The following is a 70,547-nucleotide window of genomic DNA, read 5'->3' on the forward strand; positions in this document are numbered from 1 at the left end:
GCCCCTGGGTTTCCCTCCATCCTCTCATTTGCCAGCCACTTCTGTGGATGGCAGTGCAGGTGTCTGCTTCTACTCGGCCACACCCAGCACCTGGCACAGGGCCGGGTACATTATGGTCCACACAGTGGTGGTCAGTCGTCATGACCCCTGCTATTGTCCTCTTGGACAGCCCAAACCTCCTGCTCACGGAGAGTAACTTCTTCACTCATTCATTGCTCCCTCCCTTTAAATTCATGTATGTTGAGTGATATATATTCTTTAAATTCATGTATATTGAGTGATTGGGCCTCCCCCATGGCTCAGTGGGTAAAGAATCCACCTTCAATGCAGGAGACACACTTGGATTCTAGTCCTGGGTCAGGAAGCTCCCCTAGAGGAGGGTGTTCTTGCCTGGAGAATCCCATGGACCGAGTAGCCTGGTGGGCTATAGTCCAAAGGGTCGCAAAGAATAGAACATGACTGAGCGGCTAGGCATGAATTCTTAACCTCTGGACCACCAGGGAAACCCAGTTCTAATGTTCTAATATAATAGCAAATATCTCTGCTTTCATGAAATTTACTTTTCAGTACAGGGACATAGACAATAGTTAAAAAAGAAAGAAAGGTATATATTAGATGGGATACATGCTTTGGATAAAAGAAGGGACAGCACAGACAGAGGAGAGTAGGAAGTATTGGTGAGGAGGTTACCACCTTACACAGAGTAGTCAGGGAAGGTGACATTTGAGTAAAAACCTGAAGCAGAGGACGGGTACAGAGAGCCCCGAGGTGGGACGTACCTGGTCTATTCAAGCCAGGAGGCCAACAGGGCTGGGGTGGAGGGAGTGACGGCAGGGGCGGGGGGGGGGCATGTGGGGGGGACAGATGTAAACGATGATGTGCAACGTCACCGAGATTAGATCACGAAGCATCTCGAGCCCATGGTGAGGAATTTGACTTTTACTCCAATTGAAATGAAAAAGGCACTGCAGATTTCCAAGCAGAGGGTGTCCTCATGTGCCTTGTGAGTTAAATAGACCAAGGGGCAGAGGGTAGAAGCAGGGGGAGAGGAAAGTGGCATCAGATGAGAGGATCGGGGCAACAGCAGGGCAGTGAAGTAATCAGACGCTGGGCTGTCCTTGGGAGGTATAACCACCGGATTTCCTAGTGAATGGAATGTCGGTTGTGAGAGAAAGGACAGAGTCAGCTATGACCCCGAGTGTTTGAGCGAACCCCTCCATGGCTGGTGCCGCCAGGATCTGACACGGAGGAAGGCGACAACATGAGCAGATGTAGGGGCAGATCAGAACTCAAGCTCGGATATACGGGTTCTCAGATGTCTCTTAGACATCCAGGTGGAGATGTTAGGCAAACAGCTGGGCTTGCATGTCTGGGGGCTGAGAGAAGTCTGGAAACTGGGGAGCTGCTGCTGGTTTCTCCTCTTCCGTAGGTATGCGAGTCCTGGAGCTCAGTTTTGAGGCTTCTCTTCTCCAGAGGAGCCCTTTCCTTATCAAGCTCATCCAATCGCAAGACTTTAAATACCTTCTCTGTGTCTACAGCTCCCATAGATGTGATGGCTGGGGCTCTAGCCACCCTCTGGGTCTTTAAAGATACGGGCCACAACCTAGGGTTGGAGGAGCTATGAGCTAAGGAGCCTGAAATCCTGAGAATGTAGCAGAGCAGTGCCCGCATGCCACCCTTGAACCATCTATTTCCAGACTTTTATAGGAGAGAGAAAAAAACTCTCTTGTTGAAGCCAAAATGATTCTGTTGCTTGTGTGTGTGTGCTAAGTCGCTTCAGTCGTGTCTGACTCTGTGCGACCCTATGGACTGTACGTAGCCTGTCAGGCTCCTCTGCCCATGGGATTCTCCAGGCAAGAATACTGGAGCCATGCCCTTCTCCACGGGATCTTCCCAACCCAAGGGTCAAACCTGTGTCTCTATGTATGCTGCATCGGCAGGCAGGTTCTTTACCACTAGCGCCACCTGGGAAGCCCTCTGTTATTTATAATTGAACTTAATCCTGCAACAATACCTCCCATTTTCTGTGTTGTCCCATGTTCATCCTCACAGAGGGCCTGTCGAATGGATGCTACACATCTCATTTTAGAGAAGAGGAAAGGGGGCTCAGGGATTTTAGGCAAGTGGCTAGTGCAAAGCCAAAGCAGATTCAAGCCCTGGGCACCCTGACTCCTGACCCTACTCTGTCTACAGCCCCTGGGACCACAACCAGGCTGACCTCCCTGTGTGCACTAACATGGTCTGGATTTCTCAGGTCCTTCATCCGGGGCCTGGAAGCATCAGATGAGCAGGAGGAGCCGTCATGGGGTCAGAGCTGTTGCAGGGTGACAGCTGTCCTTCTTTTAACACTGGAAGTCCCATATCCCTCGATCATGGGCAAACCCAGACAGGTGGTCACCCCAGAGCTCTGGTCTAGCCAGGACCCATTACCACCTCTGTGGGCACACAGACCTTGAGCCATTACAACCTTCTCATTACCAGGTGTATATTCCCTCCTCATCCCTGAGCTCTGGGAGCTTTCTGAGCTGGGACCTTGGCTGGGAGTGTCCCCACCACTCAGAACAGTGCCAGACACAAAGTAGGTGCTCAATAAATCATTCTGGAGCCTCTCCTCCTCCCACTCCTCTGTGGCATCCTAGACAGCATCTCTTCTTTGGGCATCAGCTGAAGCTGATACTCAGCCCTCCACCCAAGGCTGCAGGCAGGTCCTGCTCACAGGACCCCACCCCAGGGCACTGGGCAGAGGCAGAATTACTGCACAGAACACCGGAGCACATGGAGCCAAGAGTCTGACTCAGTGCTCCAAATGGGAAATGGCTGTTATCATAAAAGCAGTGGTAGGGAGACACCCCGAGGAAAGTTTTGAGGACAATGTGTGAGCATCCTCAGTCACTCAGTTGTGTCTGACTCTTTGCGATCCCATGGACTGCAGCCTGCCAGGCTCCTCTGTCCATGAAAGTTTCCAGGCAAGAATACTGAAGTCGGTTGCCGTTTCCTACTCTAGGAATCTTCCCGACTCAAGGATCGAACCCACGTCTCCTGCATCTCCTGCATCTCCTGCATTGGCAGATGGATTCTTTACCACTGAACCACCTGGGAAACCCTTTGAGGATGACATGGGCAGGCATTTGGGAAACTTCATTTTGCTCTGTGGAAGGTGGGACAGAAAGGGTGGGAATGAAGGAGCAAGACAGTGAGGAGACAGTTCCTGGAATCTGAAGAGACGGGATGAAGGTTTGATTCCTCGGGGAAGGAAGCAATGGGGAGTATGAAAGATGGGGGAGCTGGGAAAACTTAGAGACACAGCTCAGCTGCTGGTGGTCTGACCCCTCCCACCTTTGAGTTCTGGGTCCTTCCTAGGACTAAATACCTGTGCAAAACGAAGATGTGGGGCTCCATGTCCAAAAATTATTAAGAATTTCAAGAAAGAAGTTGCAAATATTGCACCAGACATATTTACATTAACTCATTGTTCATCTGAAATTCAGCTTTAACTAGGAGTCTTGTACTTTAGCTGGCAACTCTACCTGATGCATCCTGGTGTCTCCTCCATTACTTGGGGCTCCTAGGAAAAGGAACGTCAAACTTTAGCCTGCATCATAATCACCTGGAAGGCTTGTTAAAATAGATTTCTAGGCTCCACTCAAGAGTTTTTGAATCACATAGGCCTGGGGTGGAGCCCCAAAATTTCATTTTTAACAAGTTCCAAGGTGATGCTGATGCTGTTGGTCCTGGGTATACATTCCGAGACTCGCAGTTCAGGTGTCCGTTTCTCTGCTGAAGCCCGTAAAGTCTCCAGAAAAGTGCAGTGACAAAAATGACCACCAGAGGGAGCAAAAGGCACTCACTGTCTTGGAATTGAGCTTAGACCTTCGCTGAGCATTTGCTCTGTGCCTGACCATGTCCAGGGCCCTGGCTGTGATGAAAATACGGGTCAGGCTCAGTGTCTGCTCTTGAAAAGCTCAGGGTCCGGTTAGGGAGAAAGAGGTGTTAACTGGCAATTGGTGCAGAGGGTGCTGGGAGCACAGAGCAGTGGGTTCTTGCTGTTCTGAGAACATGCCTAATTTGTTCTAGCCTTGGGGCCCTTACACATGAAGTTCCTTCTGCTTGGAATGCTCTCCTCCACTCTAAGGCTTTTGGAGGTGTGGCTTCGTTGGCAGGCGAAGAGTGACTCCCAAAGATGTCTGGGTCCGGATTCCTGCGTATGTTTTAACTGCCATGGTATAGGGCACTTGGCAGATGTGATGGGTCTTGAGATAGATTGCCTGGAGGCCCTGTGTAACCACAGAGGTCCTGTGGGAGCATAGAAAAGGCTGGGGGAAGTCAGGCCTGAGCCATGAGACGGGTCACCCAGGAGGGAAGAAGAGGAGTAAGGGCATTCTGCAAACAGGAATCCACAAGTGCAAGGCCATTCAGGCTGGAAAAAATCAGGTGTTCTCAAGAACAAGTACAGAGGTGGGGAACAGAGTTGGAGGTGAACACTTGGCCAGGCTGGTGAGGGATTAGTTGGACCCTGAGGGTCTCAGGGAGCTTCAGGAGGATTCAACTGATGGTATGTTAGACCTTCACTGTTGACCCTCTGGCAATGGTGTGCAGGAGCAAAGACCAGAGACAGGGAAGCTAGTGAAGAGGCTGCTGCAACGGTCCAGGAAGAGGTGATAAGACAAAGCAAGAATGACAACAGTCTCATTCATTCATTCATTCATTCCATGTATTTACGGGACAACTTCTCTGATCCAAACCCTGGGCTGGGTACTGGGACTTGCTGGACTTCTCAGAGAGTTTACAACCTAACAGGAAAGGCCACCAACCAACAGTGCATGGCACAGTTAGGCAGCTGGTGATAGCCGTGGTCCCTGAGGTATCGGGAACCCAAATGGCAGAGTCTGGGCAGAAGTGGGAGTGGGGGGCATCTCCTAGGAGAGCCTCTGACCTGGGCATCCTAACCTTGTGAGCACAGATGCCTCATTCAGCCAAACTCTGATGCCCTCCCCTCTGCAGCCCAGAGCTAACAATATGGCCATTGAAGGTCGCTGCCACCACTCGAGGTCCAGCCTTTCCTGCCCCCTCCCGCCCTCGGCCACACAATCCTTGCCTTCAGCAGGGAAGAAAGAGCAGGATTATATGTAGGTAGCAGGGGCTGGGCCCACTCCTCCACCAAAGTCAGTCTAGCCCCCAGCTCCAGGTGGGCACCGGGTTGGCACGTTCCTCAAACACCCAAGGCTCTTATGCTAAGCATGTGAAGGGTCACCCAGCAAGAAGCAGGGGGAGAGAGGAGATGACCTTCAGTGCTGAGAGGAGGCTCTTTAAGGGCTGTCTTGGCTGCTCAGGATTCCTGGAACATACCACATTCATCTGCAAGGGTGAGACTGGCCCCACGGATGAAATGAATTAAAGTCAGGCTACCTGGAGCACTGCTCTCTGGAAGGCTGGCCTCCTTGCTATTCTGAGGACATGCCTCATTTGTTCTAGCCTTGGGGTTTTGCACATGTAGTTCCCTCTGTTAGGGATGCTCTCCTCCACTCGAAGGCTTTCAGGGGTTTAACTTTATTGGTAGGCAGGAGAGTGACTCCCAAAGATGTCTGGGTCCTGATCCCTGCATATATTTTGGCTGCCATGGTAAAGGGCACTTGGCAGATGTGATTAAATGATGGGTCTTGAGATAGAGAGATTACCTGGTGGCCCTGTGTAAACACAAAGGTCCTCATATGAGTGAGGAGGGGACAGGGGTCAGAGACAGAGATGTGATGACGGAAGCAGAGATCAGAGGAAGGGGCAGTTGTGAAGATGATACACTCCTGGCGTTGAGCATGGAGGAAGGGGCCTTGGGTCAAGGAGTGCAGGCAGCTTCCTAGAAACTGGAAAGGACAAGAAACAGACTTGCCCCAGAGCTTCCAGAAGCAACACAGCCCTGCTGATCCATTCTAGTGTTCTGACATCCAGAACTATAAGAAGATACACCTTTACTGTTTTAAGTCACTAAGTTTATGGTAATTTGTTGCAGCAGCAATAGGAAACCAGTACAGCTTCTCATCATTCAGGCCCTGCGGTAAAGTACTCAGCTCCCTGCCTGCAGCCACCGGCTTTGGTTTCTTCATAGCGTTTACCTTTATCTGGAATGATCAGATCTGTTTCTGAGTGTATAGCCTGCCTCCTCCAGCTGCATATGCGTCTCCCCGAGAGCAAGGTCCTTTTTGTTCCCTCCTTTGTCCTTGCACCCTGAGTCCTTATGAATATTGGTTGCATGAAAGAAGGAATAAATAAAATAAAAGGCTTAAGGGACTTTCCTGGTGGTCCAATGGCTAAGGCTCCACACCCCCAATCGGGGCACGGTGGGGGGGCGCCCAGGTTCAGTCCCCAGTCAGGGAACTAAATCCACATACTGCAAATAAGACCTGATGCAGCACCCCCTCCAAAGAAATAACAGGCTTAATATGCTCTCTCCCTCTTGTGCACATTGAAGGCAAGGGCGGGGAGAAGCTGTGACTGGCGGGGGAAGGCTATGAAAAGGCAGAAGGGGTCTTGAGAGCTTGGAGGATGGAAGGAGGGGTATGGAGGGTGGGAGACTGGATCCCTGGATGTCCATGGGCGCTGCAGGGTCCCTAACACAGAACTCGTGCATGAACTTTCTAGTGGACGCGGCTCTCTAGTTTCAAATTCAGCACATTTTTCTTTTGTCCCTCAAGCTGGAACACAGGCTGCTGAAAGGAACCATTGCTCTCACTTTGCAGATGGGGGCATGGAGTCTCTGGACAGTGATTTGACAGTGGGAAGACACCCAGGTGCATCTCTGGCAAGGGATCATGGGATCTGAGAGGTGCCTGAGGCTGTCCTGTCCCCTCTCCCTCCCAACACAGGCCCCACAGGCTTCCAGCTGCTGGACAGCCCTCTTTCTAGTTGTCTGACGCCCTTTCCTTCTCATCTGCTCTCAAAGCTGGACCAGGGAGAGGTGAGTGAGGAATTCACCCTGGCTGCAAATTAAAAGGGGCACCCCAAACCTCAATAATTAAAAAAAATCTTCTCATGCAATATTTTTTAAAAAATCAAAATTAATATTAAAAAATCCATGATGAATGAAATATCAACATTTTAAATAAGTAGTTTTGTTTTTTGCTTATCAGGCTCCAACATAACTTGACATGGTATTGTTTTATTCTTATACAGGACTGGCTACACGTTGTGTGGGGCCCCTGCTTCAAAATTTATTCTGAATTTCAAGATGGCAACCAAGTCCGGTACTCTGTCACACTGCACAGGTTGTACGCCCATGAAGTTGGCCCTGATCCTGTCTTTATTAAAATGTTGATATTTTGTTCATCTTTTTTTTTTTAACATTGACTTCTAAAAATATTGCTTGAAAATATTACTTATCTTTATTCCTGTGGCTTTTGTGCACCTGGGGAGAGCCCCTCCCTTTTTTCACCCTCCCCAAGCTTTCTCTGCTTGATGTGAGCTCCTTCTTCACCCCAGGCTGCCTCCTCCAGGAAGTCTTCCCTGCTTTCCCATCCCTGCATAGTCTCTGGCAGCCCTCTGCCTTCTCCCCTGTGTCACAGCCCAGATCACCCTATGTGGGCTCTGTTGCTTAAGGATGGGGAGAAGATTTGATTTGTTTCCATGTTCCCAGCACAGGGCCTGGCTCAGAAGAGTTGCTCCGGAAAAACTGGTTTTCAGTGAAAATGAGTGACCCGAGGAGTATGGAATTCTATGTCAACAGGATACCTTTGTCAAGTCCTTCTGTCTTGAGAAGGACCTTAGTAAACCCCCCTGGAAATGCTCAGTGGTGGCAGAGCCAGCTGTGTGGACGCTGGGCCTGCTGGTCCCCCACACCCCTCCCCCGAGACACTGTGGGAGACCCAGCCCCATTCCAGGTGGCAGGGCAGACCTCTGGCAGGAGGCGGGTATGGACCAGTGCTGTTGACATGGAGGAAGGCAGTGTGCGCCCACAATTGGGACTTCGCTATCGGGGCAACCTCGTCTCTGGCCTGTGATGGCCCCTGCCTGTGGCCTGTCACTGACCCATTGTTCTCTGTACAAGCCACGCTGAGCTGCTGGGTGGCACCTGGCCTCAGGGGCTCATGGTTTTGCTCCTATAACCAGGCTTCTTGCCCTGTTCCTGGGACCAAGCTTGCCTAGATTTATAGCTGAGACCCTTTCTGACACTCAGCCCCATTCCTGCCAGTCTTTCAGGGCAGGGCTTCTGAGTCAGGGAGTTTGAGGGAACTGCCTACGTGTCCCTGAGCTTGAAGCCTATCCCTTTAGATCAGGGGTCCCCAACCTCTGGGCCACGGACCAGTACCTCCTGAGATCACCAGCAGCATTAGATTAGAAAATAAAGTGCAGAAGAAATGTCATGCATTTGAATCAAACTGAAACCGTCCCCCAACTCCTGGTCTGTGGAAAAACTGTTTTCCATGAAATTGGTCCCTGGTGCCAAAAAGGTTGGGGATCCCTGCTGTAAATCACCAACTGTATCCTGGGGCCCCATCGCACCTGGCCGTCACTTGTCCAAATCCCCCTTCTTTGTGGGCCTGACCCTGGGGCCTGGGCAGAGTTAACAAAGAGGAGGCATGTAGCAGCCTGGGACAGCTCTGAGGGGTGTCAGTGATGCTAGTCTGAGATTCCTCAGTTGGCTGCAGTAAACAGAACCTGGACCCAAGCAGGGAAACCTGGCTTCAAATCCAGGCTCTATCATTCCTGGGCTTTTTGAGGCTCAGTTTCTTGACTTGCAAATTAGGAGTTAAAATGCCTGCCTCTTAGCAGGGATATGGGAGTTAACAGAGAATGCAAGAGTTCCCTGTACAAAGTCAAAGTGTTAGTTACTCAGTCGTGTCTGACTCTTTGTGACCCCATGGACCCCAGAGAACCCACCAGGCTCCTCTGTCCATGAATTCTCCAGGCAGGAATACTGGAGTGGGTTGCCATTTCCTTCTCCACGGATGTTCTCAACCCAGGGATCAAACCCAGGTCTCCTGCATTGCAGGCAGATTCTTTACCATCTGAGCCACATGGAAGTGGCTCCCTGCACAAAGCAGGCATCAATAAATGATAATTCCCTTTCTCCTGTGCCAAGTTTGAGTGCCCAGACTGGTCAGCTGTGCCCCTGGTGACCCCCACCCCTGCTCCAGCTCCCAAGCCTTGAGTTCTTTTCCACAACTTTCTGTCTTGGCAAAAGAGATGGGGAAGCTGAGGTTCAGAGGGATCAGGGACTTGCCCAAAGTCACATACAGCGTCAGAGGCTTAGCACAGACTGAAACCCCGGGGCCTGATGCTCGTCTAGCCTGGGCTCCCATCTCCCTATCTGGCCTGGAGAACGCGGAGCCCGAGAAGGACATCTAAGCAGCAGCATCCTCTGGGGCCCCTCCCCCACCTCAGGCACCGGCAGAGAGCCCAGGGCTCTTGGTGCTTCCATGAAAGGCGTATTTCCCTCCTGAGTCAGAGCAGACCCAGAACAGACAGCTCCAGCCTGCCCTGAGAGCCGGCCCCTGCTCTCCCCGCTGGAACCTCTGGGCAGTGGCCAGCACAGCTGCATCCCCTCGGCAGGGCCTGCAACGATAGGCCCACGTTGCATCAGCTGGTCCTGTCCCTGAGCCGGCTCCTGCCCGCCAGCCAATGGGGTCCAGCCGAGTGTACAGATCCCGGCTCTGACCAACTCCACCCGCCACGGAATCACCGCATGGTCTGGTCCTCCCTCGGCTTTCTCTGTGAGGGAGGAGGGGATGGAGGGCATCATCGTGGCTCTATTGCGTCCAGCATGGCCTTCCTCCCTGTATACCCAGGCCCTGCCAGCTCCTCCTTGATTCTCCCTCCTGAAGGTGGCAGGGATTCCCCGCTCTGCCTGGCAGGGCCTGTTTCTCCCCAGCCTCTGTTCTTCTCCCCCTCTGTGCCTGCCCTCCCCGACACTGACCATCCCACAGCATCCGTCACTCTCCTGTACCCTGACTCCCAACTGTCCTCTCCAGCCTGGCTTCGGCCAGACTCACCAATGCTATGGCCTCCTGGGTGCCTCCAGTCTGCAGACCACGGAGTTCATTGCTTCCGCCTAGAGTCTCCATCTCAGAGAGGACCTGCAGACCCAGGCCAGACCCCTGGGAGCCCCCCTGCCTCCTTCTCCCTGGCCCTCCATGCCCCAGTCCACTGCTGGATGCTCTTAGCCCCGTGGCCCCTCCCTGGATCCAGGCATCAGCATCTTCTTTTTCTTTTAATTTTTTATTTCCCATTGAGATATTGGCAATTAACAATGTTGTGATAGTTTTAGAGGAACAGTGAAGGGACTCAGCCATACATATACATGCATCCATTCTTCTCAAACTCCCTTCCCATCCAAGATGCCACATAAGGTGAAGCAAAGTTCCAAGGACACACCAGCGTTTTGTGCTGGGTTATTGTGACATTTTCCTCTCGAGCCTCCCTCTGACCCTCTCCGCTCACCAGATACAGAACTCTTTAAATACTCCAATATGACCTTGTCACTGTCCTACTAAATTCCCTTCCGGTGGGGGGGGGGGGTCTCCCAAGCTCCTGTGAGACTGGCCTGGCCATTTTCTGCAGCTTTGCACTTCTGTTCCAGGTGGCATTAGTGGTAAAGAACCCGCCTGCTAATGCAGGAGACATAAGAGGTGAGTTTGATCCCTGGGTCGGGAAGATCCCCTGGAGGAGAGCATGACAACCTGTTCCAGTATTCTTGCCCTGAGAATCCCACAGACAGAGGAGCCTGGGGGCTATAGTCCACCGGGTCGCACAGAATCAGACACGACTAAAGCGGCTCAGCACACGCTCCTGTTCCCATACGTGGTCACCTTTGTCAGGACGCTTTTGCCTGCTCTGGCTGCGTGCCATGAAAGCCTGGTACAGTTCAGCTTATTCTAGCCTGAGGCCAAAAGCCTGTGGGGGTAGAAAACGCCTGGCTCCCCAGCCTCCCAGCTTCCACAGAGCTGCAACAAGGGGGCCGAGCCTGGGCCCTGTCACAGCGCCTACTCAGGCATGGCTTCAGACCTAGCTTGATCTCCCACTGAATGTTGCTTGTCTATTTACTTTGTTGTTGCTGTTTAGTTGCTAAGTCACGTCCAGTTCTTCGCAACCCCATGGACTGTAGCCCACCAGGCTTCTCTGTCCATGGGATTTCCCAGGCAAGAATACTGGAGTGGGTTGCCATTTCCTCCTCCAGCGGATCTTCCCAATTCAGGGATTAAACCCATGTCTCCTGCATTGGCAGGCAGATACTTTACCACTGAGCCATCAGGGAAACCCTCTATTTACTGATAGCTAAAAACTGATTATAAAAGTAATATATGCTATTGAAAAAATTCAGAGAAACAGAGAATTGAAAACAGAAACATAAGGTATTTCCATCTCCAAAGATAAACAGTATTAAGTCATTTAAGAGTATTTCCTTCTGGCCTTTTTAAATGAATATTATGCATCTCTCTCTCTACTTTTTAAATGCACATTCATTGAGAAATGCGCTTCCCTGGTGGCTCAGCTTGTAAAGAATCCGCCTGCAATGTGGGAGACCTGGGTTCGATCTCTGGGTTGGGGAGATCCACTGGAGAAGGGAACGGCTACCCACCCCAGTATTCTGGCCTGGAGAATTCCATGGGATTGCAAAGAGTCGGACATGACTGAGCGACTTTCACTTTCATTGAGAAAAAAGCTCCAAAGAGTAGAAATGGTTGAAAAATCAGATGGAAATTACCTAATAACAGAAGTTGACTTTTTGGTGAAATGTGAACACTCTTTCACAGTTCTGTGCCTCTCTGCATATAGAATTTTCATAAACATGCTGTTTTATAAGCTGTTCCATTTTTTTATCCACCAGTCCATTAAGCTCTCTTCTTCTGCTTAAGGATTAACAGGGCTTCCACCTTTATTTCGGCTGCCAGTTTTCCTCCCTTATTGACATTGTCTCTAATTCTGATCTCACTCTTACAAATGAGGCCAGGGCTTCCCAGATGGGTCAGTGGGTAAAGAATCTGCCTGCAGTACAGGAGATGCCCTGGACTGGGAAGATCCCCTGGAGGAGGGCATGGCAACCCATTCCAGTATTCTTGCCTGGAGAATTCCATGGACAGAGGAGCCTGTCGGGCTACAGTCCTTGGGGTCACAAAGAGTCAGACATGACTTAGCACGCACAAATAAGGCCATAATGAACATTCTTGTACATGTATCTACACTCATGTTTTTTAAAAATAATTTCCTTATACTATGTTCCTCAAAATTGTTTTTTTCTCCCCAAAGAACAAATAAAAAAGATACAAATAAACTTATTAACAAGACAGAACTAGACCCACAGACATAGAAAACAAATTTATGGTTACCAGGGGAAAAGGCAGGGGATAAATTAGGAGGTTGGGATGCACACATATCTACTACTATATGTATATTGTAAAATAGATAGCTAACAAGGACCTATTGTGTAGCACAGGGAACTGTATCCAATATTTTGCAAAAATCTACAAGGGAAAAAATCTGAGAAAGAATGTATATTCCATACACATATGTGTGTGTGTTCAGTTGCTCAATACTGTCTGATTCTTCGTGATCCCATGGACTGTAGTCCCTGCGAGGCTACTCTGCCTGCTCCAGGCAAGAATTATGGAGTAGTATCCATCCCCTTCTCCAGGAGATCTTCCCAACCCAGGGGTTCTTGCTTTGCAGGTGGATTCTTTATCATCTGAACCACCCGGGAAACCTGCATCCCTATATACATCTTACTGAATCACTGTGCTGTACACCTGATACTAACATGACATTGTAAATCAACTATGCTTCAATATAGTTATTTTTTTAATAAAAATTTTTTAAAGAACAAATAAAACTTTAACATTTGTGAATAGGAAATGCATTCACGTAGCCTCCGAATTCATACCGGATGGCAGACAGCCTTACCCCTCCCCCTCTCCCTCTCACATCCAGTCCTTCCCTGGCCATCAAGGAGTGTTACCAGTTTCTACCCGACTACTGGGACTGTCTGTACTGATCTAAGTAACACTTGCCTTCACTTCAGCTCTGAGATCAGAATCAACATCAAGACATAAATAACTTCCTCACTTTTTATTTCTCCTGGTCTTCCCACCTCCTACTGATGGAAAGTAAGGTTGTTTCCAAGTTTCACAATTGCAAACAATGCTGCAGGGAGTTATTCAGTACTCTGTTTAAAGCTCCCAGTGTAAACTGCCTTCTAGAAAGAGTGTACCCATTTCTCCTCAAGCCAACACCTGGAGGAAACCTTCTTCCTGTTTAAAATGAAATCCCTCAGATGCTTCCAGATCCTGCTCATTTCTTCATGTTACAGGTGAGGAAACAAAGGCACAGAGAGGTGCAGCGGCTTTCCAAGGTCGCTGGCTGAGAGGTGGCACCCAGGCTTCCTGACTTCTGGGCTGGGTACTTCCTCCTTTGCTGGGCTGCCACCTCGGCCTCTGTCTCCCCTGAAAGGCCCCATTCCAGCCCTTTGCTACCCTCTTGTGTCTGTGCAAGGCCAGGTGTGAGTGGAAATGACAGGATGGACAGAGCCGGAATGGTCCCAAGTAGCTTCTTAATATTAGGAAGGATTTTTAAATTTTATTTATTTCTTAATTATTTGCCTGCTCTGGGTCCTAGCTGCGGTGTGTGGGATCTAGCTTCTTGACCAGGGATTGAACCCAGGCCCCCTGCATTGGGAGCATGGAGTCTTGGCCACTGGACCACCAGGGAAGACCAAAGTTAGGAAGGATTTGACCAGGTGATGAAGAGGTGAGCAGAGATCCTAACGTCGTGCAGTTCTCAAAGTGCTCTCCAACTTGCTTCATTTGTTCTTCTCATCATCCTCCAGTCCGTCATTCCTATTTGTCAGAGGTGGGGGCTAGACCACGGGCACAGAGCTAAAACACAGCAGAGCTGGGCCAGGATTCCAGATCTCCTGACCCCCGAGCCAGGGCTTCTCATATTCTATAATGCCAGGATGGCTATACTGGACTGAAGCAGATTAGGGCTGGGAGTGGGGTGGTCAGAGCTCAGGGGCCCTTTTCTGAGTGTCAGAGACCCTAAGACAGGGAAGGCAGCCCTACAGCTGATCTGGGCATCCCTATTGTTACAGTTGCCAGCGTTACCTGGGGGAGAAAAGAAGATCTGGGCACTGGGCAAGTGGGTGGGTAGAGAGGCAACAGGGGAAGGGAAAAGCCAAGAAGGCATGTAATAGCCATGTGACCATGCTACCAAGTCTCCAGCCTGGCAGCTGGAGCCACTTCCATAGGTTGCCAGAGGCGGCCTGGGAGAGGGAGACTGGCAGAAGGAAGAGAGCTCCCAGTCCCAAAGCTGAGCTTTCTTAACAGCATCCTCCCTTGCTCTGGCCCTAAGAAGACAGTCTCTCACCAGGAGCCCCAAGTAGCTGTACTTGCAAACTGGCTTGCCACAAAGGGCCACAAAGGGGCTTGAACTTTCTCCTGGGGCCACTTACTGTTCAGTCACTGAGTCGTGTCCGACTTTTTGCGACCTCATAGACTACAGCACACCAGGCTTCCCTGTCCTTCACCATCTCCCCGAGTTTGTTCAAACTCATGTCCATTGAGTTGATGATGTCATCTAACCATCTCCTCCTCAACCCCCTTCTCCTCCTGCCCTCAATCATTCCCAGCATCAGGGGCTTGTCCAAGGGGGCCACTAGGAGCCACAGAAGGGTTTTGAGCAGGTGCAATGGACAGAGCCCTGGTCTGGCATCAGGGGACCTGTCCTGTGTTCTGCACCTGGCTCATTCCATTTCCCAGTGGGAACTGTATCCCTGCCTTGTCGGGTTTTGGACCCGACACACGGTAGATGCTCAAGAAATGTCTTCAGGTTTTGGGGTGAAGGCAGGAGGGAATGTCAACTGGCAGGAGGTGGGGTGCCAAGGAGAAGTCACACTCTCTCATTTTACAACTGGGAACTGAAGCCCAGAGAGGGAAAGTGACTTCCCCAAGGCTTCACAGCTAATAAGGGGTGAAGGAGCCCAGCTCTGCTCTGTGTCCTCCCCTCCTCCCCTTGAGCCTGAGCCTGTGTACAGGTACCTATCAGGCATGTGTGCCACATGTGAGGGCATTTATGTTGCTAAAGAGCTAGGCAGACGTGTGTGCGTGTGGATTGCGTGAAGGGGCCGCAGCGGGCAGGTGGACACACGTGTGCCTGAAGTGTCACGTGCCAGTGGGCATGTCTCCTGGGCGTCCTGTTGGGCGTCAGGCACCAGGAGGACTGTAGGAGGGTCGGGGTGGGGCTTGCTCTGGGAGGAGGAGGGAGGAATCATGTGTCGGCCCACCCTTCACGGGCCTCCCACCCTCCAACGTGGCAGCTCACAGGACAGCCCTTTGGGTCAGAAGGCCCCACACTTAATGAGAGAGCATCAGAGCTTGCAGAAATTGCATTTCCCTGACTCATGCTTGGGACTGCGAGCACATTCTTGGCTTCTGGACAGCATCTCAGAGAACTGCCCGTGGCAGCCCTGGTTTCGCAGGGAGAGGGCCCACCAGGGGCTGGTCACCCCAGCCTTTCTTGGCCACAGTCTGGTCCTCTGTAAAAAGAAGAAAAGGATGACATTTCCTTCCAATTAACGCCCTACAATTAAAAGTAAGATACTGTTTAGGGTGCCTGGCCACAGCATTCAAAGTGCCCCGAGAATGTCACCTCCTTATCCTTTCCCGGCCCCCACTCCCCATCTATCATGGACAAACAACTCAAATCCCAGTTCTAAATGCAACTTGCTATAACGGCTTGAACTTAGCCTCAGTTTCTTGTATTTAAAATGGAGCTATTCATCTTAACCTGAGAGTATTAAATATGATAATATGAACAAACTGGGCGCTTAACATGTTAGTTTCTGTCCTAGAATTCTATAGGGTGAGGACTGCCTGAATCTAGCCACCAGGGCTAAAGACAGCTGTTTCTGCAATACCTGGTGGAACTGGGCCTGCCTACCTGGAAGGCCCAGCTAGAGATGATGTGGGAGAAGGAGGGCTGAGGCCTAGGGCTTGGGCTCTGGTCTAGATCCACCTCTGAACTGCTCTGTGACCTTGGACAAATTGCTGGCCCTCTCTGGGGCCCAGTTTTCTTTTTCCTTTCTGTACAATATGAATGAAGTTGCATTCTATGGTTTTCTACTTCCTCCTGACCATACCGCTTGGTCCCTAGGATTTCCAGCTGAGCCCCTGTCAGGGTGGGGTGGGGTGGGTGGGCTCCTGCTGGGAGCGGAGACACAGGAGGAACACACACCTGAAATGCTCAAGAGTTTCTCCGCCTTTCAGATTCTTTCCTCCTTCCAAAGAGTGCCTTTCCCAGAAAGTGTAGCCTGGGAGTGTGGGGGAAGGGCTGCAGTCAGCAAGGCCAGGGCTGGGCTCAGAGCTAAGAATACTGTGGCAAAGGCTCTTGAAACTTTTTTGCTGATGTTGGAAATTTAAAGGAGCCGTTGCCTTACTTTCTTCAGGGAGGTTGCAGGAGGCTGTGATTGGAGTCCAGCTACTCAGGCAGACACTTCCCATCACTCACTCACTGGCCATGGTTCATCGTGTGCCTTTTCTGGGCATACTCTGTGCTGGGTACTGGGGACTCAGAGGGAGAAGAACTCTCTGCCCATCCAAAATCGCCAGTGACATTCAGGGACATTATAGGGTGATGACACAGAGATAATGCAGCAGAATGCCATAGAGGAAGCTTCTGACCCAGTCTGAGCTAAGGTAGAGTCTAATAAGACTGGGAGAGGGTCTCCAGTGCCCTCCCACAAGCCTCAGCTTCCCTATTTGTATTTGGAGGGCATTGGTCCTTTCTACTCTGACCTTCTAAGGTACTGGGCTTATCTAACAGCATGCGCTTCAGTTGACCCTGACCCCTAGGTGCGGTCCCTGAGAGTTGTAGCACTCAGCTTCCTCCCAGAGTTCTGGTGAGGCCTCGGAGAGCTAAGAGTTTAGAGGAAAGGTATAGAGCAAAGGTAATCTCTGTGGGATTCAGACATCTGGACCTGCCGGTAATCAAGGCAAACATCTCCTTTCTATTAGCTTTGATGGACCCTTAGCTGACTGGCCAGGCTTCCCTTATGGCTCAGCTGGTAAAGACCAAGTGAAGACCAAGTGAAGTCGCTCAGTCGTGTCCGACTCTTTGCAACCTCATGGACTGTAGCCTACCACGTTCCTCCATTCATGGGATTTTCCAGGAAAGAGTACTGGAGTGGATTGCCATTTCCCTCTCCAGAGGATTTTCCCAACCCAGGGATCGAACCCGGGTCTCCTGCATTGTAGGCACACATTTTACCATCTGAGCCATCCGCCTGCAATGTGGGGGACCTGGGTTTGATCCCTGGGTTGGGAAGATCCCCTGGAGAAGGGAAAGGTTACCCACTCCAGTATTCCGGCCTGGAGAATTCCATGGACTGTATAGTCCATGGGGTCGCAAAGAGTTGCAAAGGCTGCTGGTGTTCACAGTCTGATTACAAGGACTGTGGGAAATCTTAGATCCCAAGAGCTTTAGCTTTAGAGCTTTCACTCCCGGGCTGCTTTGTGACTTTCACTTCACTAGCTGACTGGTCAGTTACCACCTGAGGTCCAAACTGAGGGTGGGATGGGGGGTGGGCTAGAGGGTGGACGGGCCTGGGACCCAGGTGGTTTCCTCAGTTTCCTCGAATAGCAAGAACTTCTTAAAAGCAATACACAGACGAGGCAAGAGGAAGTACATGAAAACCAGGACAGCCAGGTCAAAGATATGGACACCACCCTGAGGCTGAGAGTTTGTCAATGATCAGACCTGTCCAAAGAAAAGGATACTGGGCTGCCTACGAGGGAGGTGAGCTCCCTGTTCTTGGAGGAGCCTGGGTGCTTGCCTTTTTGGGATTCTTGCCTTTTGGGGTTCAGAGAGGACTTCTGCCTGCGGCTGCAGACAAGAACTCATGACCTCTAAGATGCCTCGCAGTCCAGAGTCCTCAATATTTTTATTCTAAGATTCTTTGACTTTGAGTCTTTAAAAAATTTTATTTATTTGGCTGCATTGGGTCTTAGTTGCAGCATGTGGGACCTTCACTGCATTGTGCACAATCTTTCATTGTGGCTCAAGGACTCTAGTTGTGGCAGGTGGGCTCAATAGTTGAGGTGAGGCATGTTGGATCTCAGTTCCCTGAACAGGGATCGAACCCTTGTTCCCTGCATCACAAGGAGTGTTCTTAACCACTGAACCACCAGGGAAGTCCCTGACTGAGATCCAACATTCTAAGATTCCTTAGATGAATTCAAAGATCCCACAGGAATATCATATTCTGTGCTGACCACCTTAAGATTCTAGTAATCTCTGATTCTTTGACTTTGATTTGAAGAGACTAAAGCTCTTGGGATCTAAGATTTTCCACAGTCCTTGTAATCAGATTGTGGACACCAGCAGCCTAGCAGCCTAAGTCAGACTGAGAAATTAGTCACCACCACCACCTGGCTAGGGTGGCCAGAACAGGCCCTCCCCTCACCTCTGCTGCTAGGGACCCGAATGATTCATCTGCTGAGTGTGGGCCTAAGTTTACTCCCCAAGATCCAGAGATGCACCTGGAATAAGGATACTCAGCACAGTTTGTTGACTGACTGAATGAGTGAGTGAGTGAACTGTCTCTCTATTCTGTCCCTTCCTGTCCATACTGGGCCCATGGGGTTATCTATGATTTCCCTGTTAAAGATTTGGGGTGGGGATGTCCTAAATAATCTGCCTTCTCAAGTTCCCTACTAAGATATGCATACCCTCTTAACAGGGCTTCCCAGGTGGTGCTAGTGATAAAGAACCTGCCTGCCAAGGTAGGAGGCATAAGAGATGTGGGTTTGATCCCTGGGTTGGGAAGATCCCCTGGAGGAGGGCATTCTCTAGTATTCTTTCCTGGAGAATCCCCATGGACAGAGGAGCCTGGCAGGCTACAGTCCATGGGGTCATATAGAGTGGGACATGATTGAAGTGACTTAGCACGCACACACGGACCCTCCTAAGAATATTCATCCCAAGGGCAGGGACTTTTTCCTGTTCTTGGCTTCCTCTTCTGCACCTGGAACAGAAATGAATACCCCAGCTTAGCTCAGAGCTCCAGAGGCTATCAGTTGTGGGAGGGCAGGGGAGAGGAGCTGATAGTGAGACCTGTGGGAGGGGACTCAGATAGGGAGGGGGTAGGGATGGCCCAGGAGAGAGAGACAGAGACAGACAAGGAAAGGAGGCAACGAATGACATTTCACAAAGGAACTGAGGCCCAGAAAGGAAAGTAACTTCCTTAGGGTCATACAGCATATTACTTAAAGGTCAGCCCGGGTATTCTCCTCGTGCACCCTTTCAGGCCCAGCCAGACTACCTGGTGTTCCCCAGGTGTCTCCAAAACCTTCCTGGGGTAAGGCCAGGTACAGGAACTGGCTGCCACTCTTCCTGTTAAGGTGGTCCCTGAGGTTGAGCTCCAAGGTGTTCAGGATAAACTGAAGACGGAGAAGGGTGCTGCCTCCCAACCTCTGACCACCTCCCCTGAGAGAAAGGAGAGGAGGGGGCTGGCAGGGGGGCCCAATTTCAGTTCGAGAATGGGGGAGTGGATCCTCCTGAAGGCAGATCCGCTGTCGGGTTAGGGGAGCTGGAAGGTGTGAGATCAGGGATAAGCCGGCTTGTGCCAAGAGCCTTGGGGTGTGGCGGCTCCTCTCCAGCGAGGAGGACCCTGAAGCCATGTGTCTAAGCGATCGGAACTCTCACTAGGGAGCCCCGTGTCCCCTTCATCTAAGCGGTCCGAACTCAAGTCTCAGCTGAGTCGAAGGATGCCCGCTCGCTCCGCAGTCGTGCGGGCCCCGGGGCGCCCAGCACGGAGCTCCTGGGCGCTGCGATCGCGTCCGATAAGCGGGCAGTAGGACCCAGGGGCCGGCTGACTGCCTGCAGAAGGAGGGGGCGGAAGCCGGGGTGGTTTGGGGGAGGTCTCTGGCTTTTTTTGGCGAGGCAGGGGCGCCCTCCGGAAGCTTTTCCAACTTTCCAGAAGTTTCTCGGGACGGGCGGGAGGTGGGGTGGGGGAACGCCATATATAGATCTGGAGCGCGGGGGCGCGGCGGAGAGTGGAATCCGTTCGCGGCTCCAGTGTGGCACTGTGACTGCGGTCCCGGCGCCAGCCCAGCCCGGCCAGGTGAGGGGCGGGGGTGGCCGGGGGGAGCGGCGGGGAGCAGGGGGAGTTTTTTAGGGGGACTCAAGGGAATGAGAGGGGAGAGCGGCCCGGGCGAGGGTTTAGGGGCCAACCAGAGCCACAGACTAAGCCCGCAGACTGGAGTCCCAGCACTTTTGGGGGCAGCTGGAGAGTTGGAGATGGAGACTAGATGGTGACGGCGGAGAGAGCCTGAGGGCCACCGCCGCGATGGAGCCGGGATGGGCAGTCGGGACACTCCCAGGGCCCGGAGAAAGTGCAGGGTTCCCCAGAAGTGTGGGGCAGGAGTGGTGGTGGCTAGGAGGGAACAGGCGAGCTGGGGGCCACGATGCTGAGGCTCCTCTCTCTGCAGGATCAAGGAGGGAGGATCCGGGTCTGCATTTCCTTCCAGCAAGAACAGGGAGGCCAGGCTGGCTTTGCATGTCCCTGTGCCTCCAGTTGTGGGTTGAGGCCCAAGGGCCAGTGGACCAGCCTCCTCACAGGCTTGATGGGGGGTATCTGAGCCTCCTGAGGAAGGCTAGTGGGGAGAGGAGGTGAACTAACCTTGACTTTTCCTGGAGCCTGTCTTGGCTTTCGGGGTCCCCACGGTTTGGGAGGAGTCACCCACCGCGACTCCATTTCTGATCAGCAGCCTGTATGCCTAGGTGATGGCAACTAAAAGAGGGACTTGGCTAGCACCAGTCTCCCCAACCTCCCTCCAAAAAGAGGCTGAGGAGGTGACCAGGTCTGCATCCCCCTAGAGAAGGGAGGACGGACAGGGATGGAGGGGGCTCCCTAGAATGCTTTTGGTCACCCGCTCTAATTCTGTCCGCCGCCACCTGGTTCCTGGAGTCACTGCAGCGTTAAGGTTACTTCAAAGGCCGGGGTTCCCTGCCCCCAGCTTAGGGACATTCCTGAGGTGACTGGAGTGGAGGGAGAAGAATGAAACCGGCTTCCAGCATGGCCAGAAAGCCTGGCCCCGCCTCTTCCAGGGTTTCCGGCTGGTCCCTCTGGTCTGCAGGGCCCGGATGGAGGCTGCAGGAAAATCTGGGGGCTTTGGTTCTCTGGAAGTCTCTGGCTGGGACCACACCCTCCTGCCCTCAGTTCATCTGCCCATCCCCCCTTCCTGAGGCCTCCTGGTCCCCTCCTTTTGTCTCTGGGCACTGGGATTCCCAGCAGAAATGTTTTTTTAAAAAACTGGCTGTAACCGGACACTGAATCCAGCCCTCTGGAGGGGCTCTGTGGGAGCTTCTGGGATGAGGGAGCCCTGTGCTAGGAAGCCTGACCCCCACTGATCCTTGACGATGGAGGTGGCTCCCTGCCCCTCTCTTGGCCTCAGTTTCTCCTGCTATGCAGTGAAGTGGATGACATCCGAGTTCCCCCAGATCTGGAGCTGGTTGTGCCTGCCTTCTGCCAGGGGCAGAATAGATGGGGGTCCCTTAGCGGGGCTGGGCCTTCCAGGCCTGTCCTCACCGCCACCCAGCTCTGCCCTACCCCATCCTCCTCACTCTTTTGCTTTCTTTCAGAATGAAAAAGGCAGGCCTTGACCTCCCCCTGAGGCAGTTTCAAGGTACTTTAGACCTCCTCAAGTGTTTAAGACCCTTTCTGGTGCTCCCACCCCTCTGCCAATCTGCTTCCCTTTCATCTACTTAAAAAGCCTGGAATCCAGTCTCCTTCTTGCTAGCTGTGGGCACAGGCCTTGGTTCTGTGATTGTGTATTTTTCTTTGTGGGACCATAAATCATCTAACCTTGTTGGCCTCAGGGCTGGGATTTCTCTGTGGCAACAGGGGCTGGGCTGTGGAAGGCTGGCTTGCTTGCAGTGACTTGCCTTCCTCCGTTCCTGACACTGGGTTAACAGCCCTTCACCCTAGCCGCACATCTCCCTGCAAAGTCTGATGTTGTGGTCTCGAAACTAGGGCCAGAAAGGCTCCGTGGCACCCCACGCCCTGGGACCTGAACCCAGGCCTCCGGCTTCCCTGGGCTGGAAGCCCCCCTCTGCAGGCGGGTGGAGATAATTCAGTTTCCAGCCTGCCACGTCACCCGGAGCCGGCAGTAGGAACAGGAGCGCAGCTATGTGGCTGCCTGAGGAATCCCAAACTAGTCATTTGGAGCTTTCTTGAAAAGTCCCTCCCAGCCCTTTGAGGTTCTGGTTGGCCAGGGGTGGGGGCTGTCAAGATAGTGCCTGCCACGTGGCAGGACTGTGAACTGGGCTACAAGATTATCTCTGCAGAGGTCCAAGCTCTGGCATCCGCTGTTTGGACTAAAGGCGGCCTTTGAATAGGATGACCATATGCCTGTTGTCCTGGCATAATAATTAGTAGTATTCCCACCGACTTGATGGACATGAGTTTGAGTGAACTCCGGGAGTTGGTGATGGACAGGGAGGCCTGGTGTGCTGCGGTTCATGGGGTTGCAAAGAATCAGACACGACTGAGCGACTGAGCTGAACTGAACTGATTACCATTTTACTCTCTTAAGTGTCCAAGTGTCCTTGTTTGTACAATAATTATTTAGGTCCTCTGCCTCTGAGGCTCTAGGCCTGGTGGGAGGAAGGTGACCTGGGCCCAGAGATATTCTATAGGGTAAAACTATCTTACCTATGCAGTCCCTACTTTAGGCTACAGTTCTCTTTGGTACCTTCTCCCAGGCAGTTGTGGGTCTTGGTGGTCTTCCCTCCTTCGCAAATACTGAGGGTCGTTCACCAGGATTCTGAGTTTCCCACCTTGAGGACCACGAGTTGGGATGTGCCAGCGCAGTGGGATCCCAGCTTCTACCACAGTTCCTTCCAGCCCTTTTCTTTGCCCTATCATCTCGTCTTCCTTTGTGCTGTCCAAAGGAGAGGCGGAAATGATCTCAAAGTGGGGCGAGAGTGGAAATAAGTCAATGTGGAGAGACTGTCCTGATGGGAGGCCCCAGAGAGGGGCGAGGGGCTTGTCGTAGGGGACCCTGCGACAGCTGTGGTTTGAGGATGGCAGTCCTGAAGCCACAGTGTAGGTGGGCATGTGCGGCGATCTCTGCCAGATGGGAATGGGAGGGCAGAATGGAATCTGAGTGGCCCTTGCTTCCTGGGAGACTGAATACACAGCTGGCCACCAGCCTCTGGTGAACGGGAGCGGGTGTCAGTGTTCCTTTGAGCTGTAACGTGCCCTGTCCCTTAATATCCTTCCTCTCAGGAAACCTACCCCACTTCCTATCCCCCTCCTGCTTTTGTCCTGGGGATTTCCCATCTGCTCGAGGGGTGGTGGGCAGACACGTCCTGCCAAGACAGAGGCCTGGGCATGGAGACCAAGACCCATACAACTTGGAAAATGGGAGCCCGAGACTTAGTGAGGGGTGGCCACACACACACATGCACATTTTCAGACTCAAGGTCACCCTTTGGGGCAGCAGAGTAGAGCATCTGGGTTCTCTCTCATTTAATCAGTGAACCTACCGGTGACTCATTAACATCCCAGCGCAGAAGGGAAGGCATGGGGGAGGAACACTGCACCTCCGCCCATATGGCATGTTCTGTCCAGGCCCCTGAGTTTCATGCAGACCCTCAGCTCGTCTCCCACTTTCCCCCACCCACTGGAAAAGGGTCCCAGGGTTGTAAGAGATCTGAGCAAACTGAAGAGCCTGGGTTTGGCCAGGTGGCCCTGGTTTCTGTTCATTTAGGAATAGCTGAGGCCTGTTGCATGCTGGGCACAGGGGACTATAAAGGGGGGCCAGACGGGCTGTGTGTTCTGCCCTCCTGGAGGACACAGACTTCCAGGTCTGTGATGGAAACAATATGTAACAGACACATGAGTGTAAATGTTAAGTTCAGTGTAAGAAATAAATACGGCTGAGGTGGCTATTTGCTTGCTTTAGATGAGGAGTCAAAGAAGGCCTCAGAGATCTGGCAGATGGAGAGCCCCAGTTTGGGCAACCTGGAGTTAGGTCTGGGCTCCCCAGAGCTCTGGACTCTCCCACTCCCGTCTCCAGGGGACTCCGTGGCAGCCAGAAGGGTGGGGATGGGTGCAGGGGAAGAACAACTGGGGCTTCAGGAGTGCCCTCTCTCTGCCACCCTCATAGGTCCTCCTTGGTGCTCACAACCCACCTCCCAGCCATGCGTGCCCTCTTGCTCATCAGCACCATCTGCCTCCTGGCCAGGGCCCTGGCCGCTGAGGTGAAGAAACCCGCCGCTGCAGCAGCTCCGGGCACCGCGGAGAAGCTGAGCCCCAAGGCGGCCACGCTGGCTGAGCGCAGCGCTGGCCTGGCCTTCAGCCTATACCAGGCCATGGCCAAGGACCAGGCGGTGGAGAACATCCTGTTGTCACCCGTGGTGGTGGCCTCGTCCCTGGGGCTAGTGTCACTGGGCGGCAAGGCGGCCACGGCGTCGCAGGCCAAGGCGGTGCTGAGCGCCGAGCAGCTGCGTGACGATGAGGTGCACGCGGGCCTGGGCGAGCTGCTGCGCTCGCTCAGCAACAGCACGGCGCGCAACGTCACCTGGAAGCTGGGCAGCCGCCTGTATGGGCCCAGCTCCGTGAGCTTCGCAGAGGACTTCGTGCGTAGCAGCAAACAGCACTACAATTGTGAGCACTCCAAGATCAACTTCCGCGACAAGCGGAGCGCCCTGCAGTCCATCAACGAGTGGGCGGCGCAGACCACCGACGGCAAGCTGCCCGAGGTCACCAAGGACGTGGAGCGCACCGATGGCGCGCTGCTAGTCAATGCCATGTTCTTCAAGCGTGAGTCCAGTGGGGCGGGGCAGGGTGGGGCGGGGTCTCCTCTCCCTGAGGCCCCGCCCCCGGCAAGTCCGATCAATCAGTATTTCTGTGCCAAGCACCAGTCCTCATTAACAGCAACCCGTGGACGTGGAGGGAGGCAGTTATTGAACTCTTTATATATGACAAACTAGGTTTAGGGAGGTGTAGTGTTGTGTCTGGGGCTTCCCTGGTAGCCCAGCTGGTAAAGAATTTGCCTTCAATTCAGGAGACCTCACTTGGGTTACTGGGTCAGGAAGATCCCCTGGAGAAGGGATAGGCTACCCATTCCAGTATTCTTGGGCTTTTCTGGTGGTTCAGATGGTAAAGAACAATGCAAGAGACATGGATTCGATCCCTGGATCAGGAAGATCCCCTGGAGGAGGGCATGGGAACCCACTCCAGTATTCCTGTCTGGAGAATCCTGGTGGACACAGGAGCCTGGCAGGCTACAGTCCATGGGGTCGCAGAGTCAGACATGACTGAGTGACTCAGCACGGCACAGCACAGTGTTGTGTCTAAAGGAATGGGACACAGATACAAGCCCAGCCAAAGGACTCCACAGGATGTGTTGCATCACATCAGAGTGCTGTTGATTGTCTTGGAATTAAATTCAGTAATCATTTCTGCCTCAGTAACGAGCTGGCTCCACACTTGTGATCATGCCTAATGCTCAAAGCAACTGTGAGGGTAGGAGGTGTTACCTCCATTTCATAGGTGATAAAACAGGCTGAGCTAGGAGGAGAGAACCCAGACTCATGTTCAAGTGCATCTTGAATTGAAGATTTGATTCAGGCTTAATGTGTACTTCTGAGTACCTATATGGATAGCACTGTTGCTCTTACAGGCTGCTATGAGGATGAGGTGCCCCTGTTTGACAAATGAGGGGACCAAGATAGGAGCACTGAAAGGTTTTGCAGCCAGTTGGTGACTGAGACTGAACTTGAACACGGGTCTGGATGTGACTTTGGTCAGGACTCAGGCCACTGTCACAAATGCAAGGTTTTGGGGGTCATGGTTTTTGGTCACAGGGACAGGGCTTGCAGACAAGAATTAAAGGCAATCTTGGGGCACAAACCTCAGCTGGCAGGGGGTGTGGGGAGTTCAGCTCAGCACGTGTTGCCCAAATGCCTGGCAGGGGTCAGGGCAGAGGCGGACATGGCAGTGGCTGGACTGAGGTTCCTCCGTTTGGAGATATTTCCTGTCATGTGGAAACTGCCAGGCCCTGACTATGTGTAGAGAGCCCTGTCTTCAGGCAGCATGTCCCCATTCCGAAAGCAGGAGCATGTACTCTAGGGGACTGGGTGCGCAGCGAGGAGGTGGGCTGCAGCTGAACCTCAAAGACTGGAACGAAGGCCTGTGGCAGGGGTGAATCATCCGGGATGCTCAGTTGGGAGAATGTCTTTACAGGGTAAGGGGAGCAGTGCATCTGTTTCTGATCTTGTGCTCTACTTCCTGCTACAGCGCACTGGGACGAGAGATTCCACCACAAGATGGTGGACAACCGAGGCTTCATGGTGACCCGTTCCTATACCGTGGGTGTCACCATGATGCACCGGACAGGTAGGTGCCTTGCAGAGTAGGGTGGGCCGGGCGGGTGGGCAATGTGAGGCCCTGAGGGTGCTGAGGGCCTGGCCCGCCCTCGCCCCACAGCATGCCCAGTACCCGTTCGGCTTTTCTCCCAGGTCTCTACAACTACTATGACGACGAGAAGGAGAAGCTGCAGATGGTGGAGATGCCGCTGGCGCACAAGCTGTCCAGCCTCATCATCATCATGCCCCACCACGTGGAGCCCCTTGAGCGCCTGGAAAAGCTGCTGACCAAAGAGCAGCTGAAGGTCTGGATGGGCAAGATGCAGAAGAAGGCTGTGGCCATCTCCCTGCCCAAGGGAGTCGTGGAGGTGACCCACGACCTGCAGGTGAGGGGAGGCCCAACTCGGGCCTGCAGGGCTTAGAGTTGGGCAGGGTGGTGGTCTGTCATCAGCTCAGCGGGTCTGTCCTGAGCCCCTCTGGGTGTCCAGGCAGTACTGGGCTGTGCTGAGGGAGGGGGGCATGGGTCCCTGCCTTTGGGAAGATGGTGACAACATCAATACTTAATTGAGCACCTGCTGTGTGCAAGGCACACTTCCTAAGCACTCTGCATGTATTAAATTCTTAATCCTCAACACCATATTAGGCAGGACTATCAGCCTTATCTTACAGATGAGGAAACTGAGGCTCAGAAAAGTTGAATAACTTATCCAGAGTCACACAGTCACTAACTCAGACATTTAGCACCAAGCCATGTCCTTAATCTTATGCTGTGCTGCCTCTCAGCACAAGGTGTAGGCATACCTCATTTTATCGTGCTTTTCTTTATTGCAGTTTTTTTTTTTTTTACAAATTTTTGAAGATTTATGGCAACTCTACATCAAGCAAGTCTGGCTCCACTTTTCCAACAGCGTTTGCTCATTTCATGTCTCTGGGTTCCATTTTGGTAATTCTCTCAATATTTCAAAGCCTCCAACAGCAAAAGATTACAGCTCCCTAAAGACTCAGATGATGGTTAGCATTTTTAGCAATAAAACATTTTTAATTAAGGTACATACATTGTTTTAAGGGATAATGCTGTTGCAGACTTAATAGACTATAGTGCAAACATAGCGTTTATATGCATCAGGAAAGCAAAAAATTTGTTTGACTCACTTACTGCAATATTCACTTTATTGTGGTGGTCTGGAACCAAACCCGCAATGTCTCTAGGGTATGCCTCCACTATTAAGCTGGAGGATTGTTCCCCATGCACTAGTAAGAATAATAATAGCTTTCAGCTCTGAGTCACTTGGTTGGAAACTTAACCAACCTGCTAAGCATCGTTTCCCCCTCATGACCACCCTGGGTGGTGGGCAGCAGCTCAGAGAGAAGCAGTGACTTGCTCAGGTTACCCTGGATAGTAAGTGCTGGGGCTGCAGTTCTCAGGTGGAGACTCAGGGTGGCCTTTTTGTCAATCAGGAGAGATTTTTTTTTTCTCTGTTCAAAAAGGAAAACTTTCATCTCATTCCTCCCTTAGGTTCCAGAAACCCTTGCCTGCAGAATTGATTCAGACTTGCTGCTGAGGGAGTGTGGAGGAGAAAGCTTAAGATGAGATGGGGCTTAGACTCCAAGCTGGAGACTGGTAGAACTTGTGTGGTCTGTGCGGTAGACAGCATGAGGTTTCCAGAGAGAAGCTACACCCGTCTCCCTCCTGGGCTTGTTCTGACACTCCCCCAGCCCGTTCTGCAGTTGCCATCACCTGACTCGTCTTCTTTCTCCCGTGTTTTCCTGGCACGCTGGGTGGACACACTGTCTACCACCATACAGTAGATTGAGGTGGAAAATTCCAAGTGGTAATTTGTGCAAAGTCATGGGGACCGGAATAGCTGGGCCTCGAATGCCTCTCTCGGGACACCTGGACTCTCAGGCCCCTAGGTATCAGGCCGGTTTGGCCATGCTGGGGAGGTGCACTGTCCTCCAGAAGCTGGGCGCTGAGGGCAGCTGTTCACTCAGCCGACAGTTCTTTACCACCGCCTCTTCTGCACTGAGAGCAGGGTGAGCCCCAAACATGGGCCCTGCCTTGAGGGAGCACTGAGCCAGGTGGGAGAGACGACAGGACCACACAGAGCGAGGCCAGGGCTGCGTGGCTCCAGTCTTGTGGGGCTGGGAAGGCTCCCCAGAAGACGTGGTGTCTAAAGGGCCTTACAGAGACAGGGTAGACACAAAGATGCTATTGAGGAGGCAGTTTCAGGGAAGCTGTTGCATGGAGAGCAGAGTGGTGCATGCTAGGGGGTGAAACTGTGATGCAAGCACAGTTCCTAGGAAAGAGCTTGTCCTTGGCTTCCAGGGGCTGTGCAGAGCCTTGGAAAGAGAGAAAGAGAGAGAGAAAGAGAGTGTGTGTGTGTGTGTTTTAACTTTTGAGATACTATGGAAATACATTAACATATGTTAAAAATAGATTAATGTAAGGAACCCTCATGTATCCATCACTCAACATCAACTGTCACACCCATCAGATTATCTTGAAGCAAATCCCAGCCTTCATATCACTCTGGAAAGATCTTAAGCCCCAGAGTGATGTGGTCAGAGCTGTCCTTAGGTCAGTCTTTCTCGAACATGAGTGTGTCAAGAATTACCTGGAGCATTGGTTAAGAAGGGTTCCTGGTCTACCTACAGACACTGTGATTCAGAGGCTCTGGGCTGGATCAGAAAACGTGCATTTCATATAAGCCCCCAGGGGAGGCCGATGCTGGCTGTCTACTACTCATACCACAGGTCAAGATTGCTCAGCGGGTCCAGGCATATATTCTGCCTTTTCCCCGAGTCTTGGTTTCCTCATCTGTGAAGTGGTGATTGGAAGCTCTTGCAGGGCTGTCAAGAATTAGGAAAGTGGTTTGCAGTTTCCACACCATGTCTGGCACACAGAAGGTGGCCAGGGAATGGTGACTTCTGCTCAGAGAAGAGGAGAGACAGTGGGTGGTGTGGGTGGAGGGTAAGGGGCTAGGAACTTTGCCTACCATGGTTTCACCATCATCCACCTGATTCTACAGAAACACTTGGCTGGGCTGGGTCTGACCGAGGCCATCGACAAGAACAAGGCAGACCTGTCTCGCATGTCGGGCAAGAAGGACCTGTACCTGGCCAGCGTGTTCCACGCCACTGCCTTCGAGTGGGACACGGACGGCAACCCCTTCGACCAGGATATCTACGGGCGTGAGGAGCTGCGCAGCCCCAAGCTCTTCTACGCGGACCACCCCTTCATTTTCCTGGTTCGAGACACCCAGAGCGGCTCTCTGCTGTTCATCGGGCGCCTAGTCCGGCCCAAGGGCGACAAGATGCGAGACGAGTTGTAGGGCCCCAGGGTGGGTGTGGGATGGCAGGGGGCAGTGGGAGGCTCCTGAGACACATGGGTGCTACAGGGGTGGGGGAGCTGAGGTACCGACCTTGGATAGTCTGTGGGGTGGGGGTGGGAAAACAGGGGGCTTCCTGTGTGTCTGAGCAGCCCTTCCCTGCCTGGATTCACTCTGCTTGGACACGGTCCCCCAGGTGTCATGATGCTGAGCCCGGAGACCCCGTGTCCCATGGGAGCTGGACGGCAGTCGTCGAGCCCCGCTCTCAGTCCTGGGATCCAGCCTGCCTCAATCAGTGTTCATATTTATAGCCCAGTGCTTTCTCATCTGTGAGATGGAATCGAGCTGGGGGTTCAGCCAAGCCCTCATGGAATGGGGGCCCTCTTCCTGACACGACCACCACCTCAGCCCCCTCCCAATCTTCTCCCAACTTCCCTCATTTATAAAACTAGGTGCTGCAGTCCCTGGGACAGGTACTCCCACAGTGAGTCTGACCCCTGAGAGGGGGTTAAGAAATAGCTCATGGAGGGGGGTGGGTTTGGGCAGACTCCGATCAGGCATCATGGGGATGAACATTGTTTTTTTCCTTTTATAGATTTTCAAAAATGGGGAGGAAAGTGGGGAAATGAGCCTTTGTTGCTATCAAACCAAGAACTTATTTGTACAATTTTTTTTTCAATAAAACTTTTCCAGTGAAATTTTGTTGGATTATGGAAGGTGACTGGATCAGAGGTTACCATGTCATTCTTCCCTAGGGACAAGGATTCCTTCTGTTAAGCCCTGTTTGCTACTAATAGTCCTTGTCAGGCCCCCAAATCCTGGCAGATAACGAGATAATACTGTGTGGCAGGCCCACTGTGTGCTGACTCTGGGAATTGTGGCTCTGGCTGCCCTGGAGAGGTGGAGGCTGCAGGGCCAGAATGGAGCCCAGGGCTTTGCTGTCCTGCTGCCTTCAGGATCCCAGTCTTCAGCCCCGAGGCCTTCCTTTCAGTCTGACCTCATCCACATCCAGGGCTGGAGGGCACAAGCTTAGGCTCCCTGACTGGGCAGGACTTTGTGAAGGAGGAACTTGTAGGGTCCTTGCTCTGTACTTCGGTTTGGAGCAGGAGCCGAGGAGAGTCCTGATAAACACAATGGTTACCTCTTCTGAGGCTTGGGGCTCCTGACCTCACAGCTCAGGGAGGGAGAGGGCAAGTGGATTGCACAGGACAGAAGAGGAGTGGCCAGCGAGGCAGAGGAACAGAGGAAACTGGGTTCATGACCCATCTCTGCTGCTTGCTGGCTGTGTGACTTTGGGCACCTCTCCTGCTTCCTTTTGCCAACAACTCTGCCCTGGGTGGTGGTGGTCTCAAAAGGAAGTCCCTGCCTGACTGGGCAACCTAGGTAGAGTCCTCCAAGAAGTGAATGGGCTGCAGAAGGGCCAGCCCATTCATTCTCATTATTACCATAATGCCATGGCTGTTCAGAGCTCCAGGGCTGTTCTCTGTTGTGGACTCTGTAAATTAGATCTCTGCCCTCAAAAGGTTTCATCTAGAAGTGGAGACGTAGAGACAGTGACAAGCACGCTCAGTACGGTGTTCCAGACATGCCACGCTTATTCTCCTGAGTCAGGGCCTTTGCACTACTTCTTTCTGGAAAATGATTCTTCTAGATCTTTGCAAGACTGCTTTTTTTTTGGTCTTCCAGAAATCAGCCTAAATATCTACTCCACAAAGCATTCCGTAACCTCACTATATAAGCAGCTTCGATTTTTAGTCAGTTCAATCACTCAGTCGTGTCCAACTCTTTGCGACCCCATGGATTGTAGCACACCAGGCTTCCCTGTCCTTCACCATCTCCTGGAGCTTGCTCAGACTCGTCCATTGAGTCGGTGATGCCATCCAACTATCTTGTTTTCTGTTGTCCCCTTCTCCTGTCTTCAATCTTTCCCAGCATCAGGGTCTTTTCAAATGAGTCAGTTCTTTGCATCAGATGGCCTAAGTATTGGAGCCTCAGCCTCAGCATCAGTCCCTCCGATGAATATTCAGGATTAATTTCCTTTAGGATGGACTGGTTGGATCTCCTTGCAGTCCAAGGAGCTCTCAAGAGTCTTCTCCAACACCACAGTTCAAAAGCATCAATTCTTTGGCGCTTAAGCTTCTTTAGGGTCCAACTCTCATATCCATACATGACCACTGGAAAAACCATAGCCTTGACTAGATGGACATTTATTGGTAAATTAATGTCTCTGCTTTTTAATATGCTGTCTAGATTTGTCATAGCTTTTCTCCCAGGGAGCAAGCATCTTTTAATTTCATGGCTGCAGTCACCATCTGCAGTGATTTTGGAGCCCAAGAAACTAAAGTCTATGTTACTTAACTTTGTTTTCTTGTTTTACTGACTCTGCTCTTAAATTTTCTACCTATTGACACATTCACGGTCTGTCCCCACTACTAGAATGGAAGCTCCGTGGGAATACGGACCATGTCTTGTTCATCTTATTTATGTCCTGCACCCAAATTCAGTGCCTCACACACACACACATAAGACACTCAAAACATGCATTAGTAAGTGGAAGATCTGTGTTAGAAGGGCACCAGGGCTTTGGGAATCCAGAGGAAGAAGCCATGACTGCTATGGGGAGATCCCAAGAGGAAGTGACATGGGGTAAGTAGGCCTTGAAGGGTAAGTAGGCATTTCTTGATCAGAATAGTGATTTTAATAATGCCAGCGGATCCTACCTCTGTATTTTGCTTCTGCTGCTGCTGCTAAGTTGCTTCAGTCGTGTCCAACTACTATGTGCCAAACACCATGTCAGTCACTTAATATATATATTTTGTCCCAGTCTCCTGACACCTTGGCTAGGTAGGGATTATTCCCATTTTACAGATGAGATAACCAAGGCTGAGAGAGATTAAGTGATGTACCTGAGGTTCCCCAGCCAGGGGGGTGAGCTGGGAAATGTTCCTAGTCAATTAAGAGTTCTTTCTCCATGCCACATGGGAAGGGTTGGAAAGGAACTGGCCAGATTTTAATAATAAAGCTGTATAACCTCACAGTCTCTATACGTTATCCCACTTAATCCCCATAATAGCCCAATTAGGTGGGAGGTCTTCCTAATCCCACAGGTATAGCTCAGAGATGGGGAGACTGGACTAGAACTCAGGACTTCTGGACGCAAAGCTCAGCCTACAACAGCGCCCCTAGCAGGTGGGCATGGGACAGTGAAGGAAGCCAGGGCTGAGTGTGGGGCTGCCCAGATGACGCCAAGGGGGCCCTGAGGCCACCTGCCTCCGTCTGGGCACAGGTGGGAGGGTGGTGAGAGGTCCGTGCTCCCCCTTCACAGTGAGGGATGGCAGGGCAGGTGGCGGAGGTGGGTAGATAGGTCAGGGTTGGACCAGCCTTGTCAGTGCCCCTGATGGCCCATCACAGTCCAGTGTGGAGCTTTCTTGCCACCTTGAGGCCATTGAAGGGACCTCTCTGCTATTTCCACCACAATGCTTGTTAAGTCTCAGAGAAACGATGACCCTGCTTCACTGTGTGGGTCCTGGGTGTGAGTGCAAGTGTGAGGAGATGGGGATTAACTTTCTGTTGAGCACCAACTGTGTGCCCAGCAATGCTGTGTATAATCTCATTTAATTCTTAGAGCCTCCCTCAGGGGTGGCTATTACTACTAACTTGGTAGCCCCAAGTTATAGATGAGAAAACTGGGGCTTAGAGAATAACGTGACCTGCCCAAGGCCACCTAGCAGGTCAATGACAGATCCTGGCAAGTATGGGAGTGCAGGTCTGCTGGCTGTGGAGGAGAGAGGGGGTCAATACACACGAGGTCCTCTGGTTTATAGGAGGGAGTCAGTAACCAATGGGATCCTATATAATCTTTACCCCAGTTTATGCACCTGGGGCTCATTATCCTGCATCTTATGGAGGAGGAAACAGATTCCAGCTAAAACCTCTTTGAAAGTGGGCCCTTGTCTGCCTGTGCCCTGCCACATCTCCAGACCCAGTGTACCCTTGGCACATAGGAGGTGCCTAATAAATGCTCATTCAAAGGAAGTGATTCAGTGGGTCCCCTGGTGCTTAGTGGCAGAGACACTGGGGCCGGAAACCCAGCTCTGCCACTCCTAGCTGTGTGACCTTGGACCAGTTGCTTAACTTCTGTGAGTTTCAGTTTCCTCACTAATAAGATGGGAATGATAACAGTACATATCTCATAGAGTCGTGGTGATAATGAAATGAGAATGAATTTGCCCAGTAACCCATGGTACTTTGGCAATATGTAGCTGAGAAATACTAACTATTAAAAAGAGACGGCAAGTAACTCAAGATCATACTGCAGAGATGGGATTTGAACTCAGATCTCTACAACTTTAAAGCCTGATTTTTTTAAATTAAAAATATGTATTTATTTGGCTACATTGGGTCTTAGTTGGGCATGCAAGATCTTTAGGTGCAGCTCAAGAGCTTCTCTCTAGTTGTAGCATACAGGCTTAGTTGCCCTGTGGCATGGGGGATCTTAGTTCCCCGACCAGGGATCAAACCCACGTCCCCCACTTTGGAAGGCAGATTCTTTACCCCTGGACCACCAAGGAAGTCCCCTGAAGCCTGATTATTTCTATTATGCCATACAATCTGGGGATCAGGCTGAGCTGAAGCGGTCAGTGGAGACTCCCTGGAAGAAGAGTGCTAGAGGTGGGTAGGAAAGGGAGGAAGAGGCATTCTGGAAAAAAGGCCCAGCTTGAACAGAGATGTGGCCACTGGGAGGGTCGTGGGAGCTTGGGACACAGTGAGAGGCCTGGGGAGGGTGGGGGCAGGGGAGTGGTGAGGTGGAGGAAGGCCTGGCTGCCAGGCTTTGGGCTGAACCGCTCAGAGAGGCTGGAAGGAGAGGCTGATGGGGAGGCCCTGAGGTCAGTGAATGGTTTATTCTTTTTCACTGTTTCAGTGAATGTTTTTGCAGGAGCAGATCAGCTGGTTTCGCCTCTCCCACTCCAATTTCCCTCCTCTCCCCAGAGCTTGACTTATGCCTCCCCTGGACTTCCCTCCCTCTCCTTTTGCTCCTGCAGCCTCTTCTGCTGGCATCATGCCTCCCTCACCTCTGCCCATGGATGCCCTACTCATCCTTCAAAGCCTGTCTCAAAGGTTACTGACTCCCTGGAGACCCTCCCTGGGCCCTGTCAGAAGTCTGGCCATCTCTGCGCTCCCAGGGTCTTATGGAAGCATCTCTGGGCAGCACACACCGAACATTCCCTCCAGATGCTCTTGGCAGGGGGCGGTATTTGGACCTTCACTACCACTTGCTGTCACCTTTCTTCCTTCCTCTCTGTCAAGGACATGTCTTCTCAGCTCCTCCACACGCCTACCTCCAGTGTCTCATTTCTAAGGGGAGCATACAGTCCACGTGGTTAGGCACGAGCTAACCCACCCGCTGTTTCAGCAAGAATTAGCAAGTGTTTTGACACTTCAAATACACCTACTGAGAAGTGGTCAGACTTTTCTTTTTTTTTTTTCCATGTCATTTCTCCATTAACCTAGTCTTGGTATAAGCCAGAGATGACAAACTCAGCAGGGGAAGGGAGAAGAGGCCCGAGAACAGGAGGGGTGTGCTAAGCTATGTTATATAACTTAACCAAGACGGGACTTTGATGCTGCAGTCAACAAATTACATTGTCAGTTTGTCAGTTGCATTCACGTCACTGCTAGATCTCGGGTGAAATTTAGGGCACTGAGCTCAGGGTGGGAATTAGAGGCCATATGGGAGGATTTGAATGATTTAGAACACCCCTAGCTCCACTAAATCCCCATGCAGCACAAGCTGCCTTCCCTGAAGACCTTGAAATGACCTTGTCTTGGAAGTTATCTGCAAAGTGTTTTAGTTGTTTATTGTAGAGAAACAAACCACTCCACACATAGTGGCTTAAAATGACAATTCGTTCTTTTTCACAGTTCTGTGGGTTGGCTGGGGGCTTATTCCACTGGTCTGGTCTGGGTTGGCTTCGGTGACTGCATCCACTAGACGCTGGGCTTAGCTGGAATGCCCGGGCGCTGAGCTTCTCTCTCATGTGGTCCTGCATCTCCCTCTTCTTCCTGGCACAGTGGTGGCCTCAGGATTCTCAGATGATGAAGGCAGGAGCTAAGCCTCTGAGGCCTGAGCTCTGCAGCTTCAATCATGTTGCTTCCATCTCATTCTGTTCGTCAAAGCAAGTCACCAAGCCAGCCAGGATTCAAGGCGTGAGGAAGAGACTCTACCCATGGATGAAAGGAGCTGCAAAATATCTACTTCGCAAGGGGCGGCCAACCCTCTTCATGTCCCAGCCCCATTTTCTCTAGTCCCATAACTGGATTTAGATGCTTTCCTGCCTCAGGGGACTAGTTCCAGAGTCAGATCGGGGAGGAAGAAGCATCCACATCAGAAGAATTGCAAGGTTTTGCTAATTTATTAATATATCACCCAAAAGTCTGGATAATGTTTGTGGGGATGTTGTCTGTGGGTGCTAGTCCTTGGACGGAGGAACATAATTTTCACTGGGCTGGACTATCCGTGTGAGTATGTTTACCGCCAATCCCAGAGTCAGTGTGCTAGTTTGAGCACCTACGAGTGGTTTTCATTATTTGCTTAGTTGGTTGACAGAAACCTGGATTCAGCTGAGGTCTATGCTTCATATTGAAATGCCAGAATTCTTTGCTTTAATATAGAGGAAGGAATCCAGTGCTAAGGGAGGAAGCAATGTTGATGTGGATTTACCCTGTGTGATCCACTCACATACCCCCCCAAGCCAAGTTCCACAGTCCCAACTTCCTCTTAGCCTGGAGGAAATTCCCTTCACCAAGGCACAGAGAAACATGTCAGTGAGGGGAGCATCTTTGAACCTGATGTAGTACTTTCCTCTGCAGGCTAAGGATGCTAGTGAAAGACACTGTCACTCTATAATTTTAGTGGAAATGATGGGATCCCAGGGGAGCAGAGCACACACAGCAACACTTCGTCACCTGGGACAGCAGATGCCAAGTGATACTCAGAAAGATCTAACCCACAGATGTCTTTAGCAAAGACCAATTGTTTAAGGGCCAAATAAGACCAAAGGGAATAGACAGGCAGCCTCTAAGTCCTCCGTAATCTGTGTAACAGAAACAACAAAGCAAAACCACAAATAAAACCCTCCAGTCCTGCTAGCAAAAACCTGATCTGACCCATTATGAAAGAGAACTTTGGTCCCTCACCCAAAGTAACCCTTGAAAGGAAGAGAGGCCAGTACCCTTCAGAGTGAGCCCTTCAATAGAACCCCAGATACATACTGTAAATCTTCCTTTTAGCCTACCTTCCACAAAGGGTCCTAGACCGTTTGCCAGAGAACTGTGCTCTGTGAAAGGAAAACACACGGGCTTTTCAGGATTAGCAGGACTTGAGTCTATCTAATGCTAATTCCTGAGAACACAGAACACCACTGTGTAGAGGTTCACAAGTGTCAGGCGACAACCAGAGTCTGACTTCAGTCCAGGCATGGTGCCTGGGCTCATCTTGCAGTTGTGTCTTTAGTTTCAGGGAGTAAATTGAAATCTACAGCATACATGCCCCTGTAGACTGTGGATAAGGGCCGTTATGGTAGAAAGGGCCAAGCGGAAGCTTCTCGAACTTTTTCTTCTTACTGATCAATAACCCAAAGTAATGGTGCAAATCTAGGAAAATTACAGAAATTTGTGCCCCCATCAAAGACTTGAGAGATGCAAGCTACTTTCTATTGCATCTCGCTTAACTTACTCCTTCAGTCTCTGCAGAAGGCATAAGTCTTGGAGGATGAACAGGGAATTACCATAAACTTACTCAGGTGATTCCAAATAATGATTCCAGCAGCTCCCATTCTAGGTGCAGTCTTTTTTAAAAGAATGAATAGGTGTAGCCTTTTTATGGGAGCAAATATACATATTTTTTTGTCACTTAATATGAAACTATTTATCTGAAAAAGAATTTTTTTTTAAATCTTCCTCTATAGAAAATACCAGAAGCAGCCTTATTTTTCTTGGCAGGGGCAGCAATACAGCTTTCTCATCTTGTCTTGAAACTCTGATTTCTGTTACAATGTAACCTGATCATCCTTCCATAACACAGACACAGAATGTCTATTACGTTGATGACATCATGTTCCTAGGATTCAGAGAGTTAAAAGTAGCAGATACTTTAAGATTAAAAAATGTGCTGATACTGGGAGATGAATCCCATAAGAACATAAGGGCCTGCCACCTGAGTGAAGTTTCTGGGTGTTCAGTGCTCTGGATCATGCCAGGAAAGAGATACTGGCTGGGGTTCTTCAGAGAAACAAAATGAATAGAAGACACAGCTATAGATATGTATATATAGAGATAGAGAGATACAAAGAGATGTATTATAAGGAATTGGCTCACTGGATTATTGAAGCTGAGAAGTCCTGTGATGTAAGCTGGAGAGCTAGGAGTTCCAGTGGTATAGTTTCAGTTCAAGTTTGAAGGCCTGAAAAGCAGGAGAGGTGGTTAGTTCCAGTCTGAAAGTAGGAGAAGACCGATGTCCCAGCTTGAAGATAGCCAGGCAGAGGGCAAATGCTGCCTTACTCAGTCCTTTGTTCTATTTCAACAGATTAGATGAGATCCACCCATACTGGGAAGGGCAATCTGCTTTATTCCATCTATAAGTCTAATGTTAATCTCATTCTTTACAAACACACCTGGAATAATGTTTGACTAAATATCTTGGCACCCAGTGGCCCAGTAAAGTTAACATGTAACATTATCACATCCTGCAAAGTAAAAGGAACTTGCTGTGCTTTCTGCTTCCTAGTAGTAGTAAGAAAGAAGCATACTTGCTGGGTTTCCATGTATTTTGGTGGCAATGTATGTCATATTTTGGAGTGCTGCTCTGATTCATTTACAGAGAAGCCGGTAAGGCTGCCAGCTTCAAGTGGAGCCTAGAGCAAAAGAAGGCTTCCAGGTGTCCAGGCTGAAGGGCAGGCAGCTCTTTCTCATAGCCTTGATGACTCAGCGGATGCAAAGTGATTCATGTGTTTGCAGCAGATGGGGATGAAGTCAGCCTGTGGCAAACCCTGAGAAAAGAACCGCAATGGAGTGTCTAGGAGTCAGGAGCAAAGCCAGGCACTTCTTGGTAAACAATTTTCCTCCTTTTGAGGAAGAGCTCCTGGCTGGCTGCTGGGCCTGCTGAGAAAAATTCCCTGTGTGGAGGTACCAACAGCTATGAAAAATTAATGACTGTCACACACAATCTTCTCTTTTCTCAAGAATACTTGGGTGTTTGTGCCCAGTGATTGCTTAACTGGAATATTGGTGAGTCCCGAGTCAGGTACGAGAAAATCCTCTGTTATTGGAATTGGGTTTCTTCTCCCTCCAGAGACTATGCAATTGCCAAGTTCACCAGTAATCTCCTTATTGTTAGTCCAATGGATACTTTAAAAAGTCACTTTGGAAATATGGACAATTTCAAATGTGCATGAAAGTTGAGAGGATAGTGTAATGAACTTCTAAGTACCCATCACAAAACTTCAATAGTATCGACAGTTTCAATTTCAACTGTATCGACAGTTTACCCACTTTGTTCAGTGCATGTTTTTAGTAATCTGTCTCACAGGGAAGCACTCATGTCTCTGATCCTGTTGACTTGTACTTCCTTGATGCTTTCTCCAAGGTGAATCTTTTCCAGTTCTCCTCTGACCTTGCTGCTGCTCTGCGGCATGCTCTGCTCAGAGCCTCCTTCCTCTCCTACCCTTGAAATGTTGGTGCTTCCCCAAACTCTGTCTTGGACCTTTCCCTCACTTTCCACACTCTCCCTGCGTAAATGCAGCCCTTCTCATGGCCTCACATAATTTCCCAGGGCTAGCAAAGCCCACATTTTAATGAGATCCCCATCTCTGCCGTCATCTCAGACTCCTGTTCCAGACTGAGACTACAGTATCCAGAAGTCTCCTAGATACCTCTCTCCTTGTCTCAAAAGCATGTCCCACTCAACATGTACCAGACTGAGCTTGTCCTCCTGCTTAAACCTGCCGTTTCCTGTTTTCCTATTCATCTGCTCAACACACAGTTATTACATATCTATTGGGTGTATAAGAAAGATTGGAAGATTCTGGAATAGGCAAAGAAATCACTGTTATAATAAAAAAGATTGATAATAACAAGTGTTGGTAAGAATGTGGAGAAACTGGAATGTTCATATGTTGCAAGTGAGAATATACAATGGTGCAGCCCTTGCCCCCCAGGAATTAGTTCTAAGTCCATGGAGGATGTTAAATGCATGAGTCTAGATGGAGAGGGGGTAAAATGTTGGTTTTGACAATGGCCTGACTTGGGAACAGGAGTGTTTAGAAAGGGCGGGGAGCTGGGGGTCTGGATTATGGGGCCTCTGAGGGATGTGGGTGGTGGCAGGCATGTCTGGGGAACAATGTTAACACCACACAACCTGGGCAGGCTTAGGGAGCTCCCCAGCCAAGCATGACTCAGGGAGCATGAGGCCTCCAGCGCCCCTCTAGCTGGACTGGAGCAGCCATCATGACAACCATCATGTGTCTTCCAAGAGGCATAAGCCTCTTGGCCCTAGGGACAGGGGGAGGCTTCAGGAAAGTGACTAAGATTAATTAGAGTTCCTGCCTACCCTGGCAGGGAGAGGAGGAGCTTCAACTGGATTTAATTTGATTTGTCAAAATAAGAAAACTCCTCCTTTCTTACATCCTGAGTGCCATCAGGTAATTCACATACAGATTTACAAACTGTGATATGTGTGAGGTAAGAGGGGGTGGTCATAGAGATAGAAAAAAGAGGGCAGATTCATTATTTATTTAGCTGGCAGAGGGCATAGGTCTTAGTGGCAGACTGTAAGCAGAGGCTGGAAATGGATGCAATTTACCCCCCCAGGTTTTGGACTGAGACTGGGGCGCATTCCCCATCCCCTTCCTCTAGATGTCCATCCTCGCCGCGACAAAGACTGCGGAAGGTGCTGCTGCAGCAGGACTTGGCCCTGTGATCTGCCCCGAATCCGCAAGCGCCGTCTCCTTGCTACCTGAAAATGCCAAAATTGTGCCCCGACGGTACCCGCCCTCGCACCCCCAGGTGTTAAGGGCGGGGATCACAGCGCGAGAGGAGCGAAATCTCAGTCTTTCCTCAGATCAGCCACCAGGGGCTCCAGCGAGGCCTCAGCCCAGCTCCTAAAGGGCCCCGGGACCCGCCTTCGGGCAGCGCGCGTCTGCGGGCCCCCAGGCTTCTCTAGCCAGCCTTCTCCCCGTCCTTGTCTTCCCAAGGGCCAGACCCCGCGCCCCGAAGCTCTGGCAACTGGAACTGGGGCTGGCGGTGCAAGCTTAGGGTCTACAGCCCTGGGGCCACGTCCGATCCCCAGATTCGGAGCCTGGAGCCAGATTCGAGGCTCTTGGGCGGAGACTGAGCATCTTGGGGCTCCGAGTCGCGGATCCCTGCAGGCTTCCAAAGCAGGGGCGCCGCCCTCTCTCAGGCAGCCGCGTCTGTGCGGGCGGGGTTGCTGGCTGCGGCCAGTCCGGGTCCTTAGTCTGGATTCGCCAGGCAGCGAAGGGGGTGGGACGATGCGTGCAGGGGCGGGGTTGGGAAATGGCTGCCCCTGGGAAGAACGAGGTCAAGGATGAAGTCTGCATCTGAGAAGGGCTGAGCATCTAGTTAATGTCCCGCCTCTCCCTGCCCCAGCCCAGAACGGGGGCCTTGAGCCGACAACCTCTCTCACTAGGCATTCTTCCAATGCAGTGGAGAGCTGGGCGTGATGCCGGTGAGGCGGCGGCCTGCAGCCCAACCCTGGGCTGGAGGTTTTCGGCCTCGGGATTTCCTCTTATCATCAGGACCATTCTACAGATGAGGAAACCGGTGGCTGGCGCTGGACTGGAGGGCGACTTGCTCCTAAGTGGAAGCTGCCGAATCCCACAGCTTCCCTCCCTCACCTTTCGACTGAGCTGCACTCTCTCCCTCAGCCTTTGACGCTGGGCATCATTCTCTGTATTGAATCACTCTTGGCACCACAGGCCCTGATTTCTCCATACAGCTTTGGACAAACACTTCCTCAGCTTCCTTTGTGCCTTTCTCTTCCTACCTTTAACAAGTCACCAGAGCCTCAGGCTGGGTCCACTTCTCTTTCCTTCTGACACTGTCCCTGAGGAAGCTTAGCAGGGGCCATGGGAGGCTGACTCCCAGACCTTGTTTCCAGGCAGCTCTCACTTCAGAGGGGAAGCCCTGGTGGCCTATGGCTTTCTGGACATTTTCCCTGGGTGAGATGTTGCCCACTCAGAGATAGCACCATCTGCCTGGGCCACAGAAATGTGTGTGACTTGGGACTGGGTGTGTGGGTCAAAGGGAGAGCTGAAAGGAGGAGGGGTGGTATCCATACACGATACTGCTTTAGCCTCAGTGTGGCCTTGTCTTGTCTGCAGGGCCCTATTAAAATTCATATAGCAGCAAACTTGTGATGGGCCAGGAAGAATCCTCATAATCGGTGTGTGTGTTTATAGAAGTGGCTGCTGCTTCTGCTGCTAAGTCGCTTCAGTCGTGTCCAACTCTGTGCCACCGCATAGATGGCAGCCCACCAGGCTCCCCCGTCCCTGGGATTCTCCCAGCAAGAATACTGGAGTGGGTTGCCATTTCCTTCTCCAATGCATGAAAGTGAAAAGTGAAAGTGAAGTCACTCAGTCGTGTCTGACTCTTCGCGACCACATGGACTCCAGCCCACCAGGGTCCTCCATCCATGGGATTTTCCAGGCAAGAGGACTGGAGTGGGGTGCCATCGCCTTCTCCATAGAAGTGGCTAGTGGGAGCAGAAAACCCTGGTGCTGTTGGGAATAGAGTGAGGAGACAGGCTTGGGGTCAGTTGCTTAGAAAACTGGACCATTTGGAAATCATCAGTATTTCCTGTGACTTCTCTGTAAGAACCAACCTGCACTCCTTTAAAAAGAGCCCTTTAAATAAGAGTCCTTTGGGATTTCCCTGGTGGTCCTGTGGTTAAGACTCAATGCATGGGGGCATGGGTTGGATCATGAAACTAAGATCCCACAAGCTGCAGGATGCAACCAAAAAGAAAAAAAAAGAAGAGACCTTTAAAGGGGTTAATAACCATAATGGGTCTCAAAAGTCTTAAAGGGGTAGGAGTGTTCCTTGGGAGCCAGCTTTGGTGGGGGCAACAGTTGCTGCTTCCCCAAGGGTCCCAGGCCCCTGAGGACTTTGGTTCCTTTTTATTTATTTTAAAAATACTCATTTATTTGGCTGCATCAGGTCTTTGTTGTGGCAGGCAGGATCTTTCATTGTGGCATGCAGGCTCTAGAAGGCACTGGCTTAAGTGCCATGTGGGATCTTAGTTCCCTGACCAGGGGTCAAACCCATATCCCCTGCATTGGAAAGCAGATTCTTAACCGCTTGACCACCAGGGAAGTCCCAGGGCTTTGGGTTTTAAAGGGGAGGCTACTGTGACTTACACCAGTGGGATTCCAGCAGGAAGCATCTATGGGCAAGGCTGGGCTTTAGCCTTCAGCAGCCCCCCAGGCTTTTTCCCAGTGATACATTCACAGCCTACAGGACTGCCTCCCCTCCACCCGACTTCCCCCCCGACATCCTGGTCACCCCTGCCTGCTCTCAGTTGTCTACCCCAGAGGCCTGCTACGCTCCTTGGTCAATTGCTCATGCAAATCAGGTTTCTTTCATTCAAGGACTTCCAGAGGGGGCTTACCCTGCCCACCTACCCCTACCCCGGCCACATCCATGATACCCCTTCCTACCTCTGCTGTCTGTACTTCATGGCTACTTTCTCTGAGAAGCTTTCCTTACTGCCCCGGCTAGACATTTTTTCTTCACTCTCCTCTCAAAGTCGGGGCTTTAGTTGGCTTAGGGCTTTATCTGACACCAGCTTTTATTGTCTGAAGTGGGACTTCTTTACCTCTGTGACCTCATGCCCGGCATGGAGCGAGGCACAAAGTGGGTGCTAAGGACAAGTCAAACTACATGCGTGAATGAGTGGGGGATTTCAGGCACTGTTTGAGAAGTCCTGGCTGAGCTGTCCTGGATACTGAGTGAGGACTAGCAGACGCTAGGTTCTGCTTCATGAGTGTCCTGGGACTCTTCTGATCGGAGGCCCAGTTTTCTCAAGAAGCATGACCTCTGGATGATCTTCAGGACCCTTGGCAAACAGTTGCCATCCAGAATTAACCTGGGCCAGTTGGGCCCCTGCTCCCATTTTCCTCGGTAGGCTTCTGCTCTGAATAATCTAGGGCGCAGCCTGCTGCGGTTTGATATCTGTTTGGTACCTAGGCTTTCATGGAACTTGACCTGTGAAATAATAGAAAATATAGGTGTTGGTCTTTGCCCCAGGTTTCTAGCACAGAGCTCTTAAAACTCTTGGAATTTCCTCGGTGATAGGCGTGTCTTTTGTTTTATTTAAAATTTAAAAAACTTATTGGCGGCACTGGGTCCTCATTGTTGTGCACGGGCTTTCTCCAGTTGTGGCAAGTGAGGGCTGTTCTCTGGTTGTGGTGTGTGGGTTTCTCATTGCAGTGGCTTTTCTTGTTGCGGAGCGTGGGCTCTAGAGCATGGGCTCAGAAGGTGTGGTGTACAGGCTTAGTTGCCCCCAGCATGTGGAATTTTCCCAAACCAGGGATTGAACCTACATCCCCTGTTTTGTCAGGCAGATTCCTAACTACTGGACCACCAGGTATGTCCAGGAATGTCTTTTGTTTTAATGAGGAGACTCTTGGTGGTCTCCTGGATAGCTTTGGGATGGAAGCTGGTCACCAGAAACACAAAGTCACAATTAGAAGCTTGGAATTTTCGGCCCCGCCTTCCATCTGCTGGGAAGGGGAGAGGGGCTGGAGACGAATTAATGTTCGATTATGCCAACATGATAAAGTTGTCATAAAAATCCCCAAAGTTTGAGGTTCGAAGATCTTCCAGGTTGCTGGAGGTACTGGGAGGGTGGTGTGCCTGGCCAAGGCATGGAGGCTGCGTGTCCCTTCCTCTATACATTACTCTATTCTTTTCTCCACCTTGGTGTGTTACTTATCCTTTTAGGATAAATCAGGAAACATAAATGTTACCCTGAGTTCTGTGAGCCATTCTAGCAAATTAGTGAACCCAAGCAGGGAGTTGTGGGAACCCTGATTAAAGCAAGTCAGTTAGAAGTACAAGGGATAGCCCGGGACTTGCAATTGGCATCTGAAGTTGGGGAGACAAGGAGGCAGTCTTGTAGGATGAAGCTCTTAACCTGTGGGAGCTAATGCTGTCTCTAGGTAGATAGTGTCAGAACTGAGTTAAATATAGAATCCCCAGCTAGTGGTAGATAACTGCCTGATGTGCAGAAGTTCTACCCCCTACCTGTGGTGTCACAAGTGAAATGTGGTCGGAGTGTGACAGTGAAGGGGAAAGACAAGTATGTCCTGCCTGCACCCTCACAATGGGGTCTGGTCGTTAGGATCCTAGCATCTCCCACCCACTCCCATCTCATGCTGACAACTCACAGGAGCTGGGGATTTCTCAGATGGCCTGAAGGAATAAATGCAGAGCCCTGCATGCCCACACTCCTGTATGCACGGTACACACACACACACACACACACACACACACACACACACACACACACTCGAATCCAGAGAGACACTGGTGGGCCAGAGGGACCAGTTTTATTAGATTCCAGCAAGACTATACAATACATGTTTCATGCAGATTAAATAAGTGTCTTCGCTGCCCCTGGGAGGGAGCACTTTCACCTCCAGCTACTTCTTTGGTATGTCAAGGGGTGACTGTCAAGGGGAACCATCGACATATTCTGCATGGGGAACAGTTGGAATCATGACTGGAGGTGGTGGTGAGACCGTGGGCAGCTGAGGGCTCTTGAGACCTTGAGTCTTCAGAGGCTTAGGAACCACAGGACCTTGGTCCTTTGCTGGTGGTGGCACCTGAGGATCTTGATCTTTCAGAGGCACCGGGATTATAGGAACTTGACTCTTGATAGGCTCCAGGACCACAGGGCCTTGATCCTTGACAGGCGCTGCAATCACAAAATCATGATCCTTCAGAAGTTCTGAGACCCCTCTCCCTTGATCTTTGACCGGCTGTGGGACAACTAACCCTTGTTTCTCTACAGACTCAGAGAGCACAGAACCTTCCTTCTTCACAGGTTCTATGACCATGGCACTTGGATCCTTCAGTTGCTCTGGGACCATAGGACCTTTGTCCTTGACAGGTGATAGGACCGTGGGGCCTTGGTCTTTGACAGGTGCTGGGACCATGGGGCCTTGGTCTTTGACAGGTGCTGGGACCAGGGGGCCTTGATCCATAGGCTCAGGGACCGTGGGGCCTTGGTCCTTGACAGGTGCTGGGACCATGGGGCCTTGATCCACAGGCTCAGGGACCGTGGGGCCTTGGTCCTTGACAGGTGCTGGGACCAGGGGGCCTTGATCCACAGGCTCAGGGACCGTGGGGCCTTGGTCCTTGACAGGTGCTGGGACCACAGGACCTTGATCCACAGGCTCAGGGACCGTGGGGCCTTGGTCCTTGACAGGTGCTGGGACCACAGGACCTTGATCCACAGGCTCAGGGGCCACAGGGCCTTGGTACTTGACAGGTGCTGGGACCATGGGACCTTGGTCCTTGACAGGTGCAGAGGCCGTGGGGCCTTGATCCTTCAGAAGCTCTGGTACCATGGAACCTTCATCTTCAACTCTTGCTGGAACCATAGGACTTTGATTCTTTACAGGCATGGGGGCCAAGGAATCTTGGTCCTTGACTGGTGCTGGGATCACAGAACCTTCTTTCTTTAAAGGCTCAGGGACCATGTGATCTTGATCCTTAATTGATGCAGGGACTATGGGACCTAGATCCTTCAGAGGCCCTGGGCCCACAGGAGCTTGATCCTTCAGAAGCTCTGGGACTGCAGGGCCTTGACCCTTTGAAGGCTCTTGGATCCCAGGACCTTGATCTTTCAGAGGCCCCGGGCCCACTGGACCTTGATCCTTGTCTGGCTCTGTGGCTACAGGACCTTGATTCTTAGGCGAATCCCTGGTGGGTTTGACCTGGCTCCTGCAGAGGAGAGAGAGGTTGTCACTGTGAGGGCCAGCACTAAGACCAGGGACAGGGCAGAGCACAGATTGCCTGTTAAGTCTTGCCCAGTGGAGCCTGGGCAGGGCAGCTCTTGCTGGGGAGTCAGGAGGAGGATCTGATCTCCAGACCCTTAGTACAGAATATGGGGTAGGGTGAAGGGCAGGCTTGGGAACTGGTCATTCAGTGTGTTTGCCAATTGATTATAACCTGCAGGTGGCATGGAGGGCGGCCCCCAGGTGACAGTGGCAGTACTGTACTGGGACTCAGAGTCGTCCAGTGGGCATCCTAGCAGCCTGTCCACCCCACACTCCCCCCAGGCCTCTCTTCCTTTCTCCAGAATAGGTGGGGTCCATCCTGGGGGCCCATCTTTGCTCTCCACTCAGGTGACCCTACAGGCTAGAGTGCTTCTGTTCTCAGGGCTTCCCAGACTCCTCCCTTTCCCTGACCCCCTTGTTAAGTGCTCAGTGGGGAGGGGCAAGGGCTCCCAAGGCACACATGAGAGAAAGAGGGCAGTGGGAAGATCTCTCTTCCCCACCTCCCCTAAAAGGGTGAAAAGTATTTTATCACATTGTTTAGAACAGCTGCCTGGAGTGACAGTGAAAAGCAGACCTGCTTTTAATCAGTTTTATTATAGCTTTAAATTCTCGTATAGACCATGCACCCCATTGTCACCTGCAGCATATTTGGTGGTGACTGGCTGGGACTCCCCATTCAGACAGTGAAGAGGCCTTGCTCCCCTCGCTTTGTCCCCACTCTGGCCCTCTTTACTCTCCCTGGGCCAATCAAGTCTTTATACTTGAACCCACTTCAGCATTGGAACAGTTCCTGTCATTTAAAGTGGGTCTTGTAAGACTTCTAGTTGTACACTTTCTTAGCTCATTCTGGTATTGTCTCTCTGGGCCTCAAGTGTGTCATCTATTTCATTGGGTAAAATGATATTTACTCAGAAATTTATGATGATTAGAAATTATATACATACAGCACCTTGTACCGTGTTCTATGTAATATTGCTATTATTTTTCTGTCTACTTAGATGTAAAGTTACATATATTTGGACTATTTTTATTCTGACATGTCATCCGAGTCCAGAAGCTTCTTACCATATTTAGCATCTTGAACCTCCTAGGAACTGACATTTCTAAACACAGAGTGCCACAGGCAGCTTGTCCATCCGGTCCCTCTGGATGTCTCTGAGCATCACAGTGGAAGAGAGGGGCCAGGGTGGCTCCCTAGTTCAGAATGACACAGAGCACAACTGCCCTGGTCACATGGACACAGCTGGCTACCGTTAGTAGGACCTTAGTGTTTATGGAGGGAGCAAGGCTACGAGAAGCATGCAAAATCTAAGAATGGCATTAAAATACCTGTAATACTTGTTGGTTGGCCAGAGAGGAAAAATAAAAACCTAATTCAGAGTAGAATCCAGCAGGAAATTGATTAGATAATCCTATCTGGAAGTGAACTACCTGGATGGAGTCATCCCAAATGGGGTGATAAAGCTGAGACATGGGACAAAAGAGGTGACTATGGCTTAACTTGATCTTGGGGCTTGGGTTGCAAAACCTATCCCACTGGCAGGATATGGGGCCAGTGTCCTCTGCTGGCATGGAGATTTTAAAGAGGGCCAGACCCACAGCATGGAGTGCAAAGTACCTTTCCCTGGATGTCTGTGTCACTGGCTCCCATGACTTGCCTCATTTTTCTGCTTAATGAACATTCTCAGCCAGCTGTGAGCTAACCCCAAAATTGCTCTGATGTACACCTCTATATTGATTTGGTTAGTAAACTTGTTTCCTTAGTAAGTGTCTTTAATCATGGAAAGATTTAGAATTAGATTAGAAATGATAAATTAAATAATATTACCTTTGGGGATATTAAATTTAGGAAAAATATCTGTGTAGATTTAGTTTGAAAGTATTGACACTGTTTGAAATAATTTGCATATTATATCTAAATAATAATAATATACATTATTATAATATATATTTGGAATATTATAGACTAGTTTTGTGATTCAGTATAAAATGTGTAATAGAATAATTAATTTAGAGTTGTAGTTTTAAGTTGAAAGATATAAGACAATTTTATAAATGTTATAAATAATGATGAACTTTTATTACAAATTGATAGTAAACATATTTTTAAGCTTAGTTTTTAAAAAAATTACTAATAATTTTAAAAAGTTAGGGGAATTGAATTAAGTTATAAAATGCTCCTTAAAAGGGTTTGTTCCATTTTACTAGATTTTTAAGTTTGTTACTTTTATAAATTAAACATTTCTTTTTAAAACCAAAGCAGTCTTGGTTGGTCTTCCTGCGAACAAAACCACCCTCGAGTGCAACATAAAACTCTCATTGACATTGACTGGCCATCACTTGGTTCCGTGGTGGCCTGCCAGTTTCCCCATCTGTAAAATGCCCCGCCACTCACAGTGCCCTCTGTGTGAATGAGACAGCCGCACACCCAGGGTGGAAGCCAGTGTGTGGTTGGTGAGTGGTGAAGGGCCATGTTCAGCCCACAGGCCAGCTGCCTAGGGGCCTGGTCCAGGCTGCACAACTGAGTCTGTGTCTGGTGCCTTGAGCCAGCTGCACATCTTCTCAAGACAGCACACAGGACAGGCTCCTCCCACCTCCCAGCCTGTATACTCTCTCAGAAACTAGAATGACCTGCTGGCTTTTTCTTGGCTTCTGTGCTGCTTATTCCCTGCCAGATCTTGGGCAATTACTCGACCACAACAGACCTCAGTTTCCTCATCTGTAAACTGGATGACAATACAAATGCCAGAGAGCATTAGACAGAGGATCAAATGATCCTGTTTGGATCTGAAATCATAATTGGTGACATTTGAAGAGAGCTTTGGTGCCTTATGGGCTTCTCTGGTGGCTCAGACGGTAAAGAACCCACCTGCGATGCAGGAGACCTGGGTTTGATCCCTGGGTTGGGAAGATCCTCTGGAGAAGGGAACAGCTACCCACTCCAGTATTCTGGCCTGGAGAATTCCATGGACAGAGGAGCCTGGCAGGCTACAGTCCATGGGGTCACATATAGTTGGACATGACTGAGTGACTTTCACTTTCACTTTGGTGCCTCACGTAAGTAAGTCCATAACCACAGTAACCGTGTAAGAGTTTACCAGATGCTCACAGGTGCATTATTTTAGCTCACTGGAGCCTCTGGCAGCCCTGGAGGAAGGCAGGAAGGTGGTGGACAGCCTTGCAGCCTCACCCTCCTGCACTGTCCTCTGGCCACCCTTGCTGCTTGACATACTTTCAATGTTTGTTTCTTTGTTTCTGCTGCCTGCATTGCCCTCTTTCACCCACTTTCCCCTGTCTGTCCCTGATGGCTCAGCTCGGATCCACCTCCTCACAAGGTCTTCCTGGATCACCATTTCACAGTCTTTCCCTGCATTCATAGATACCCTGATTGCATGTCAAGTTTCCCCCCTGCCCCATTTGGCTGTGTGCTCCCTGAAGGCAGGGACCATCCACCTGGCCTGCAGCCCCAGTGCCCCGCACAGTACCTGGAACAAAAGAGGTCAAACAGAATCACCAATTACTGTTGCTGAAACCTGGTTCATCATCTATCCCATGGCCCCAGCCAGAAATTCCGAGTCATCCTAAATACCGTCTGCTCCCTCAAAGCCTTCACTCATTCCATGAGGAACCGTCTTTTCTGGCTCCTAACATGTACTTCCTAAATACTCACATTTCTTTACCCCCCTACCTTCCCCTCAAGCTGTGCCGTTGTCTCTGTGGACCACTGTCACAGCCCACTAACCGGTATCTCTGGTCTCTCCTCCAACATAGTCTTCATACAGAAATAAAAAAAAAAAAGAGCAAATCCTTGGGACTTCCCTGGTGGCCCAGTGGCTAAGACTCTGCACTGTCAATGCAGGGTGCAGGGTTCAATCTCTGGTCAGGGAACTAGATCCTACATGCTGCAACTAAAGATCCCACATGCTGCAACTAAAGGTCCCACATGCTGCAGCTAAGACCCGGTGCAGCCAAAAAAAAAAAAAACAAAAACCCTCAAAGGAAGTCTTTCCTCCTGGCGAGACATCTTCAAGGCTTCTCCTTGCACTGAGAATAAAGAAGTTTTACCCTGTTCCACCGCCCTCCCTCGCTGACCAGTCTGCTTCCATTGCCTTCCAGCCATCTGTGGCCTAGCCTCTCAGCATGCCCTGCTCCTTTCATTCACAACTTTGCACATGTTACTGTCTCCTTCTGGGACATTCTCTTGCTCCCTCTTCCTTGCTAATCCGACTCATCCTCCAGGGAAGCAGATGTGACCAGGCAACTGTACAGGCTCTCTTGGTCCCTGACATTTTCTTTCCTATCCTTTATCACAGATAATTACTTGCATTCTTTTCCATTAATGTTTCCCCCTTCTAGACTGAAGTGTTCACAGGGCAGGACCATGTCCATTTTGTAAATCATTGTACCTAAAACAGTACCTGACTCAGGGAAATCTCTGACTTGTCCAATCAACGAATAAATGAGAGGCTTTTCTGTGCCAGACTCTGTCTTATTTGCAAAATGTAATATTCCTAGGTTATATGAGAAAACCAAAGTCTTAAAAACTTAATTTTCTGCCTGTTTTCCTGTTTCCATGGTGACAGGCAATGCCTCGTGGGTATACACACACTGACCTTGAAGCCAAGCTTTATTAGAGTCTGGAAGTAGGATTATTAAGCCCTGCCTGAGACTATCTGGAGAAAAAGCTTTCTTCCCTCCCACTGATTCTTGCCATTGCACACAATTCTAATCTCATAATTCACCTGTGACTATTTTACTTCCCAGATTGACTGCTGATGCACCACCACAGCGGGCCCCAGTTGAGGCCGTGCTCCTTGTGTAGGGCCTTGTTCAGAAATCAGGGGCCTGTGGACCCTGTCCTTGAAACCCCTGCTTCCTCAGCTTGGAAAAGCTTTGAGAAAGAAGGAAACTCATAGTCAGTCTAGGTACTGGGTATTTTAAACCTAGATTATTTCTTGTTCAGTAAAGAGCAGCCTGCTGGAGGAGAAAGTACACTGTCGGGACTTGAGGCCAGAAGAGCTGGGTTCAAAGGCTGACTCAAGTCCACCCTAGCCGCGGATGTCAGCATGGACATCCAGGCTGCCAGCTTCAGTTTATTAATCTATAAAATGGGAGAATTCTCCCTTCATTTATGGGAACACTCATTGCATGACCCCTGGAATACAGGAGATATTTCATAAACATTAGTTCCAAAAGGAGCTTGGTGATCTGATCCAATGTCTTATTCTACAGACAGGGAACCAGACCCAGAGTAGGTAAGCAACTCCCCATAGCCACACAACTAAGAAATAGCAGGTCCAGGACTCAACAGAGGCCTCTCAAAATTCACTGGGTGGGTGGAAGGGATGGAGCAAACTCACTTGAAGCAAGGCTGGGCAGGAGAGACTGAGAGGGGCCAGGCTGTCTGTGCCTCACGGGCCCTGCAGGAGGAGGAGGGGGGCAGTGGGCCAGGCGATTTCACAGCTTTGTCTCCTTCTGTCTGCCTCCAAGGGCCCTGTTCAGACACGCACGTTTCCCAGGCACAGACAGATCTCCCAACACATTATAAGGGATGCAGCTACCCGAGGGAGAGTGTCAAGGAAACTGCCTTTGAAAGGCTTGTTATTCTTATAAAGAATTGCGGGAGACAAGGCTTTCTCAAAACAAGAGCTCTTGCCCCGCCCCTGTCTCCCATGAGGCTCCAAGGCCTCTATTTTGCAATTATCATGGTGTTTGGTAATGACCTTCCTCTCCCCGCCAGCTCGTGCATCAAGAGTATCTAGTGTCTGGCTCCTAGTACCTGGCAGATTTCTGTGGGAGTACTGGGTAGCTGGTGTAGAGCTGTTTCTCTTTATTCTATCAATATTTGATGTTTTTTCTCTTTTATCCATTCATTGGACCAAGTTTGCCGTGCCTGTGCTCTGGGTTAGGCCGTGTGCTGGGGGGCACAGGCGGGCATGAGGGAGGCGGGAGCCCCCCGTGGGGACCACACCAAAAACCCTGTAAAGCTCCCAGCACACCAGGACCACCAGCCTTGGCCCCAAGCCCTCATCTGCCCGTGTCTCTCCAACCAGAGAGGCCTAAGTTCCTTCAGTGCAAAGACATCACTGTGCTGGGCAAGTCCTCACTCCCTGGTCCCAGAAAGCCCAACTCTGCAGAACCGATCTGAAGGCGCCTGGGCTGGAAGGGCAGATTGGAGGGTCATGGGGTCTCCTGAACTTGGGCCGCTGTCTCCCCAGCAGCAGGCCCCAGCTGCTGCCTGAGCTGCTCAGGTCTGGGGGGTCGGGCACACCCCTGCATGAGGCAGCCCACGCCCTGTAGCCAGGACCCTGAGCAGAAGCCTGGATTTCTGTCAGCTCCACTCCCTCCCATCCCTTCCCTGCTCGGGATCCTGTGCTCTGGGGTAATCCTTCCAGAGAATGCCCTGTTGACTGATATGTGAGGGTAGTTGAAAGGAGAGCAATCGTGTCCATATCCCTGACTTCTCCGGGCAACATGTGCCCCACCGCGGCCCGGAGCCCTCACTGTTCTCCTCACTACACATCTTGGTTGGCTCCCTTCTATGGAAAGTGTGACCCCAGAACTGAAAGGGATGTCCCTGTTAGGTCTCCAGACAGCACACCCCTCCTTTGCCCCAGCACCTGTACCTCCCTGGATACAGCCCCTTGCTGCCATCTCTCAGGCACAGCACCACCCTCCTCAGCAACTAATGGTTCAGTTTCAGGGTCACTTCCCTAGTGAAATCACCCGGACCCTCTACTATCAGGGGTCAAATACCCCTTCTCCTGTGTCCCCACGTCCCTGCCCTGTTCCCACGCCTTCGCCTGGACACAGCAGCCCCCATCAGGTCAGCTGTCAACAGTTTTGAAGCTACCTCTCCAGAAGGGGGCTCTTTAGGGCAGAGACCACATCTGCTTCCTTCTCTTTCCTCTCTCTTTCCCTCCTTCCCCATCCCCCGCCCTCCCCTCCTTTTTACTCCCTCCATCCTTCCATAGGGCTTCCCTGACAGCTCAGTGGTAAAGAATCCACCTGCAGTGCAGAAGACCCAGGTTTGGTCCTTGGGCTGGGAAGATCCCCTGGAGAAGGGAATGACAATCCACTCCAGTATTCTTGCCTGGAGAATTCCATGGACAGAGGAGCCTGGCGGGCTACAGTCCATAGGGTTGCAAAGAATCGGACACGACTGAGTGACTAAACAATCCTTCCACAACATTTAATAAATGCCTCCTAAGTGACAAACTGCTGACAGAGAGCTAGAGTGCCATAGCATCGGGCTAGCACGACAAGAGGACACCACCCCAGATGGGAAGCTTAAAAAACAAACTCACACAAGATAAAATTCTAACAACTGTATTTACATGATACACACAGGCTTCCCTATTTTTAACTGCTTAGCACCTTTTTTGTCCTCCCAAACGGCAACCTCCTTTCATGGTTTTCTAAGAGGACTTCATATTCAAGGTGGCATATTGTATTCTCACAGCAGCCCGTCACCCAGGCAGATGGGGTTCACTTGTGTCCCCGTTTCCCAAAGGCAGAAGCAGGGCTCCAGAAAGTCACATAGTGAGCCTGTTAATGCCAAGACCTTAACTGAGGATGACAGACTTGCAGTCAAGCTCTTTCCTTTCTGCAACAATATCCCTTAGGGATGGGACTTCAACCCCAGAGATCCCAAATCTGTCTGCAGATGTCTGAACTAGGTCTGGCTTGACATAACTCTGATTGGTTCTGCATGGTCCAGAAGGCTACAGCCACTGAATTCTACAGGTCCCCAGCTCCGAGCTCCCAACTGCATCTCCTGAGAGTTGCCCCTCTGGGACTCCAACATCCAGCTCCCCTTTGCCTCGGCCCTTCCTGCATCTGCTGCACAAAGACTTCCTTAATTTACCTCCTGGTGTTCAGCAGACCCTGGCAAAGAAGATAGTCTCAGAAAGCTTGTACATCCTGGTCTAAGAATGCCCATCTGCACCCACACCTGTAAGCCCTACCTGTATGGCTGCCAGTCAGTCGATCAGCCTGGGGCTACACAGAGTCCATCTATTTGTGGCTTATCAGCACAGGAAGAGCAACTAGGACCATGGCTAGAAAAAAGGCTGCCACCACAAGGCTTAATTCTGGGCGGGAGCTGAGGGGGTGGAGGGGTAGGTAGTGGGTAGTAACTGTCTAAGCAAACTCAGCATCTGTGACCCTCATCTGACTCATTTTCCAAAGATGATTTGAGCACTGAAGTCTTTGGAGCAAGGAAAGGACAGGATGAGGAGGAGACTGCTCTTGCAGGAATTCTTTACAGTAGGAATCCTAGAGATGGTCCCAAGTGCTGGACAAGGAATGGGTTTCAGTCACCCAAACCTGGCTCCAAATCCTGGCTCACCATGTACAAGTTGTGTGACTTTGTTATCTAATCACTGAGTCTCATTTTTTTTAAAAAAAATCTATGAATGGGGATGGTGTCTACAGCAGACTCTCTAGCCCTATTGTGAGGATTCAATGGGAACAAGTGTGTAAAGGTCAAACACATGCTCCTTCTCTTCCCCTAGGTTGTGCCACCTCTGCCTTTTACAAAGTGGCACTAGACAGCTGGAGCAGTTTCTTAGTTTGGATTTTTCTCCACCACTCCCAGATCTCCTGATGGCTTCCCTGGTGGCTCACATGGTAAAGAATCCACCTGCAATGCAGGAGACCTGGGTTCGATCCCTGGGTTAGGAAGATCCCCTGGAGAAGGAAATGGCAATCTACTCCAGTCTTCTTGCCTGGAGAATCCCATGGACAGAGGAGCCTGGCAGGCTACAGACCATGGGGTCACAAAGAGTTGGACACGGCTGAGTGAATAACACCAACTAACACTAACCAAGTCCCCTGTAGACAGATGTATCCCTGTTTCTTTTTTTATTTCCTTTCTTTCTTCCTCCCTTCTTTCCTTCCCTCCTTCCTTCCTTTCCTTCTTTTTCTCTTTCTTTTTTTAACTTAGCCACTCTGTGTGTGGCATCTGGGATCTTAGTTCCCTGACCAGGGATCAAACCCATGACCCCTGCAGTGGAATTTTGGAGTCTTAATTACTGGACCTCCAGGGCAGTCCCCACTTTTTCCTTTTTACTGTTAAATACCTTTTCTAGATATAACCTGCTAAGAACTAAAGAAATTCCCAGTTGTATAGTAGATACTTTAAAAGCTTCTTTGGTTGTCTTAACACCAGGAAGGCTAAGTCAAGAGCATAGTTGACTGCCTTAATGAGCTATCATGAATCTGATAATCCTGCTAAAGACCCTTTTAAAAATGTGAAGTGCTAGACTAAGGCAGCCAGATGTAATGGCTCAGTTCTTGTCTAGCTGGGGACTTGCAAATCCATCTTTATCTTTCTCCCCATCCCATCTAAAGCAAAGGATGGGCTCTTGAGCCATTGATCAAAAATTGGTTTGGTGTGTCCAGAGTGAATCAGTGAAAATGACCATGTAATTGCAGAAATAGAGTTTGCGCCAGGAGATTGATTGATCGGGTGCTCAGGGAGGAGGGCTGGGGAACAGTTGGGGAGGGCAGAGGGCAGCAACAGCCAGTGCTGGAAGGGCTTCACCTTGAGCGGTTGCGTGGCAGAAAGAGTGGATTTGCCGTGTGTCGCCCCAGCTACCACCACTCTGGTGGGGTGAAAGGTGGTAATGGAAAGTGGTGGTCAGCAAGCTACCCCAAAAATCAACTATGACAAGGGTGTTTCAGAGGCCTTCTGAAAGTTCACAGAGGCCTTCGCATGCAACCCCATGAGGCCCTCTCATAATAGTCCTCTGAATCACAAACACGATTTTCTGTTACCACCAGCTATACCACACTGGAACCAAACAGATTGGGATCACACTATATCCCTTGCTGGCCAAATTCCTACTTTCTGAATCTTGGGAGTCACATAGATCTGGGTGGTGATGGATACCTGTATGCTTGTTATCCTCTTTGAGGCTCACAGAAAGTAACAAACTCAACCAAGGTCACACAGCTAGTAACTAATAGAGCTTGGATTTAGAACCAGGACTGTTGGTGTTTGGAGAAGGAAATAGCAACCCACCCCAGTATTCCATGGACAGAGGAGCCTGACAGGCAGTAGTCCATGGGGTCGCGAAGAGTTGGACATGACTGAAGCAACTGAGCACTGTCGGCTCTAATTCCCAGCCCTTTACATGCCCCTCAAGGGATGCCCCTGCCATCTCAGAATTAGGAGCTCTGCACTGGGCAAGGGTTGGGCTCAGCCAGCCTCTTAAGATTACCCTCTAACCCCAAATCTAAGTTTATAAAGCCAGGACTGTTTAGGAAAAGCATCCACATAAAGTACAGGGGGGCTGACCTGGAGTCTGGCCTTTTTAAAACCAGCCGTTGGCACCTCTGTGCTCTCCTGGTGCCATGACCTTTCTCAAAACCACCCCTGTCATGTGAGCAGAGCCAGTTACGAGGCAGAATAAAGCCTTGTGGAGGCATGGCGGTGGGTATGGAGGCAGACGGTGAATATCATCGTTCATTCATTCACTCACCCTTCATTCAACAAGCATTTTGGAAGACATTATCTGCAGGAGACAATGGGCCGGAAGCCAGGACTACAAAGATGAGCAGGAGGATTGAGTCCTTGCCCCGCGGGAGCACACTCTTGTGGGGGACACGTACACAGATATGAGCAGACACAGCACACGTGCTAAGTTCCATGATGAAGAACACACAGGGAGCGTCTTACCCAGCCTGGGAGGTGCGGGAAAGGCTTCCCGGAGCTGTCCCCTGAGCGGAGTCTTGAAGGATGAGTTAGCCGGGTGGAGAAGCAGGAGAAGGGCAGTCTGGGCAGGTGGGGCGGCGTGGGTAAAGCATGGAGGTGAGAAGCAGCATGGTGCGCTGAGCAGACACAAGCTTCTGCAGGCCGAGAGGAGCCCGCAGATGGTTTAAAGCAGGATGTGACATGGTCAGAATTGCATGTCCTATAGATCCCTCTGGCAGCTTAAACCAGTACCAGTGACAGCAGTTTGTGTATCTCAGTATCTGAAGCTCCCTTGGCCCCAGATAAGATGTTTGGATTGAGATAGATATAGACAATACCAAATCAACCAGCGACTGAGGGCCACTTACATGAGGACAACGGACACAGAGTTAAGCTCAGTTCCACTGAAATAAAAAGCATGAGGTGATGGTCTCTGAGCAGAGCCCTCCAATGTCAGGTTTGGACACCAGTTTTATCTTGGTATCTCCGGTACCAAGTGTATTTTTTACGAATGAAAACTGTCGGAACATTCTGTATTCAGTAACCATGCATTTTAGTCACCCGGTCAGTTATTCTAGCACCCCAAGGAGAATACCTATATATTTAGCAGAAGACAATTGGTCAGTTCATTCAGGATGTTTGAGCCAGTTGTGTGTGAAGACCTCACCCAACTCTTACTTCCCCTCATTTGTATCTAGTTCCCAAGATTTAAAGGGGATCCTAGGTGAGCCTGCAGATGCCGGAACAGATGGGGCCCCTCGAGGGAGGGAGGACATAACTTAGTTAGGAATCCACCTTATCTGAACCCTGTCTCCCTTCAGGCTGCCCGCCCCACCTTGGGAGGGGAGAAGCAGTCCAGGCTGCGGCGCAGGCAGACACCCTTCCCTCTGAGCTGCCTGGTCCTGTCTGTTACCTGGTGGAAATGCCTGCCTCACTACATCACGAAGGGTCAGTGGGATCACACAGAAGGGAATGCTTTGTAAGCAATCAGTAAATATAAATTCTTAGAATGCTACTGTTTAGGTTTGTGGACTCAAAGTAATTCAGTAGCTGGAGTTCTACAAAAGCGTTCTTCTTAATCAGTGTTTGCCTCAATCCACTTCATATATTGTCAGAGATTAATTATCAGAAAGACGAAAAGATGAAGAACACAGACCTCTCCAGTACTGTACAGGGACGGCGGAGGGGCCTGAAAAGAGCTCTACGTAGTGCTCACTACGGGTTCCCTAGAGCCATCAAGTCATTTCATCCTCACTCCTCTCACCTGAGGTGGGTATTAGTGTCCCCATTTTCAGAGGAGGACACCAAAGCTCAGGGAGTTTAGTGTACGTCACAGACTTGCCTGCCTGGCACCGACTTCCATCCATGAATGTGGTAAAGGCCTAAGGACACTGCCACTGTTAACCTGTATCCACATGCTGAAGAAGCAAATAAGTGATGAAGGCAATTCTGCTATTAGAGCTACTCTAGGCCGATTTAGTGTCATGAGGATTGATGCATTAATGGCAGTGGGATGGAGAGCTTTGGATCACGTGCCTGGTTCTGCGTGAGGGGAGGCCAAGGAGGGAACTGCTGCCTCTCCTGTCTCAGCTCGGCTCTCACCACCAACAAGCCCACCGCTGTTCCTGCCTTGCTGTTCTCAGCTGGGACTGCGGTGGGGTCTCCCCTTAACTGTAGATAGTCCATGGCCCATCTCCAGAAGGAAACTTTCTATATCTGAGGTCTTGAAAATGTAAACTGCCCTAAGGCATTTTAGCAGGGAGAGAGCCTTGAAAGCACCGTGACAGACAGAGGGGGTTCACAGCCTTTGTTAAAGAAGACTGGACAGTCCCTGTGGGTCTCCAGGAAGCAGGCTGTGCATTTTTAAACCACAGTGGACAAACAAGGAGGGAAGAACTTCACTAAGAACACACAAACTCTAAGGAAGGATTAAACTACACTTACAACTAATGTATTAATAGCATTGGGAACCTATTTCAAAATCAGAGGCTGGTTTTAACTTTGCTGTTTCAGAGAGGTGGTGATAGTAATGGGTGAGGATTTGCCTCCTGGGCTTGGGAAGCATCAGAGAGCACAGTGGAAGTGAGGCCAAGGCTCTGGGTGAGCCTGACCACTGAGTGGTGCCCACCTTCCTGCTCCTCCACTGCCCATCCTTGCCCATTCTCTGATTTCGAGAGATCTCGCCTTCTCCTGGGTTAATCTCAGCGTGTTGTCTTCTCTCTCTGCTTCTGTTTCTGCCTCTTCTGCCTTTTCACCTCTCTCAAGCACTAGTTTTGATAAAAAATTTTCTTAACTGATCAAAAGAGAGTTAAATAGTATACTTTTATGTGTTTTATTATTAAACAGTATTTTGCATTTCTGCCTCATACAAAAGCAGGCAGGTGGGTGGAATGTTTTCTGTTCATCTGGAAAACAAATATATAATGCTTTTTTATTTTTTCATATATGTGACCCTTGATTATTTTGACCACAGCTCCTCCCCAAAGTCCAGATTTTGAGAACCAGCAACAGAATGAGTTCCAACCTAGAGCTCCGAGCCTAGGGCAACGGAGGACTTGTGGCTGGTGCTGGGTGAGGGTGAGGGTGAGGCTGAGCAGCGTAATGGTAGGAGCATGCACAGGTGGGGTACTAGCTGGGGGTGTGGATGGAGACCCTGGTTAGTGACCCCAGCCCCCGCCATGGCATCAGGATGCAACACTGCCCTGACCCTCCCCGAACGAAGCACTCCCCAGGACTGAGCTCGCCTGGTGTGGGGCCCCCACACCTCTGCTTCTGGCCAGCCCTGGCTCTGTTCACTTGGTCACCACCTGTCCATCCACTGACACACGGAATCTGCTAGAACAGATTCCTTCTTCATGTCTCACTGTGATTGGAGGTGGGGGTCTCAGCCATCCTGGTTCTCTGCTCAGGGCACAATGCCCACCGCTGATAGGTATTCAATCAACGTGCACTGGAAAAAGGAAGTGGGATCCCGAAGTACAGAATCTTTCATCTCCCGTTTCAGCAGAAGGATATCAAGGTGGGCACCCTTTGGCCCTGGTTCTGGGGTGCCCATGCTTCTGCTCTCCTGCCTGTAGGCCAGCCCCTGCATGCCCCACACACCCACATCCCACCCACTCTCCAAGCTTCCCCCCACTCATCATGAAGCTTTCTGATTCTCCATTCCTGGTGGGAAGAATCCTGACCTCCATCTGAGCTCCCCACTACCCGGTCTGTTGTTGCCTTGTTTGGGTTCTCTTATGGCAGTTTCCACACTCCCACGTTAGGTACACGCCAAGACCGTCATCCCATAATCCACACAGTGAGCTAGCCCCCAGGGGGTGGAGCCTCCACAATGACGAGATTAAATGAGCATGGGAAGGCATCTCTGCCATCCCTTGGGAGGAGAAAAACCAGAACAGAGTCCTGCAGGTTGATAGGAAGAGGGTGGGGGTCAGGGGCCAGCCTCCCAGCCTGGAAAGGCAGTGCTGGCCGCTCACCCCCAGCAACAGGGTATCAAATCATTACACTACCTTGTTGGCCACTGGGTCTCCTGGTCCATCGTCGCCTTTCCCAACACTTAGCTCTGACTGCTTGCAATTAGTATCTGAGAGGCAAGTATCTAAAAGAGTCAAGCTGTGTTATGGAGGACCCCCAGAGAAACTGCAGGGCACAGCTCCTCTCGGGGAGAGCAGCTCAAATGGCAAAAGGTGGTTCCTTCACCTACTCAGCTGGGCCTTACCAAGGAAATAAGATCAAGAAAGTGGTGTTCGTCTTTAGCATTTATTTATAATTGGAAAAACTGTTTGTTTGTTTGTTTCTTAGCAAGCACAGACCACAAGCACGGCACAATCAATTGGCTATACATGAATATTTTTGTCATTTTCTTACTAACAGCAGGAATGAAATAGCACCAAAGAAAGGTGTGCGCTACACATACATAGACAATCTGTGGTACGCAACAAAACCCAGGCCACAAAATCGTAATTAGATGCTTCCGGTCTGCCTTGAGAGCAAAGGCATCATGGGAGCACCGGCGGAAAAGGGACAGCGTTAAGGACCCGACGCACAGCTGCAGGGGTTCGGGTTTGCGGGCGAGTGAAGCAGATGGGGGGGAGGCTCCAGTCCTCGCTCTTTCGTCAGGGGGGTTCAGGGAACCACAGGGAAGTGTACAAAAATGGGCCGAACAGGCATTTGAAGCTTGGCCGCCTTCAGAAAGGCGAGACAGAAACACTGCTTGTGAGGCTGAAATCAGTTTCAGTCAGCATGTTTGGGGTACAGAACAAGACCGACTGAGTTTTATTTGTAAACAGCAGAAATCAAAGGTTTCTTGCCAGTGAAGTGACACATTCAAGAGTCAAAGTGAAGTACCAACGGATTTTCTCAGCGGGAGGCTAAAGAGATGGGCAGACTGAAGACGTCGCGAAGAGACACCCTACAGGTCCCGGAAAGCCTCAGGTCGGGCAGGGAGGAAGCTCGGTGCCTGGGGCTGCAAGGGGGCAGGAGGCACTACAGTTTGGACAACACAAACTTGGATCAGACACGGGGATAAGCCCTATGCACCCTGGTGGTGCTGTGGTGGAGCCAGATTTATACACGCTGCCCATCATGGCCGGCTCCTGGTCAGGCACACAGGCCTAGAACAATCGAATGTTGAGGGAATGGTCCCTTGTGTGATGTAAAGTTTGGTTTACTTGATCTGCAAAGAAAACCAGATTCTATGGAGAAATTCAAACTGTGGCTAACAACAACATGTTTGATGAATACCAGATATCTCAAGAGAACAAACGTACGTTAGCAAATTTCCTGGACAAAGTTAAGGTCCTGTTGATGGAGCTCTCTGACATTGTTTAGACCAGCTAGCAAACACCTGAATCAGTACTCAGATCTACTCTAGCCCCTTCCATCGAGGCATCCAAATCCGTGATTCACAAACACTGACACTCACTCACATGGTCTACCTTCCTCAGTTCTTCATCCTCACAGTTCCTTCTCTGGAGCTGCCTTTCGGAAGACGGCAGAAAGGCCTGCCTGGCCCAGGGCTTTGTTTCTGCAGGTCCTGTCCTCTTAGGAAATAGGGCCTGCATAGTGAAGGCTCAGTTAATTTACAAGAGACATATTAATAAGCCCGAAGGGGACAAATAAAATGGTGCAAATGGGGATTTTGCTGCTTGAACAGTCAGAATATGAGAGAGCTTGTGGAGGCTCTATTTCCCCCAACCTGAAGGACCTAAAGGGACTTCTGAGGTAGGGAACTGTGAGGACTTCACTCTTCATCGCTTTCAGGACAAAACAAAAGTACTCCTGAAGAGGCCCCAGCAGCTTCCGAATGCTGGCGACAGGAAGCACCCTGCATACATGAGAAATAAAGGGTACCAAGGAACGGACACGCCGTGGGGTTTGCAAATGTAATTGTTCCGGTAGGTATATGGCCTTTCCACAACTCCCTGACTAATGCCCACAACACAACTCAAGCACAGCTGGGGTGGCACTGCCACCCCTGGCTGCTTTGGCCACACAGACGCAAGACACACAATACAGGGAGAGCTGCTTTTCTTCAGGAATGAGGTTAAAACAAACAAAAAAAAGCTTGCTAATTACCGAGCAGGGAACACTCCTTGTCTTAGGCTAAGTCACAGAAATCTCCCAGAACCTGAAGTTCAGCACGTTCCGTCCTCTCCAAGAAACAGGGCAAGAACAGTCCAGGCAGGGACAGTAACCACTGACACAGTAGCCGCTATGTCTGCTTCCTGCTGTGTGTTTCTCAGAAGAAAGAAGCCACATTCTAAATACACTATTATTACACCTTGAACTTCCTTCCTCCAGTCCCTTTAACCAGTCACTTTGCAAAATCAGCAGCACTGGATAGGTTGGGGGTTAACAGGAAAACAGTCTCATTTCTGTCACCTTCCTATGATGTCTGGAGGGTACCTATGACACCTAACTATTTTGCCCTGGCGTCGTTTTGGTCATCATTGGCACATCTCTTACTCAGCATAGAGTTTAAAGCCCACTGGTAGGAAACTAAACATAGTCATCTGTTTCAAGCAAAAGAGTCTATGAAAAAATTACTTAACAAACACAACCCATTTTATTGAGATTAAGGCCAAAAAAATTCTTTTTTTTTTTTTAATATTTCCGCAAATCTTGTCAATTGCTGAAGCCCAGGTCAGGCTTCTATAGCACAAGATAACTGCGAATTTTGGAGAAGAACACATTTTACCTAAGTTCAAAATTGATCACCGGCGCAGATGCTGGGGAGGAACAGGAGGAGGATGCCCCACATTCATGTCGAAGTATAAGGGCAGTTCCTCCGGTGTCCTCCGCCTGCCTCACCAGGCGTGCCTGCCCCTGCCCGGAGGGAGGCACTGCCCTGCAAGTCAGCCGCTGACGGGTCCAGGGGCCCCGTGGCGTGGCCCTGTCTAGATCTGGACAGGAGGCAGGTCGCCTGGTCTCTGAAATAGGATCCCCCTGCTCAGAGAAACCAAAGAGCTCCTAGAACACTCAGGACCCATGCAGACGGGAAGCCTCTAATCAATTTTGTGGCCTTTTTTGTTGATTAGTGAAAGAAAAAAAAAAAAAGGGAAGAGAAGGAGAAAGAGAAGTGCAGTGCATTACTCTTTAGCCTCAGCCAGCTTATTGTTCATCTCAGCGCTCTGCTCCTTGTCGGCGGTGGGCGGGGCGGGGCGCGCACCCTCCGTGCTCTTCTTCTTGGATGCCCGGCCCGACGCCCCCTGCTTGTCTTTGGCCTTCCTCGGGGGCTTATGGCTCACTGAGGTCTTTTTTGGTTTGGAACTCTGGAGACTAGGTTTCTCCACCTGCACGGAGAGACAGACAGACCGCAAACAGAAACACAGAAGGGGCGGGATTTGGAGGGAGAATTTAGAGAGAAGATGTGATTAGTGAAAAGATAACCTTAATGAAAGCACAGGACTCTGAGAAGCATGGCATGTAAAGCCCCTTTGCTGATGCCTGGTCACCTGGCGTCTCTCACTTGGAGCCCCTGGTCCCCCATTCTAGCTGCCCACTTTCTAGCCACTCTGGCTTCTGATCCCAGCTCTGGCCCCCATTCCCCCCCAAGGCACTGGACTGTATTTCTGGGCTGCTGCCCCTCCCTGTGGGAAGATTGTACCTCACTATCCTGCTCAACTCAGGCAGGCACAGGAGTGGCTTTAGTCAATGAAATGTGAGCAGAGGTGAGGACTCCCCCTCCAGACAAAAGGCCAAGAGTCAGCCCACGCTGCCCAACCTACTCCTTTCCTCTGCCGCTGAGAGGCTGCTCCTCACCCTGAGTTTCAGCCTGAAGGGGTGTGGTTGTGGAGAGCTGCAGCCCACCCACGGTGGACACATGGTAATAAGAAATCAACCTTTGTTGATGGAAGACATCAGGATTCTGGTCTTTTATTCACAGCAGCAGCCAATCTTCCCTGTTTCTGAGCTCCGGGGAAAGGACGTCCTCACTGAGAGGCTTGGGCGGGCAGTCTTGCCCAGTGAGGGCTTCAGCGTCCCCTCCTTCTCCCTGGCTGGCTCCCCAGATGGTCTTCTCCAGAGCTGCCGTTCAAGCCCACTTCACTCTCCCCAAGCTTTCTCTGCTAGTTCTTCCCTCCAATTCCTAGAAGATGGCTGTGTCTTCTCTTTCTCAGTGGCAATTCTGGGCCACTGGATATGGTCCCCCAATATGTTACCCTCCTCCCATCCATCTCTGGATTTCCTTTCCCCAATCTTCCCTCCTTCCTCCACTCAAATCTTTTGTCCAGAGCCAACCCTACATCTCAGTCCCACTTCATCTGTAGAAGGGGGACAGAGATGATGCGGGGCCTCACCAGCTGGGTCATCCACTCAATGAGGTTCAGGGGCTCTCAGTCACTGTCAACCTATAAATAAGATCATCCTGGCTTGCCTAGGCCTGAGGGCTTTCATGGAATATGGAACCATTAATGTTATAACTGGAATAGTCCAGGCAAACTGGGTTGGGTAATTCCCTTACCTGTAAACCAGTGGTCCTGGACCAAAGAGGAAACTCCGCTGGACTGCAAGACTTTAGGTCAAAGCAGAGCAAAGGCTACATAGGTTCTCAGACTTTTTCTGCTATTATAGAAAGGAGAGCTGATATTTTCATGATTCCATGTGGCTTGATATCATATAATAAGTTATGGCATGTGTGATTCCGGCCTCAACAGCAGAATCCAACAGGCTTTTCCCCTCTCATGATTGCACATAGGGATACAAATAAGGCAAAGCATTGTTGGATGGCATCACTGACTCAGTGGACATGAGATTGAGCAAAACTCTGGGAGATGGTGATGGACAGGAAAACTTGGTGTGCTATAGACCATGGGGTCACAAAGACTCAGACATGACTTAGTCACTGAACAACAACAACAACAATTGTCTTCATAGGAAAACACCTGAATCCACTGTATCTTACTTAGAAACGAAAATCATTCACAAACGGTTCATCATAGTAACAGATTACTTGTAACACTTCTTGCAGCTGATGTGACAGGTGTGTTCTGACAGACTAAGGATTGCTGCTGGATGGAGGGAAAGGACAAGAAAGAGCAGGTGATTTTCAGGGACTCGGGAGGTGAGAAAGTGTCCAGTGATTGGAGCAGAGGATGAGGCAGGGGCTGGGTGGGAAAGAAGTCAGGTGAGGATGCCCCCATGTCTGGGCTAGCCCTTCAGGGGCAAAAGCACAGTTATTTTAAGACAAGGGGGTTTAGGGCCCAGGTGAGATTTTCTACCATTTCTTTCTGAGTTTCTCAAAATCAGAAGCTAGTTCTCTGGAAATCTAACAGTTTTTAAGCTGTTTTCATTTTAGGTAATGTGTGCTCAGCCGCTCAGTTGTGTCCTACTCTTTACGACCCCATGAACTGTAGCCCAGCAGGCTCCTCTGTCCATGGGACTCTCCAGGCAAGGATACTGGAGTGCGTTGCCATTTCCTATTCCAGGGGATCTTCTCAGCCCAGGCATCAAACCCTTGTCTCTTGAATCTCCTGAATTGGCAGTCTCCTGAATTTACCACTGACCCACCTGGGAATCCCTGTTTTAGGTAATGTTCCTTTAGAAATTTCCTTTTGATTTAGCAAAGGTTGGGCTTCCCTTGTGGCTCAGCTGGTAAAGAATCCGCCTGTAATGTGGGAGACCTGGGTTTGATCCCTGGGTTGGGAAGATCCCCTGGAGAAGGGAACAGCTACCCACTTCAGTATTCTGGCCTTGAGAATCCCATGGACTGTATAGTACATGGGGTTGCAAAGAGTCGGATATGACTGAGCAACTTTCACTTTCACGGTAAGAAGCCACTCTGTCTCTATATGCTAAGACGGAAAGAAGGGACTTTAGAAGGTTAAGGAGCAGAGTTGGCAGTAGCCCCGCCCCCATCTCTGCTACCATTAACCCCTCCCATGTCAGACTGCTGATGGGTCCCCAGAAGATCTGTCTCACCTTTGGAGGTTCCTTGAAGGGCTCGCTGTAGAGGCTGCGTATTCTTCTGCGATCAATGACCTTATTGTCAGCTGGGGTTGGCTTATTGGCCTCCCCTTTGAACTGGGCACTGTAGCTGGTCTCATGAGCCATCTTATCATCTGGGGGCTTGTACTGGGGCTTGGCTTTTATGGGTTTCACAGGCTTGATGTCTGTCCATGCTCTGAATTCATTCCTGCAAATCAAAGAAAAGCTAAGTGATTCGATACATCCTCTACCTGGCAGCAGGGCCTTCTCTCAGAGCTGCAAGCACAGCAAGCTCTCTGTTAGTGTCTGTCATTCTGACTGATGTGTGGCCGAAGAGTGAACTCTCTCTCCTCTTGCATAAATGTAAACATTCCTTCTGGCCCAGTCAAGGTAGATTGTGGCAACAGCAGTAGTACCTCAGAGAAAGAGTGCAGGCTCCCAGCTCCCACTGCGTGATCATGGACAAGCAGTTCTAATCTTTGGGCCTCCTTTTCACAATATCTAAAATGAGGCTGAGAAAAAAAAAAAGATCAAAAACTAAGATCATGGCATCCGGTCCCATCACTTCATGGCAAATAGAGGGGGAAACAGTGAAAACCATGACAGACTATTTTCCTGGGCTCCAAACTCACTGCAGATGGTGACTGCAGCCATGAGGTTAAAAGATACTTGCTCCTTGGAAGAAAAGCTGTGACAAACTTAGGCAGCAGAGTAAAAAGCAGCCAGCAAAGGTCCGTCTAGTCAAAGCTATGGTTTTTCCAGTAGTCATATATGGATGTAAGAGTTGGACCATAAAGAGAGCTGAGTGTCGAAGAATTGATGCTTTTTAACTGTGGTGTTGGAGAAGACTCTTGAGAGTCCCTTGGACTGCAAGGAGGTCCAGCCAGTCCATCCTAAAGGAAATCAGTCCTGAATATTCATTGGAAAGACTGATGTTGAAGCTGACACTTCAATACTTTGGCCACCTGATACGAAGAACTGACTCACTGCAAAAGACCCTGATGCTGGGAAAGATTGAAGGCAGGAGGAGAAGGGGATGACAGAGGATGAGAGGGTTGGGCGGTGTCCAAGCTTGATGGACATGAGTTTGAGCAAGCTCCAGGAGTTGGTAATGGACAGCGAAGCCTGGTGTGCTGCAGTCCATGGGGTGGCAAAGAGTTCGACATGACTGACTGACTGAACTGAACTGAAAATGAGGCTGAAGACTCAATCTTCAGTCACTTATGAGTTCAGCACATATGACCCAATGCTGCTATGTGGGAAGTGAGAGAGTTGTGACTGTTACATGGACGGTGTACCCAGTAGGTTGTGGCCAAACAAAAAAATGCCAGTTCTGTTCCTTCCTTTGTTGTGATGAAGATATTTTGTAAACCTGAATCCTTAAAGTTTATTCCTCCCTGTGATAGCAGAGGGCTTGATTTTTGTGTGCTGTCTGAAACTGAACAATCTCAATCACTTTAGATGAAAATCCTTATGAAATGTCTAAATGCCTGCAGATCATAAGCGAAATGTACTGAGCACAACTGGATGTCACCATGAGGACTTGTGTTGGGATATATGATGTACAGGAGAGTCTTGGTGGGGCTGGTGTAAATGGCTGTTGGTTCTTACCCCCAGTGATCCCCATCTGCTGCTTTTTACGGTCAGTGTGTCAGGCTGCTTGCTCATAGCACTCTCTCTCCTGGTTTCTGATCTGTTACAGGACTGGAGAGGAGATGGTGACAATGTTCAAATCAGGGTGAAATTAATATCACTGCTGATGGAGGCCACCGGGTCTGTCCTGTTTGTTGAGTGCAAGACATCGAGTGCCTAAGCTCTGTGGCTCTGAGGTTTTTATCAGGTTTCCCTTCATCTGGGGGTGTGAGAAGCTGGGGGAGAGGAAGAGCCAGTGTACGACTATCTGTCGAGTTAGGTTCTCCAGTGCCCTCTCTCATCCTCATGGTAACTCCCTCCTTTGGGGCTCAGACATGAGTGCCACCAACAAGAGGCCCCAGGGGACAGTAGAGAGAGTGCTCAGACTGTGATGGAGACACACGAATTCTATCCCTCACTCTACCTCTAGGTAGCTGCTGAGCAGGTTTCTCCCCTCCCTGAATCTTAGTTTCCTCATTTGTCTGAAAAAAAAGGCTGACCAGATGATTTCTTTAGAGTGTCCTTCAGGCTCTGAGGCTCTCTGAGTTGATACAGCTGGTTTGGCAACACTGAGCTGGTCATTTGAGCTCCCGAGGGGCACAGGCTCACGTGTGAACAGAGAGACTACAGTTTCTTAAGAGACCTTCCCCAAGCTTCAGGCTCACCTTTCCAGTGCAGCTGGGACCTCCACCTAGATGCCCCCACCAACTCAAACTCAGTGTCCCTCGAAGCAAATCATTCTGTCTCCCCTGCCAAGTCGTCTTTTCTTCTTGGATTCCCTCGCTGCTCCTTCTCACTCACCCACCCACCATTCATTCATTCATTAAACATGTACTGAGTGCTTAGTTCTGCTTAGGATGCTGAGCTCAAGGCGTGGGAGTGGGAGGGATGGGAGGACAATAAGGGAGGCTTCGTGTAGGAGAAGGGTCTGGGAGCACAGGGGAGGAGCTCCTGGGCCAGGTTGGGAATTGAAGGACAGGTTCTGGAGGGCATCACAGAGGTTGGTGGGAGCTGACCGAGAGAAGGGGTGGGTTCCAGGCAGGATGAGGAGCACACAAAGAGGCGCAGCCCCCCAGGGGGATGCGTGGGAAGCTGAGGTGACAGGGCTGAAACCTGGTGGGGACATGAGAGGCTGGGTAGGTCATGAAGTTCCTGCCAGTCTGGCTGAGGGGATGGTCTGGACTGTAACAGGGAGATGCCAAACGAGTTCAAGGTGAATGTGGCCAGATTCCTTTTGGGGAAGAGAACTTTGGAAGCGGTGTGAATGGGGACAGAGTGGAGGGGTGGGGCTGGAGGCCAAGAGGGCTGTGCAGGGAGCTGGGAGGAAAGCAGAGGCCTGAATTGGGAAGGTGGCGGGTAGGCTCGGAACACAGCACCGAGGGGATGGGCAGGACTTGAACTCCGTTGAGCTGGGGGAGGCCAGGCTCAGAGAGAGATTTGGGGGTTTGTGGGATGGGGTGAAGGGATATTACCTATGAGCCAGGGAACCTTGGAAGAGAGGGGATTTAGGAGGAGGGTTGAGACCCTCCTGATTCTGTTAACGACAACACCTACTTAGCTTCTAGAGAGCTTTTTGATTCTCTCCTCTTCCCTGCTGCTGCTACTGCTGCTAAGTCGCTTCAGTCATGTCCAACTCTGTGTGACCCCATAGACGGCAGCCCACCAGGCTCCCCCAGTCCCTGGGATTCTCCAGACAAGAACACTGAAGTCGGTTACCATTTCCTTCTCCACTCCTCTTCCCTACACCTCTGTAGACTCAACCCATTACCACAACCTGACTTCTGAGCCATTCTGCCTCCACAACAGGCCCAGCTCTGGCTCGGGTTGTAGCTGGGTCTCTGATCACTATTACCTGCCTGAGGTGCCAGGCCCTCCCTCCTTCCTTCCACCCCCAGTTCCAAAGCCCTGATACTTGGCCCAGGTCTCCCAGTAGCCAAAGCAATAAGAACCTGGCTCCTGAAATATGATGGCAGAAACCTGGGTTCTCTGCTCCCACCTCTGCCTGCTTGCTACAGAATGAGGGCTGAG

The 70,547-nt window shown here is 50.5% G+C and overlaps 2 protein-coding genes across 2 annotated transcripts in view; one reads left to right on the forward strand and one right to left on the reverse strand.

The window, feature by feature from the left end:
* Positions 1 to 19,681: 19,681 nt before the first annotated feature.
* On the forward strand, positions 19,682 to 30,379 carry SERPINH1 (serpin family H member 1). Its single transcript, XM_069553942.1, has 5 exons — positions 19,682 to 20,098; positions 24,150 to 24,805; positions 26,285 to 26,383; positions 26,506 to 26,738; positions 29,382 to 30,379. The coding sequence occupies exons 2-5, from the start codon at positions 24,184 to 24,186 to the stop codon at positions 29,682 to 29,684; spliced, it is 1,257 nt and encodes a 418-aa protein (XP_069410043.1). The 5' UTR covers positions 19,682 to 20,098; positions 24,150 to 24,183; the 3' UTR covers positions 29,685 to 30,379.
* Positions 30,380 to 45,282: 14,903 nt separating this feature from the next.
* The window catches only part of MAP6 (microtubule associated protein 6), an 80,324-nt gene continuing 55,059 nt past the window's right edge, over positions 45,283 to 70,547 (reverse strand). The window contains exons 2-4 of the mRNA XM_069553560.1: positions 66,882 to 67,095; positions 64,056 to 64,255; positions 45,283 to 46,703 (exon numbers count right to left, since the gene is read on the reverse strand). Of these exons, the coding sequence (XP_069409661.1) occupies positions 45,428 to 46,703; positions 64,056 to 64,255; positions 66,882 to 67,095 (1,690 nt within the window). The 3' untranslated portion in view covers positions 45,283 to 45,427. The remainder of the gene's footprint in view (positions 46,704 to 64,055; positions 64,256 to 66,881; positions 67,096 to 70,547) is intronic.

This window comes from Ovis canadensis, chromosome 15, assembly GCF_042477335.2.
Source record: "Ovis canadensis isolate MfBH-ARS-UI-01 breed Bighorn chromosome 15, ARS-UI_OviCan_v2, whole genome shotgun sequence".
Classification (NCBI taxonomy): Eukaryota; Metazoa; Chordata; class Mammalia; order Artiodactyla; family Bovidae; genus Ovis; species Ovis canadensis.

Excerpts from the sequence above, each read along its gene's own strand:
- SERPINH1 (XM_069553942.1), top strand. The coding sequence starts at position 24,184 with ATGCGTGCCCTCTTGCTCATCAGCACCATCTGCCTCCTGGCCAGGGCC. Across the intron at positions 26,384-26,505 it reads CACCATGATGCACCGGACAG|GTCTCTACAACTACTATGAC; the intron begins GTAGGTGCCTTG and ends CTTTTCTCCCAG. Across the intron at positions 26,739-29,381 it reads AGGTGACCCACGACCTGCAG|AAACACTTGGCTGGGCTGGG; the intron begins GTGAGGGGAGGC and ends CTGATTCTACAG.